Genomic DNA, 72089 nt, shown 5'->3' on the forward strand with positions numbered 1-72089 from the left:
ACTAGCCCAAACTTTGCATAAGGCCGATTCACATAAATTCTTCCATATATATTCCTTAAGCCCATCTTGATCGCGGCCCACCTCTGACTCGGTCAAATTCCGGTGATAACACATGCCCCCCTGGTTTTGGAATTGATAATTCCAAAATCACTCTGCTTTTTCTTCGTCGGGTCATGTCGTGGCAGAGCAGAACCGTCGCAGTATCCTTCATCATGATGCCTTGCCTTCTCAACTTCTCCGCGTGACCTGGCAGTTTTTTTTTAGGCACCACTTCCTCGGAAACTGCTGTGGCATTGAATTTCCACTATATCTCCTTTTATTTAACCGCTCCAAACAGTTTACTCCCGCATCCCCTTCGCATCAGCAACTCCAAAAGCCCTCCTGCGCCACCATGTCTTCTTCCTCCTCTGCCCCATCGGATCTTTCCACCCAGTCCTCCTCTTCCCGAGAGCCGACGCCGGAGCCGAACCCGGCGGAGGTCCATGCGGCCAACACCCGCCGTGCCATCGAGGCCGGGGAGGAATCCAGCCATGATTTCTCCGTCTGGTCAGAGGACGACAAGTCCTTGACCGACGGGGAAAGTGACCTCCGCTTCCTCGCAGACGGGGAAACGGAGGAGGAGAGCGATGACGATCGCTTCTCCTGCGACGACTTCACCTCTCCCGAGGAGGAGGAGGAGGAGAAGGAGGAGGAAGAGGAGGAGGACGACACCTCCTCCGACGAGCCGCCGGCCAAACAGTTCTGCCCCTGGCCGGGGAACCTCAGCGACTTCGACAGCGACGACGACGATGCTGACGAGGAGGATGAGGACAATGAGGGCCCGGCCGGCGGCCGCTGGAGCAGCGATGACGAGCCCGCCGGGAGTAGCGCCGACAGCGGCGACGACGATGACGACGAGGGCAGCGACGGCCCGTAGATAGGACCTTTAGCATAGGATCAGTAGTAGTAGATGGGGCAATGTATCCCCTAGTACTTCCTTTTGAGAGCAATCAGCTCTTTATGTAAGAAATCTTGCTTATCAATGAAGAACTTCTCCCAATCTGATTTTGCCGATTTCCCTCGAGCTTAATTTAGCCGATTTCCCCTCATACTGATTTTGCCGATTTGTCCCCTTAGCCAATGCTTAACGAGCCGATAGCAACGCATCGGTTCTTCACAGTCCATCCTTCAATTCTTCAACTGATGACCTTGAGATCGTTCTTTGAAGAAGGTTGCAATGAAGGATCAGCCGATGACGCCTCAATCGGCTTCTAAAACAGAGCATCTACCGGGCCAGCTGCCCCCCGAGCCTCAGCCAAGGCAAGAATACGGGCGAGGATGCACAGATCAGACAAAAAGCTTTGAACTCAGGTAATCCTGAGACAGCCACCCTGCCGATTCAGCTGCTCTTGACCCCATCGATTGCCTGCCTCCTTGTACGCCAAACTGACTTCTGACAGTCCTGCTGCAATCGGCTCATTGTAGCTGAACTGGACCTGGTGAAGATCCGTGTCTTGAACAAGCCGCAAATGGCTCTTGTGCAAACATACTAGAGTCGATGGCCGTGCATCGGCTTTGCTTCTTAGTTCTAAAGTCGATGTCCTTGCATCGGCTGTATGTCATGAATTGCTGTATGTCATGAATTTTTTTTTACTGGCCGATTTTTCCTATCGGCCCCCAATATTTCGCTGCACACATGTTCATCTGCACATGTTTATCTGATTAGGTGCCCCCCGAGCCGAATCTGTCAGGTAACTGCAGATATCGGCTCTGTAGTTAGCCAAGGCACTGTATTTGCACGTCGGCTCCGGTAGGACCAATGCTGATTTTCCCTGACTCATCAGCCGACGTAAAACCGCTGCCCAGTAGGTCGATGTTGAACACAAGCAGAACATGTGGTGAGGACAATTTTGGCCGATTGCTGGAATCGGCCTCCATATTGATCGAAGCGCTTAATGAAGGTTTTTGCCATGTTCCTTCATAGATCTTTGGGACCGATCCCGAGGATCGGCCTTGCCACGTTTTCTCATCAGTTTGTTCTTGCTACACGGTCAGGCCGGTGGATAAGACCAGCCTAACCCCGTTCTTCGTCAGGACGATGCGCTCGCAGTCGTCCAAATTGATGCCTGAGAGTGGTTCTTGGCTTGCTGTTTCCCAAACATTCATGTCAGCCGTTGAAATTTCGGCTGAGTCATCGGCCTGGACGACCTCTACCTCATCACCATCCCACTGTATTACGCATTGGTGCATCGTGGAGGGAATGCAACAGCTGGCGTGGATCCAATCTCTTCCTAGCAGAACAGCATAGGTGCTCTTGCTATCGACGATGAAGAACGTCGTAGGGATGGTTTTCCTTCCTACGGTCAGATCCACATTCAGGACACCTTGTGCGTCAGACGCTTGGCCGTTGAAATCGCTCAATGTCACGTTGGTCTTGATCAGATCCGAGCTAGAGCGTCCCAACCGACGTAGCATAGAGTATGGCATAATGTTGACTGCCGCTCCGGTGTCTACCAGCATCTTGTTGACAGGCCTCCCATCAATATAACCTCGCAAGTACAGGGCCTTCAGATGTCTGTAGCTTCTTTCTCGTGGCTTCTCAAAGATAACCGGCCGTGGGCCGCAGTCAAGTTGTGCCACAGGTGCCTCGTCTAATCCTGGAGCACTGAACTCCGTAGGAAGGATGAACACCATGTTCGTGCCAGCCGATGTCTCATCATCGGCTTTCCTTTGCTTGGGGCGCCACACCATTCTTTGTGGTCGACCCTCTTCATCCAGGGTTCGCTGGATTTTCGCGGCCAGATCAGGCCGCGCCTTCCTTAGCGTGTGCAGGTACAACCTTTCGGCTTCTTCCAAGCCACGCAGCCGCTGAACCCTACGCTTTTGGGAACGGCTGAGTCCATCAGGGCACCACCTTGGCCGGTGGTACCTGTCTTTTTCTTCTTCATCGTCTTCCAAATCCTCGAGATCTTCTACCCGAGGGGACTCAGCGTGTTTGCTTCGAGGTGGGAGAGGCCCTAAGCGTTGGAAAACGGACACGTTAGCTGCCTCCTTCTTCTTCTGGTTACATTCTGGGCAATTGCCGATTGTAGGCAATCGGCTCATTCCTGAATCCCAGCAGTGTCTGAAGAAGGGGCAGTCCCAGTGCCTATCCTCGTCGTCTTGCTTCCTCGATTCCTCCTTGGCACGGCGCTCGTACTCCTCATCATCGCGATCATGCCGACGATGTCTTCTGGCGTCCCTAGCTAGACGGTCTCTATCATCATCGTCGCTGGATCGTCGGCGTTGGCTGTATTGACTCACATACTTATTGAGGAGGTGATCAGAGAGGGGTCGCTGATATCTCACATTCCTTACTTCTCCCTCTGTGATGTAGCGCTTGCCATCGTGGCGGAGCCGATCGCGTGGAGCGGCCTCCTCTGTGTCCTTGCTACGAGAGCAGCTGCCCTCGTCTCCGTCCTTGCCAGCGTGGTGTCCAGGTCCTACCATGTTGATGCTGAACGAGGATCCTGGCTGGCAACCTTCAGGGTAAGTGTACTCCACCATGTTAACGGCGGGGAAGGGGTGGGTGTCGACTTTCATGGCGTACTGGTTAAAAATCAGACGTCCTTGTTCTATCGCCATTTGGATCTGCTGACGCCACACCCTGCAGTCGTTGATGGCATGGGAGAGCGAGTTATGCCATTTGCAGTATGGCTTTCTGTTCAGCTCCTGTACCGTGGGGATTTTGAGGCCTTCGGGTATCTTCAACTGCTTCTCCTTGAGTAAGAGGTCGAAGATTTGCTCAGTTTTGGTCACGTCAAAATTGAACCCTCTGGGCGGACCTGGTGGCTTAACCCATTTGCAGGACACGGGGGTTGCCCCCCGAGTCCATTCAGCCACTGCTACCTCTTGATCTCCCGCAGAACCTTCGTCTTCATCTGCCTCAACCAGGACTACCGCACGCTTGAATTTGTCCTGGTACAAGTCCAGGTGGCGCTGTTCATATGCCGACAGTTTCTGAACCATGTGCGCCAGTGAAGGGTAGTCTGCTTGGGAGGCCATGTCCTTGATTGGTGATGCAAGGCCCACCACTGCCAACTCGACTGCTTCCTTTTCAGTCACACGAGCCGAATAACATTGGTTCCTTAGATTTCTGAAGCGCTGGACGTACTCAGCCACGGTTTCTCCACGCTTCTGACGTATTTGAGCTAGATCGGCAATGCCGGCCTCGGAGGCTTCTGAGTGAAACTGCATGTGGAACTGTTCCTCCAACTGCTTCCAAGTCCGGATGGAGTCCGGTGGCAACGAAGTATACCACCCGAAAGCCGATCCCGTGAGGGACTGTGCGAAGAACCTCACGCGTAGTGGATCCGATGCTGAGGCCGTTCCTAGTTGTGCCAAATATCGGCTCACATGCTCGATGGAGCTGGAACCATCTGATCCATTGAATTTGGAGAAATCAGGGAGCCGATATTTGGGTGGTAGCGGGACCAACTCGTACTCGTCGGGGTACGGCTTGGAATAGCCGATTGTCCTCCTTTTCGGCACCATGCCGAACTGGTCTCTCAGGATCGTGCTGATCTGATCCACGGTGCCGGGCTGCAGGAGCCGAACTCTGAAGATTCGCCGGAGTGGCATACTTAGCCAGCCATGCTTGCTTTTCCAGCTCTGAGCCAACTGCAGGAGCTGCGCTCTGGAGGTTTGTTGGAGTGGCGTACTTAGCTAGCCACGTCTGCTTCTCAAGATCTGTCGCTGAAGTTCCTCCTGCTTTCCCAGAAGTCCCTGCTGTTGCGGCCTGGTTTGTGAGTGCCCAGTTACCGCAGTCTGGCACGTATGTGCACATGTACCCGTGAGGGATCTCCTTAGGCGCCTCATGCAAGAACTGGCAGTCACTAGGGTCACCACCGATCTTGTAGACGACGAATGCCGGTGAATTCGGCACTTCTGGTGCTGCCAACGCAAATGGCAGCGGTGGACGGGACTGGAGTGGCATCTCCCCTTGGTGTGTCCCGAGAGCTGGTCCTGACGGAGAGTACTGGTGCCTCATGATCTCCTGGATCACCCGAAGAGCGACACACTCCAAAGTGTTCACCAGGTTCTCAGAGTGGCGGTGTAGCGAGTGAGCCACCAGGTAGTTAATCTCCTGACGCAGGGACCTGGTGCGTTCTTCTGACGGGGCGGACAGGTCTATTCCATCGAGCGCACCATCAGGCGAGAACCCCTTCCACCTGATGCCATGTGAACGGGTCCTGTGAAAAGAGCCGATGAGGTCGGCTTCGAGGATAGCTTTGACCTCGTCATACTTCTTCTTGAGCTCGTCGGTCAGATCCTCGTACGTGATCGGAGTGCCGTCCGCCATCTCGGATGTAGATGGCGATGTGGTTGATGTCGAAGATTGTCCCACCGGGCGTGCCGAGAATGTGTTGCGGTCGAAACCCACCGGCGAGCAGCGACGGGCAACACAAAGAGAGCCGGGAACAACTTAGGGCTGCGGCTGGCCCTGGTCCCTCCGAGCGACGGCCCGCAAAGACTCCGGCACGCACGTCCGATGCTGGTGCAAGGGCGTGCCACCTGACCTATACCTGGTCAGGAAGGTGATGGAGATGCCTCGCTTAGTTTCCTGCATGGCATACACGTAAACATTAAATACGAGCCTCGATCGGCTCTCAGGTTGTCCTGTGAATCGGCTCAAGGAGCCGATCCACCCATGATTCGTACAAGGTGCACGAATATATGGTGGTCCTGCTTGATCAAGATAAAGCTAAAACGATCTACGACGATTTGGGGTTTTCACCGCATAATCGGATCATCCTACTCACGATTGGGCCTCGCGGCCGCGCACGGTGATCGTAAGCCAATCCTAGACAAGGCCTAAAAACCAACACGAGGTTGATCCTCGGAACATCCTGTCTAGGGCTAGCAAACTACACCCTACACGTCGCTGGATCCTCCAACCCTTTGTAAGGCCTAACTATGATGATATTAAACTAATCCTTGAAGAACAAGGAGCAATCATAACGGATCGGATCTACTAAATAATGATCAAGCGGGGTGCCGCCCGTACACCTAGGATAGGTGTAAGGGCGGCTAGATGTCTAAGGGTTGCACTACGATAGCATATGATACGAAGAACAATGCTAACCATAACACATCTAAGATAACTACGTTGCTCGCCATCAAAAAGGCTTCAGTACGAGCAACGCATGAATGACGAATAAACTTGTACTGCCTAGATCGCAAGATGCGATCTAGGCAGCATGATGCTTACCCGGAAGAAACCCTCGAGACGAAGGAGTTGGCGATGCGCCTAGATTGATTTGTGGTGAACGATGATTGTTGTTTATTTCATAAACCCTAGGTACATATTTATAGTCCAGGGGACTTTCTAATTTAGGCGTGCACCTAACCGTGCATGGGTTAAACTCTATCTTTCAATCTAAGATGGGATCTACTATGTTACAGATACACGGGCAAACTAGCCCAAACTTTGCATAAGGCCGATTCACATAAATTCTTCCATATATATTCCTTAAGCCCATCTTGATCGCGGCCCACCTCTGACTCGGTCAAATTCCGGTGATAACAGTTTCATTCTATTGAAAGTTTTGAAGGTGAATGTGACTTTTGAATGACATTGTGAATTTGACAAAAACTGATGGTTGGGTTCGGATGCGATACCATTCCAATTTTAGAGTACCCCCACAATACCTGATTATGGGTAAGGTTTTAGCTGGAAATTTATGTATCTTAGTATGGGTTCCCTCTGTTCCGTTGTCAGATGTTTTCCAAAATGAATGGTGACTTGAAATATGACTTTGACTTAAATCACAACAGAGTTGTGGGAATGACACTAATGTTCCCACATTTGTAAGTCTAGGTAAATAAAGAGTCTTGACTAGTAAGTGTTTATGAAATAAAACTGGCTTTATGCAAATGAATCTAGAGCTTAGAACCTACTAGAGCTATTAGTAATTCTATTAGTATAGTTTGCGACTACTTTAAAGTACTCATGGCTTTGTCCCTAGCTATTCAAATGGCCAGACTATGAAGAGGAGAACCAGTACCCGGAAGGTGGTCAGCATGACGTCTACGATAACTAGAACTACCTCCTGACGTCAAGTGTTGTCTGTGAAACAGATGGACCGCTACTACGTTATCTTCCGCTTTGTGTTATGTATTTGATCCTTAGATCAATTGTCGTATTAAGACTGGATCATGTGATCCTTTGATGTAAGACAATTATGGTTTGTAATGAATGATGTGATGTGATATGAACTTATTATGTCTCACAAAAACAATCTTCCCGGGATTGCGATGTATGGCATAATAGGCATCTGGACTTAAAAATCCGGGTGTTGACACCCCCTCTCTCCCCCATAGAGCAGCTCCGGCTTAGGCGAAGCCCTGGAGCTTTTCTCCTCCACCAGCACCACCACACCGTCGTGCTGCTAGGATTCCGAGGAGATCTACCACACCTCCGCTGCCCGCTGGAACGGGGAGATGACGGGCTTCATCGACACTGTAAGCACGACCGAGTACGGAAGTGCTACCGGATTGCAGCACGGACGATTGACTACATCAACAACGAGATCTAATCTCGTAGGTTTTGGAATCTTCAAGGGTTAGTCTCGCAATCTTCTTGTTGCTTCGATCTTGGTATAGATTAGATCTTGCTTCTTCCTAGATTGGATCTTGGTTTTTTTTTCATGTTCACGGTAGAATTTTTTTGTTTTCCATGCATCGAACCCATCAATATAGATACTACCTCTTTCCATAAATAGATGATAAAAGTTTATCTAAATTTGAATATATCTAGCCACAATTTAGTGTATAGATACATCTAAATCTTTACTATTAAATCTATATCGGACCGGTACATCGTACGTCCTGAGAAAGAGAAAACCACACGTTGTTCGATCGGCCCAATCAGCATATGCACCTCATCCGTTCAAACAAGGAAAAGTCCAGGAAAAATAAAATCATTGAAGGATTACAGGAGGCCCACTACGCACCTAATTAGTACACATAACCTCTATCTTTATCTTTATCTTTATCTATATATATAATAATAAAGAAAAAAGCGTTTCCGTGGTTCGGTCCGTTTGATTTGATCGTCCGTCCGTTTGGTCCGTGCAATGTTTTTGATCGATCGCTAACTCTTTTTGGTTTGACCCGTACGTCACCCCTCCAATGCGTTTCCTTCCTATTCCCCGGTCTCCAGATTGAGCCGTACCCGGACAGGAAGTATCCAGACAGATCCGGATCGCTCTATTCTTGCCTTCTCTGACTCACACGAGATAGCGATTCTGTCGATCCGAAGAGATATCAAGCAAGAGCAAGGACAGCCGATCAAGACGGACGGAAGCAAAGTCGACGAGACGGAGGTTGTGGGCGAGGAAAGCATGTTCCTAGGGCCAGACAAGGTGACGGCGACGCCCACGCAGAGCAGAGACAAACACACCACCCGCCCAGGCTGCGGGGCTGGCAAGCGCGCAAGGACGTCATGACCGCCATGCTCGACGCCTACTTAATCTGCGCCCGAGATGCTGCCGATGAGGACGATGGCAGCTTCAGGCGTGCAATATCGCCGGAGCAGAAAGACAGACGCGTCCCGCCGTGTTTGTGGCAAGCAATGACACAAGGTTTCGATCGGAGGCAGAGGGCGTCCAGAGACCATGTCCGTACTACTTCCGTTCTATATTGGTTCCGGTGGTTTATGCGTGCTCTCCTGAATTCTAAACGAGTTGGTACAATTGCATAAATTTTAGTGCCCAGCAATGTCATCGGCGCCCGCCCCGCCGCCCAGATCCGTGGCCGTCGTGGCTGTCTTGTCCTGTGGCATCGTGGGTCGTGGCCCTAGCGATCGTTCTAGCAAGCTGATCTGGGGCTTCAGGAACGGGGATACGGGATGTCGGATCACGAGACCAGGGGCGCGGGACGTCGGAGCAGCGGGGGTGCAGCACAAGCGGCTTCCTTAAGCAGTGGAGGATGCGATGCCCAAGTTTATGATAGAAACTAGAGCCCCCCGTAGCTACAAGCAACGACAAGAAGTTGCATGGTAAATTGGAGATGGAGAATTTTCCTTTTAATCATGCGCTACACCAAGACAGGTCGTGAATGTGCTGCTAATTGATTTACGCAAGGGCTGGTCTACTCCTGAAGTGGCCTTCTAACTGGAAGCAATCATATTCCTCCGGCTCCAGGAAACCGTGGCGGGAAGAGACGCTTGTCTGCTCCCTACCTACAGCGACCATAATGTTGTTGGGAAGGTTGCAGGAAGAGTGTCCACGCAGAGTAGGATTCACTATCATACAGGCAGTGGCGGAGTCAGAAATTGAACTGAGGGGGGTCGAAATTAAGCTCTAAATTTTTTTTGACAGAAAAGAGCAAATGTATTCAACAAAAGAGGTTCAAACATATTCAATATGCATATTTCATCAAGTACAACAACAAAATGACTATAAAAAACATGAACACCAAAATAGAGCCACATTTTGATACGATAGTATCATACCATTAAGTTGTATCTAAGCTTGGAAGACGAAAGCCCCGCGGAAGATGACCTCTGCGGTTGTTGTAGGAATAGAAACGTAGCATAATCTTCTTTTCATCAGTTTTGGCAAATATATCTTTCTCAACATAGCAAATCATCAAATCATTGAGCCAATCATCCCCTATCTTGTTCCGAAGAGATAATTTTATAATATTCATTGCCGAGAAAACCCTCTCAACTGATGATGTTGCCATAGGCAATGTCAAAGCAAGTGTAATTAGGCGGTAGACCAATGAAAAGGTCTCATGGTATCTCTTATGAACTAACTTGAGAGCAAGATCACTCAAACTGTCACAAGCTATGAAATCAGGGGCGGCGGGGAGATGCGGGGGCGGGCCGGGAAAGCACGGCGAAGCGGCGGGGAAACGCCGCGGTGCGACCGGCGAGCCGCCGGAGCGGGCCGGGGCGGCGGCGCGGCTAGGTCTTCCTCCCGTCGTTGCCTGCCTGCCTTCGTCGCTCGACGCCTCGACCTGTCGCTCGGGTCGCTCGATACCGATTGGGGAGAGTGGGGGTCTTTTTTTTTTTTCCGCCAGATTTTGAGGGGGGTCGGTCGCCCCGGCTCGACCCGGTGGTGGCTCCGACCGTGAGAACAAGGTATATACGGGACTGGCATATTTTTACTGCGATACATTTAAAATGATGGTTTTTTGTGATTTTAGCTTTTGCATGGTACAAAACACAAGTCAATTTTGCTTTGATTTAAAACAAATGAAAGGTTATTCATTTTATTTAGTGTGACACAGTAGAAACCGTCACAATGAATCAAAGGTATGCCAACTAAAATTGAGAATTTTCCACGAGAAAAAGTAAATTTGGGGACCACATTTTTTCTTGAATAATAGATATTGTTTGTGGACTGGATTCCCATATAGAAAATTACAAGTCAATTATCAGTTTCGTGACTGTGTCTAATTTAACTGTGATACTTTGTAGAAAACTTTGATTTTGTTGAATGTGAAAAACCTTGCGAAATTAACCCGTAGCAATGGATAGGAAAATGTGTCTAATTTATAAATGTATACCGATTGATTTGTCCTTTCTGGATTGACGTGGTAGCTACCATTGCATTGGAAGTACATATTTAAAATTGGGGCTGATTGGACTGATTGGGCTATCGCTTCTTGCTTGTTCTGAAAAAAAGGGCGACGCTGGTTCTGAACTTCTACTAAACCAACGAGCGTTGTGTACCTCCTTTGATATTTTTCTTAGTTTTGCTGATAAATTGGTGCACATTGTGAATTTTTCTCCCGCAAAAGAAGTCTGAGTAGTTCAGTTGTTTTGGTCCGAAATCTCACTGACAATTGCAGAAAAAAAATACTTAGTATGACAACAAGTACAATTTTTTCTACCACACAACACAACTGGAGTTTTTTTTTTTTACTAGAAAATAGTTAACATCCGTGAAAAACAGAAATCTGCACTAGGAAACTCAAAATTTTATTTTATAAAACCTACAAATCCACGTTGCCAAATAATACGAAAAGGTAAAACATAAGGAAAAATTTAGTATGGAATTTTAAAAATGTAAAGATAGAGGTCAAATTACGTAACCCGTAGCATCGCACGGGCAAATTTTCCTATACCTAATAATAAAGAAAATAGTGTTTCCGTGGTTTGGTCCGTATGTTTTCTTCTTCCGTCTATTTCTTGTTCGACCGTGGGGTTTGGTCCGTGGCAAATTTTGGATTCCTAGATATGTCACACTAGAGTTTGTCCGGGATACGATAGATCTGATGTGTGTTACACGATCCATAAGCACTATCATAAACGGCCACGACTAGCACCTAGCGTCTGTCGTATCGTCCTCCTTTTGGCCGGAGGAGATCGAATCGAGCAGTATATCCATCAGGGGCCTAGATGGCTACGATAAAACCCGCACGGTCGCAGGCCCTAAAGTCAAGGCGCACTAGCCCACACCTGGAGCCTAATCTCGCATCACCGCCATAGCCCATCATCTCTGCTCGATTCCTCGCCACCGGCAGTGGATACGTCCAGGAGACCAAATTTCTGATGTTGATGATGTACGGTGAGTCGGCGATCCCGCCGGAAAGAAGAGAACAAGAGAAACAGAGCCGCAGCGGCAGCATGGCGCAGGCCCGTCTCCTACTATCTCAGGCGACTGTGTCATACTCGAATCAGCCAAGGTGCAGACGCGATGGACGATCTTACCTCGCCCTGTGCTCCTAACCGAGCTCGCCAAACCGGCCCTTAAACTAGCGCACGGACGATCTTACCTCGCCCTGCCCCCTACTCCTAACCGAGCTCGCCAAACCGGCCCTTAAACTAGCGCACGCCTGCGCAGCAGCCGACGCCGCTGAGCATGGAACAGATGGTTTATCGGTTCACGAGGATCGCGGGACGATACTATCTACGCGTACGGACAGCCGTAGATGATGCCGAGGCAGACACAAGCACACGGAAAATCGACAGACATCTGTTGTAGCTTTTCTCTCAAAGCAGATTTGAGAGAGTTTGGTATGACTCGAGGTGCCATGCTTTTCTTGGCAAGGAGACGACCAGCTTGTCCATGGCGGGGCCTTGTGTGGTCACTGCCCTGGGAAGATTATTTCTCGCAGCCGTGGGATGGGATATTCCTCTTGTCTGTGTTTGATGGCATCTCCCATGGAGGAACTGGGCGTTGCATGTCCGCGGGGTCGACCTGATTTCGCCACGCGCTGTGAAGCTCCGGCGACCTCACGCGGTAAGTCGGTGTGGAGGCAAGCAGGACGTGGTGGTTCAGACTTCAGACTGAACACACGGCGCCCTGTAGTGCTTACCCGACCTTCCCAGTGTGGCATCAGTATAGGATCATCCGATTCTCATTAATTGCCTAAGCAACGTCGGCCGTAGAGGCAAGCAGGTGGGAGCGCTGATGGCTTCATCACATATATGTTGGTACATTCTTTAATGTGTTTTCCGTAAATTTTAATAAAGGACAATTACTATCTATTGGTGTTGAATTCTTAACAATTTGTTGGCCAATAAAGTTGTACGTGTATGAGAAATAGTTTTTACTCAAGAGTTTCTATGATTAGATAAAACACCCGTGAAGGTGGTAATTAATAATCTGTCAATTGGTTAATTAGATGGGCTTTTGTAAGTGTTAATTGTTGAGAAGAACAATGATTTTTTCTGGTGCAACGCACGGGTATGTTTTCTATCTATACCTAATCTATATACCTAATAATAAAGGAGATAAGGTTTCTGCCAAAATTTTCGTCCAACATTTATTTGGATCATTTTACCCTCCCACCAAATCTCATATTACTGTACAGTGCCATTGTACCGGTTCGGTCTTCTTTTTTCTCCTCTCCCGAGAAATCCCCTCTCCCTCCCTCGCCAAGGAAGGAAGAGCCCATAGCCCACGATCCCCGCCGCAACGCTAGATCTGGAGATGACCAATCGAACCAGAACGAGTTCTTACCAAACTTAGTTCTCGAATCAAATCTCTGATTTTGCTCTTTTAATTTCTTGCCTCCTTGCACACGAAAATCCACCGATATATAACCATATCCTCCTTCGGAGACTCCCACAGATCTGTTGAAACAAATCGATTCCAACCTCGCCGGAAATTTCTCGCCACGCACGGATCCAGGCGTTCACGGACGGCCCGCCACGTTGTGCGAGCAGGAGCAAAGGACGCAGATGGGTGGTGCCGCCGCACGTGTACCTGGCGTAGCGGGGCGCCGGCCGTAGAGATCAAGTTTCTGCCGTCCCGACCTGAACAGAGCGAGGGGAGGGAGAATGTGGCCGATGGCAACAGCCGCAAAAGAAGAAAAAAAATCCCCAATCGACATCAATGCAAGCTACCACGGAAACCTACCAGCGAGGCCTCGCACCACCGGCAGGGCCTCAGCCGCCCCCATCGACAAGAGTCGCCGGCTAGAGCCCCGCTCACCCCATCCCCACTTCTTGCTCGCTGAGACTCCCGCGCGCCTTCAGCTCCCTCGCCCACCTACGCGGTCGCTGGCCTGCCTCCGGTGCTAGCTCCAATAGAACTACGGGCACCCCCACCGGCACAGCGGACTCAGAGCGCGCCGAATCACAGGGCTCAGCGCCGCCCTCCCCGTGTCCTCATGTGCTTCGCTCGCTGACAAGGCACGAGGTGAAGACGGGCGTGGCTGGGTGCGAGATCTGCATCCAGAACAAGGCGGTGTAGACGTCGTCGCGGTCGGCATCCCTTGACAGAGCCGCTGATGCTGCGGAGGTTGCAGCGATACGGAGAGCGGTCAGCAGCTCCCATCAACAACTACAAGGAGGCTAAGGAGATAATACTCTGTGGTGAGCCATTTAGTTCAGTATAATCGGCGTGACGCAGTGTAGACATTGTGCTTCATGAACTTGCGTGTATAATCCAAAGGTACATGCTCATGTTCAATTTACTTCGATTGTTTTTCATTCGATGAATTTACAGAACAGTTGTTAGATGCGCTATCCCAGTTGAGAAAATACACACCTACCAAAGGACATTTTATAGGAATTTCCTAGAATCAGCAACTTTGACCAACGAATATACCTGGGCTGGGCTGCACTTGCCAGTATCGAAACAGAATATCCATTCTATCCTACTCAAAATCCATCTGCGACATCTTTGGTCTTGATGTATGAATGTTGGAATATGAGAAAGAAACCTAGCTCACATAAGTGACCTTTATATTAGACTGTTGGAATAATTATTCACTCATATTGTACATCAAACAAGACAGTAGGTAATGGTTGTTATTCATATTCTAATTTTCTATACTCATGACGACCTAGGATCATATTGTATTAGCTCACCATCCAACTCATTTCTGTGGAGCTTATAAGCACAATATTTTCATGGCATCATGATTTCTGAGGGTTTGTTGTATTTTGAACGGGTACTAAAAGTGTGATCATGTCCTGTATTTCTTACACCAAAATGAACTTTATTAAGTTTTCATTATTACAAGAGTGATCTTGCCATATTGGTGAAGATCATCGGCTTCACATGAGCTTTCGTTAGCTTTTCAGTGCTTTAGAGTTGTTTAATGTTTTCTTAGAAAGAAAGTTATTTGTAGTTCAGCATTACTTTTCTTTGTTTGCTTAAGCTATTGCATTGTTAGCCTCATCTTATTTTCTCTTAGGATTTTTAAACTAAAGGTAATTGCTTGGCTAAAGTACGAACTAAGCTTATAATAAATTTTCTATGGCATAGATTCAATAAAAATCAACATATAGCAACGCACGAACGCGTAATTGTAAATTCGTTTGGATTCCACGAGCGTTTGAGTATTAGATTCTCCCGGTGCAACGCACATGCAATTTTTAGATGGTTTGCCCGAGCGTTTGAGTATTAGATTCTCCCGTTGCAACGCACGGGCACTTTTGCTAGTCTTTACCTACTAATAAAGGAAGTAAGGTTTCTCCCCAAAAATTTCGTCCGTTTTTGAACTACCCTCCATTTTCAGTCGAAATTACATGGATTGCCACCGCCCAGGTGAAAAAACGGTTGACCACAGCCCAATCGACCATAGCCTGCCGTCCAAAATCGATCCCCGCCGCCGACCGCTCGAACGCCGGTGACTGGCACCACCACTCGCCCGACACCACCCGCTCAAACCGAGATGGAGCCGCCGCCCTCCTCCGTCATGAGGTATAGTACCCCCGTTCTGACCTCGATCTCTCGCCTTTGAACCGGTGCAGATCAGGGGAGGATGGTGGGGCGGAGCACGTCGACCAGTTCCCCGAGCCGCGGGCGGGGTGGACGCACACCCGATGAAATTATTGTGGAGATGAAGCCGCCCTCGGAGGCCGTCACCAAGGCAGCCCCTGGTTCGGCCCCGGACTGGGGCGCGGCCGCAATGGAGCTAAGCGCGGATCTTGGATTTCCAGTCGGATTTTCTATCCGCATTGGCCATGACGGATGCTTCGGCGATAGGACAGGGCTTCTGATTCTAGCTGTGAAGTCTTGATCTGGTGCTTCCCCTGTTGCTGGTTGCGTCCTGTCTCATCCTGTGTGGAGGAGCTCCAGTGTCAGCTCTGCTGCTGAAGCGCCATGGCCCATGGCTCTGCGTGCGTCGTCGCCCTGCTGTTCTGAACTTCTGATGCAGTTCCGCGATAAGCTCACACTCATGCGAGGAGTGGCTGCTCTTGTCTGATCCCCTTCTGCTAGCAAGGAAATTAGGAGAGCACCCTATTGATTTCCTCACGCAAACTTGTCGGATCTGCTACGCCTGCGTGTAATAGCCCCAGCCTTATGGGTAACCCCTTTCAATCAACAACATTTTTTCTATTATTCATCAACGTATTGATTTTTGGAGGTAGCTGAATTATAAATGAGAAATAGCAATCTACCAATTGCTGAGCTGACGTGGTTGCAACTTCAGTTGATTTGAGGCTTCCTCTATTTTTTTAAAGATAGTGGCTCCGCTCATGGAGGAAAAGGTGTGGTTTCTTGCAATTTGCAGGCTATGTGCGACGAACAAGATGGAAATCCTCAGGGAAAAGCTGATTGATAGTTGTTTGACCTGATTACTGAGGTACTACGTCATAATATTGTCTGACCTAATTACCGAGGTACTACATCATTCATAATATGTATTCCTGAATCATCATGAGCTTGCAAGTAAATACTAGATAGCACATCCCAGTTTCCTACATCTTTGTATCAAAACAAGCATGTTCCTACACTTCCTTTTCTTATAGCACCATTGTTCTTTCTATGTAGCTTTATGTTGATTTAGCTTGAGAACAACACTTATACCTACTAATAAATTAAGGTTCCTCTCCTTTTTCTTCATCCGTTTTGTACTTGCCACTGCTTTTGGATCGAAATTACGGACACTCCCACCAGTTATGTGAATGAACGGGTCCCAGATCGCAACGGAGCACCAAGGCTGCTTCAATGTACCAAGGCTGCTTCAATGTATTAACAGAAGACTTGTAAAATCTGAAGATGCTATTACTATCTTAATTGTGCTAAATCTCAATTCGCATTCATAATCTGAAGGTGCTAATTTCTTTGCAAGCTCGTAGAGAAGCTTAAGAACACGCATGCTAATTTTAGATATTGTTGTGTTACTACCATGTTAACTTTCCTAAATCTCAATTCACATATCATAATATATCAAATTTTGATTTTGATATTTGCAGCACTACCTGCATTTAGCTATGACATGTTCACTTTTCAGTACCATCAGTGATTCTGGTATTGTGTTTGACCATACCTGAAGAATTCTAGAAAAGAGGGCACATGCCAGAAATCAGCAAACAAATTCACTTCAGCGCACAACAGAGTTTTGATGCTGGTAATGTACCTCTCAACCAAGAAGTGATTTGTTAGAGCTGACAACAGCGACCAAATGGTTGAGCAAATTCTAAAGTTGGTCTCCATACCAAGTATTACTCTTCAATGCACGCATTCTTCAGTTATAGTAATCTTGCAAGGATCATTGCTGAATTCTCCCCAGGTACATATTGTAGCATGTGTAGGCGAGAATGAAGTGCGGATTCAAGATTAGGTTGGCCAAAGAGAATAAAGGTTGGTCTTTCTTGCCCTTCTCATCGATATACTTGTTTCTTACCTATATTGTGTAATCAGCTGAGAAATCTTCTAATTTAAAATTCATTTGCAAACAAAGTTCTTATGTTATGTCCATGCAGATAATTTATATGAATAAAGTAAATATATATATATAACCCGAATAGTGTTCATTTGCAAACAAAGTTCTGATCTGATGTCCATGCAACTAGGGAGCACTAATTTTTTCTTCAGATTATGAAAACTAAGGTCTAACTTAATTAAAGTGGAAGTAGTATTAAATACATGATCAGCAACTTTGCTCGCTCTTCCGCCGCAACGCGCGGGCATTGTCCTAATTAGTACACATAACCTCTATACAACTCTAATTGGTCTTCCCAATGGCCGATACTGCGTGCCCGGAACCGAACCATCTTTGCCGGCCGGCCATGTTGCAAGCAACACAGACGCCATCGTCACCATGGACAACAGCCGCGCCGCCCACCGCATCACCGATAATCTGAATGCACGCACTCAACATCAATCAAAGGCCATCACCGTTCAAGAAACAGTGGAAGCTAGATGAGATCAACGGATTTCGATTTGTTACGTACACTGATGCATCGCCGGCGGTAGAAGCAGTCGAAGTAGGAAATTTTCACATACGCCATGCTGCTTTGTAGGCTAATGCAAATTTTCAATCAAACTTGGTTCTGTACTACAATGGTGGACAAGGCAAGAGTAAAATGCAACCACGGTACTGCCCCCACCCCCAACTGACAGATGGGTCCCACTTGACAGGGTCACCCACCCTCTTCCTTCCTTTCTTCCCCTTTCTCTACCCCAGCCGCACCCGACTCCACTGCCGGCCTCCCTCCGGCGCCACCCCGTCTTCCCCTGCTCCGACCTTCCTCTCCTCCGAAGTTCCCTCCTCCTTCCACCACGAGCTCCAAACGCGCCGGCCTGCCCGCACCAGATCGACACTGGAGGCCACGCGAGAATGCGTTGACCGCCATGCATGGTCGTTCCCTTGTCCGCAGCGAGGTCGCAGATGTCCATCCATGAGCGAGGTGGCCCTCCGCGTCAACGTCGCGTCCCCAGATCGAGTTGCTCAGCCGTGTGCTGGTCACGAGCACGCTGCCGATGGGACAGGCAAAGACGAGCGGAGGGGAACCAGGCGGCTGGCGAAGAGGACGCCGGCGCGGGGTCACGCGGTGGAGGTCGGTGGGCGCTCTGCCTTGGCTTGACGGGTCCTGGATGTTGGCTGGCTCGGTGTTGAGGCCTCGCAACTCAGGCATGGATGGCGCCGGCGAGCCACACTCCGGCCACGTGCGCGCACCCTCAAGAGCGCTAGCGAGCCACACTCCGGCCATCTGCGCGCACCCGCAAGAGAGTCGACGAGCCAAGCTCCAGCCACATGCACACACTGGCAAGAGAGACGACGAGCTCGGGCTCGAGGGGATGTTGACAAAGGGAGCTAGCCATCAGGTTGGGGCGCCTCGGGAGTTGCCTCCGGCGAGGGAGACCGCATAGTCCACAAAAGGATTCGTCGTCGATAGGGAGGCAGCGGTACACGCCGCCGATGAGATCGGACGGGAGGAGGGGTGGGTGTGGATCGAGGGGAGGCGCGGACATACCATGGCTCGAGGGGAGTTGGCGACGAGGCGACAACGGCACCATGGCTCGAGGGGAGGCAGCGAGAGCGGGCGGCCTGCCATGGCGGCGTGCACAGTGAAGGAGATTGAGGTCCTAATCCCTCGGTTAGCTGGCAATTTAGCCCCTCCTTATTTCTTTTTCACCTCGCTCGCTTTTTATTATTATCCTGCTCCCTTTTAGGAGGCTGAAAAATGGGCTCCATCACTTGCCACGTCAACAAATACGTCTCTGTATAGCGAGCCAGTGACCTAAATGATTGTTATGCCATATTTAGTTACCGTACATCGCGTATTTCGAAGATCGCTGACCGTATCGATTTCCCTCTCCAAGTTTCGGTACCATCGATGAATTTTACTCACAAGGCAAGGTGTCCCACACTGCTGTGACCTCTTTCCTGACCCTGGTGTATGATGTCCACTACTGAGGCGTCAAAGAAAGGCTCTGAGCTGTGATCTTCCTTGCAAAAAATATTTTCTCACAAATAAAGTACCAAATTTTTTGATAGCACCGGCATGCCATGTGATTATATTTCGTCAAGCTTTCAACTATGCCAAAGGGTGACACAAAGACAACTCTACCATAGGAAACTAGCTTAGTACGTTTCAGGGCAAAATTGAGGCCCGTTGCAACACACGGGTATTCAACTCTCTAATATAATCCCTCAAAAGATCAAATGTCAAATTGTAAATTGAATAAATTAAAAATGTTTTATTGGGCGCAAATGACGTTCAAAGCTAAAGGTAAAGGTAGAGCAAATGCCATCAACTATAACCATTTGAGAAGACATAAATCAAATAAGACCTGAATGTGAAAGAGCTCGACAGAGCAATTTGAGGTGAATATGATTTAATTGGGGGGCTGGCAATTTTGCATGAACAAGCTTTAATTCGAAGTATAGGAACAATGTGTTTTGCATTTGTTGAACTAGATGATACCCCGCGCGTTGCTGCGGGATACCTATGGATACACGGAGGCATACAACTAAATGTTTTTGTTCATCAGGAGCATGGATTTACAAAGGTATGTAACTTAAATGTTTTATAATCATAAGCATGAGTTAAAAAAATGTTAATATTGTGTTAAAAATGTACATATTCACCAACTGATTTATGGGTATATCAATTCAGTGTACTTCCCAAATGCATATGGAAAGAAACTTGTCTAAAAAAATTATCAGTTATATATAGCAAATTGTAGAAATAACCGTGCGAACTTGCATCTTTGTTTGTATTCCATGCTGTCATGGCCCTGAACCATGTAGAAGAAAGACTTCCCATATATGTTCTGTTTTAGGAAATAATTGATATTATACCTGGCATGCAAAATGAATCTGAGATAATAGATGAACACATGCTTGGAAAAGATGTACCAAAAATATTATAGCAGAACAATTCAGTTCTTCATTACCAATCACGCTACTGGATAGTTAAGGTGAGTATACACCTCCACTTAATAAACTTGTTAACCAATGCTTTGATAGTATCGTCAACCATTGAAATAGCAGACATCAGAAATGAAGTGGTTGCGTGTCCATGCGGGATTAATAGATGTATAAGATTAGTTGATGGAATCAGTGCCTTAAAGGCCTTTAGATATGGAGATTACATAATTAATATATGACCATAAAGAAGATACATGCTCATATCAGAATTGGATATCCCTTTGTTTGTGTATATATGGCAACCGAATATGCACTGCAAAATTTGTCCACAGATGCTGAGATACGGTTAGCATGTAACTATCTGAATCCTTCATAAAAACTTGTACTCCATAAGCTGCAGAAAACAGTACGACGTGGGAACATGTTGTTTCAAGAAGAGGCCAAGACCTGGAGAATTAACCACCTAAAATCCAACTGGTCTGCAGAAATTAAATGAAATTTCTTAGCTACATGAGTATGCACGCAAAAAAGAATGAAAGAACCAGGACTCCATCAGTATGCCCTCCTCTCATTTTGAGGACAGAACGATATGTGAACCTGCAGAATAAGCCACCATTCGAGAGATCAAAGTATTCAGATCCGATAGTAATTGAGTGATGTGAGGGGAAAAGGTAGAGAGAGGATACGTGAGAGGAGGGCTTCCAGCCTTTCTCGTCCACCGACTCCATGAGTGCGTACCCCTGCGCGTGGTCGATCCTTGCTCCATGAGATCGATTGCGGGATGGTAGTGTCCCAGTAAATCGGAAGAAATCTTCAGCTAGCAGACATAGAAGCCCGAAAATCCAAAAACATATGGTGGCTCAGATGCTGCATACAGCAGATAGAATCGATTTCCAATAAAATCAGCTGCAGGGGAAAACTTGGAGCTAGTTTCCAGCCGGAGCTCAATCTGCCAGATTGGGAGGACGTATTGTTCGATTGAAGAAAATAAGATGTAATTAGAATGGGGAGCGGGCAGGCATCAGCGTGGAGGCCGGTGGCAGAGGTAACGGCGCGAGCAGGCTGGCGTGCTTGAAGCATATGGCAACATGGCCTGGTTTTTAAACTCGAGATGAAAGCGACGGATGAGTTCCATCGAGCACTTTCCGGTCATGATTGGTGCGATTTATGAGGCGTTTCCAGCAGCATTTGCGAGGAGAATGCCTTAGGCTGCTCATAGTGGAGAGTAAATTAGACTAGTAACATATGTCATGTTACTAGTCTAAGTTACCACCTTCATAGTGGGTAGTAACTTAGATGTGGTGTCATGCAATGTCTCATTAATTATGTTGTAGACTCATATTGCCTTGTAGACTCCATTAGGCATGGTCGCCGCACCAAGTTTTGGATGGATCGGTGGGTGGGGGATACCCCGCTGAAGGACAGATTTCCAGGTTTATTCAATGTTGCTACTTCGCAGATGGACTCCGTGACTCACGTGTGCGGATCCAATGTTCCGTTAAGCTTCCGAAGACAGTTGGATCAGGGTCTGGCCACGGCACTTGAAGAGTTGCAACTGCTGATCGACTCAACGGTGCTGTCTGAAGGCCAGGACAAGGTGTCCTGGCGCCTTGAGAACAACGGGATGTTCTCTGTCAAATCCTTGTATGCTCGACTGTCGCAAGGGGCGACAGTGGCGCATTTCAAGGACATCTGGGCAGCTAAAGTGCCTCTTAAAATCCGTATCTTTGCCTGGCAACTAGTCCTCGATCGTCTTCCGTCAAGTGCTAACATCCTGGCGAGACACGGCCCGGGCAACGGCAATTGTGCTCTCTGTGGGGAAAGAGAGACGGCGGACCACATTTTTTTCTCCTGCCCGTTTGCCATGTTCGCTTGGAGCGTCCTAAGACTCATCCTCCAGTGCAGTTGGTGCCCTGCATCCTTCCCGCAATTCTTCGCTATTCTCACCAATTTCGCGGGTCGGGCTCGTAGAACGATTTGGTGCCTTTTCCTGGCACAATCTTGGGCGCTTTGGCTTATCAGAAACAAACTTACTATGGAGTCCAAGCTTATTCGACACCCTGCTGACATAATCTTTAAAACCATGTTTTGCATGCAGCAGTGGCTCATCCTGGCGAAGCCCAAGGACCGTCCCTGGCTTAGGTGGCTGATCTTCGAGCTCAGACGGGTCCATGCTCTTCATCTTCCGCACGACGACTGATTTTCCATCTACCTGCTTCCGCCCAGGGCGCGGATGTCGTAGTTGATCCCTCTTTCTGGTTCTCGGTCTGTTAGGGGAGGCCGACCCCAGTACTGTGTTTATGTTTTCCTTGGCTAAGCTGTACGCCGCAGCATGTATTGATCTTATGTGAACCTGTGAGGCTTTATTAATTTAAAGTCGGGCACCTAGTGCCTTTTATCTAAAAAAAGATGTGTGATGTTATGGTAACATAGCTAGTTACCATCTCACTCTCTTTCTTCATTTATTAATATGCCATGTCACCAAAATGCCTTGAAATGTGTGATGTTACTACCTATGTTACTCCCACTATGAGCAGTCTTAGATCGCCGTTGCAATATTCGTGGCTGCAAAGTTTGTCGGGAGGAGGACGGTCGTGGCCGGTGAGGAAGACGAACATCAGTTCTGTGGTGTATTTTCTCGAGAATAGTCCGCATCCCTTTTTCTAGCACATGAATGCTGAGCCATTCGCCAAGTGCGGTCGCCAGCCCACAATGGCCCAGCCCACGTATGAAAAATGTAGGGACGAAGCGAGAATAATTCACACGTCCGGAGAAAGCTGTGCGCTACCGTGTGACAAATAGAGGGTGACGTGGCTTCATCACAGGCCAAGAAAATCAGGTAGTGGGGTTTGCTATTTAGAGATAGAAGATTACCCGTAGCAACGCACGGGTATTGTGCTAGTTTAGACTAGTAAACACGCACGTGCAACGCACGACAACAAACCTATATTGTATCAAATATAATAATCCATCTGTTCAAAAAAGAACGTCTCAATTTTATCAAAATTGGCAATATATATAGACGATAAAACATGTGTTGATAAACGTATATTTTGATAAAGTTGAGACATCCTTTATGGACACAGACACAATTGTAATTTGATACCTAAATGTAGGATGATTCCTTGAAATTTTGAACTGTTTTCTTGTGTAATTTCTGACTCATACAAATATTCTAATATGTTGTTTCCTGTTCACGATGTATTCATGTACCCAAATACCAAACATTACCAAATATATTATCTCTTATCCAAAAGCACGCTTCTCTAGATGTATGATTCTTCAAGCGTTTATAATCTATTGTGGTTATATCTCGGCGTATGAATGCTGCCGGAGCAACTTCTGCTCATCTTTTGGTTCAGGTCAATATAAACTCGTTAGGAAATTGCAGGTTATATTATTCTTATATAATCCAATCAGAATGTATAATCTCATCGTTCGGAAGTCAAAAGCAATATAAATAATTATCACCACCATATATCACACCAATTCAGGAATTGTTAACAAAAACTGAGAAGGGAGAAGAGACTAATGTCCGACTGCAGAGATAACAGATCATGGTGCATAAAACTGAAAAAGTTGACACTAAATAAAATTTAGTGCAAAGGAAAACTGGGGGCTTGGGGGTGTGCAACTCATAGATAAACATTGCATATATATGTACATATTTTACACGAATATTCACAGTTGCAATACAAATGAAAGACTCTCACACACCTCTTATCGTCTTTATTGGTACAATCATTCAAATGCGTTAAACAAGACTGAATAGAGCAGTGGTAAAAGGAACTGGAAACAAGGCTTCAATGAATCCTGCTTTGCTATTTTAAATGGTAACTCTCCGGAGTCTACATTCCTTACCATTCTGAATGGTAACTCCCGGATGGGGCTTGCCTGTGCCCGTCTCGTGCGACCATCCGTGCGGCATCAGGCTTGGATGGCATCGTGCGGCTCCTACTCCCGTACCCTCAGCTCAGGTTGTTCCATAAAAAAAAAAAGACGATACAGCCCCACCTGTATGCTCTCCCGTATACGCTTGCTCATCCATCCCCATCCGTGTATTCTTCCAGGCCTAAACTCGAGCTCAAGCAGTGGAAGCAGAGGCGTCCGGTCAGACCTTTGGCCATGCCCATGTCCCTCCGGCCCTCCGCCCCATCACGTCGACGAATTTCCCTGCTCCGTCGTCGATGAAGTATCTCGCCGCTCCACCATCGACGAAGTATCTTTCCGCTCCGCCCTCCACCTCGGAGTCAAAGCTTTGGAGCCTCGAGCGAGACCACGGCTCTATCGCTCCGACGCCAGCCCGTTCCTGGCAACCGCGTCCCCTTGCGATGAGCTCCTCCTACCAGCTATCTGTGGCCCAGGTGGTCTCACCAGACAACGTACGGTGCAAGATGCGGGACAAGGGCCGACTGAGGTTAGCGGAGATTGGACTACTCGCGGCAGTGAGGCGCTGGCCGCGCTGCCTGGTTCGTGGCGGCGAGCCGCCCAACTAAAGAGGTAGCGCATACGATGGCGTCGGTCAGATCTCTTACCGCCATCAATCCCATCATGAGCTGATTGCTGCTTTGTTCAATTCGAGCATGTGTATGAAGTTACGATTCCTGCGTTGTTCAATTGGAATTTACCTGTGTTTATTTGGTTGGGTACATCGATTTCTATTTGCATCAGCAGGAGATTAGATTTTGGCGGGCGCTGTATATTCTGTGGATGTCTTCCCGCAAGATGGGATCAGCGATCTCCTATTTTCTGTTTATACTTTTGTTGCTTGTATTACGGAAGGATTCGTATACGAGAGAGCATACAGGTGGGGCGGTGTCGTCTTTTTTTTTACGGAACAACCTGATCTGAGGCCTGAGGGTACGGGAGTAGGAGCCGCGCGATGCCGTCCAAGCCTGATGCCGCACGGATGGTCGCACGAGACGGGCACAGGCAAGCCCCGTCCGTAACTCCCCGGAGCCTGCAGTCCTTCCCATTCTCAATGATGCCTACATTCCTTACCATTCTGAATGGTAACACCCTGGAGCCTGCAGCCCTTCCCATTCTCAATGATTAATTCCCCGGAGCATTCTTCAACGTAGTATTGTCAGGTACATAAGCATGACACAAGCTGTGAACAAAGGAAAAAACTGCATCGCATCTTGTTGAGGACATTCTTAAATGATAGATGAACCTGGCAGAAAATGCTTAGCTAAGGCAAAAAGGAAAAGAATTGACATGCATATTTGATCTCTGTAGATAGACACTATTCTCTATCAAAAGATGGTTAGATGCAAGAATCTGTCAAGCTTGCCCTTTTAACCGTGCAAGAAGCAATTACATATGATATGATGGATTACCTAGAACAAAAATAATTGGCTTGTAAGTAGTGGATTTTGCTTTGATAAAGTTGCACTTGTATTACATAGAAGCCATCCATGTCTGGAAGCCAGGAACCATTAGGACAAAACAAAAGGCTCAAGTTTCAGAAGAACACAAACTTCGATAGTTCTAGAGCTATCAGAAACATCAGATCCCAAATAAGCACCCATAAAAACAGAAATATCACTCCAAAATAGTGGAGCAAAGAGAGCTAGATTAAATATAAAAACATAATTGGATTGTTTGTTAAGATTATAACTTTGTGTGACAAGATCTTTTTAAACTTAAGATCAGTTCACGCATGATTGAAGAGTCACTGTTCAGCTAAGGCATAGCCAACCAACCGCATGCAAATTTATTAACATAAAAGAATAATATTGATTTACATAAACTATTAGTACAATCAGACTATCAGAGACATCGAAAGTTGTTAGTAAACAAATAGGAAGACAAACGATTGGGAAAATGCATGAACTGAAGAGAATTTCATATCTATAAAGGTACCGATATCACATAATCGTATACATATGCAATGATGCAACACGTGCCCCCATTAATAAATATGAGAATGCTAAATCTATATAAACCATGATATAATGAGTTGTAAAAACATCCTCTAGTAACATGTTAACCCCAACAGAACATTTATCTGTTCCAAGAAGAAAAAGGTCAAACAATTACAAATTATTGAGTTGAAAATGAATGGCTACCAAAGAAGACCATTAAAGGCGAAAGTTTATCATAAAAAATGTCAGTCAAATAATAAACAAATCATATTTTAGTGCTACCATTGCAGTCCTGAACTTGAGGAAAAAAATGACTTGCTAATTAACTAAAATTGCTTGCGGGCCCGGCCTTGAACATAAGGAAGCATATCAGATGATGACAACTCTAAAGGCAGATGGTGTACTTCTCATATTTTAAACGCTGATCCATAACGTGATCCACCAGGTATATGCAGCATGCAGCAAGCATAAGAAACAGTTCTGCTTATCGCGTCATTTCATGAAGCATAGAACACTTCTGCAGTATTAAAACTAATGCACATAATGAGAGTACAGTAACATAGAGTATGTATCAGTTGTCTTGGAATAAATAAAGTTCTCTATGAAGGCATCCTAATGTACCTTAACATAAACATGCAAACTAACATGGACTCTTTTAACTGCCCCACAAAAACTAACATAAGCCGATATTACAGGCCCATAGTAGGCTTGAGTAAGAATGCAGCAAGCACCCTTGCCAGCCCAGAAGAGATGGATATCAAGGAAGCTTTTTTCCACACGAACAACATAATCCTTCTTTACAATAACAAAAGAATTCACTCTCTTGCAGCCTCTCTTATGTCAGAATTCTGCTCCTTGCCCTCTCCCTATACAGATAACAATCAAAAATGCATTAATCACAGTATATGAGCTAAGAGTAGTAGACAGTAGAGAAATTTAAGCTTCTAAGCCACCTGTATATAGATATCAAAAGTCCTCCATCTGCGCTTCCAAGCTTCTGGATCTGGGGAGATTCCAGAACCTAGTGTTCTGAAATTGGCTTCAACTCTAGATTACGTAGCTTCTATTGGGTGGGTCCATGAGTCTTTCATTGCTGCTACTACCCCATATAGGTGCACACCCAACATAACACGATTCAGCACCAAGATTGGCCTAATTGGCGAGATACATGTAATTGTCTGAGATTTATATGGTTCTACTACCACCACTTTCCAGCACCAAGGAGTAAGATAACAGTGGTCGTTACTTTGGAATCCACAATTATCTTCGCGAGAAAGCGCTTGAGTTTGGCCAGCAACAAGGAGCCCTCGTCGTCCGGCGGTGCAGTACCATCCGGCAGAGCGAGACTGTGAGAGCGTGCGGGCGGATGTCTTCTGGGTCGTCCTGCGCCTTCCCTTCCATCCACGCCTATCGTGACCTCTCTCCCTGCCCCCTCCCGATTTCTGAATCCCTAGAGAGGAGGCCATGGCGCTCTCTACCAGACGGTTCCGCATCAATCGTCGAGGAGGCGCCCGAGCGGGTCAGGCGACATCCTGTGGGGAGGCGGCGGAGGAGAGGGTGTGGCGGCGCAGGGCAAAGGTTGCGTGAGAAATTGGGAAGGATGGGGAGAAGGGAGAACTGATCTCCGTGGCCCTGCGCGGAGAGGCGGGGTGAACGTGCGAGGCAGTTTTTTTTTTTGATCCGTCAGTTTCGGCCTTCCGGGATAGTCCGCCAGGAAGTGTCCGCCCTTGTTTCTATCGTTGGAGATGGAGATGGAGAGCTCGCTAGGAAGGGCCCGATTTAGAGGAACGGTTTCCTTGTCGTTTCGTGATTTGGGCAACGCAGATGTATTGAGCCAGATATTTTTGGAAAATGAGCGTGGGGAGATGGCGCTGGCGGAAATCGTGGGTGGGGAGAACAGATTACTGTTAACCGTGTGATGCAAATGGATGGACGTTTCAGATTCAATTTTCCAACGGCACTTCGTGCCTTTATAAGTAGTAGAGATAAATCTTTGACATCTATTTATGGATCGTAGTAGGGAGTATATAAATTGGCTTTTCCAAAAAATAGGAGAAAACGTAATACCGACACCGACACATATCTGGACCGCTGCTCGGGCCTATTTCACCGCTCGTCGTGGGGCCGCGTGCGCGCGAGAGAGAGAGAGCGCGCCTCTGGTCAAGAAGAAAAATAAAAGCACAATCTTTAGTCTCGTCGAATCGAGGCAGAAAAAATCCCCAAATCGCCGCCCCCAAGATCATGCCGTATCCTGCCGCCGGCGCCGCCGTCGGCACTCACCACCCTCTCCAATATGAGCCGCCCTTGGGGCCTGCTGCCTACTCTCCGCGCGGGGGAGACTCCTCCTCCGCCTGGGAGTTGCGGCCTTGGTCTCCTGTGCCCGCGGAGTCCCTCGCGCCGGAGAGAGCCGCCGCCGCCCGCCCTCCCCGTCATGAGTGCTACTGGTGGCCTGCTTCCTTCAGCAGCAATGCTCCGCCTGGGGGAGACTCCTCCTCCACCTGGGACAAGGGTGAGAGGCCTCGGTCTCCCCTGCCGGCGGATCCTTTCGCGGAGTACTACGACAAGCTGGCCGGGTACTTTGTGGAGGCGGCCCGCCGCCTCCCCCTCGCTCAAATCCCCTACCTCGCCCACTGCATCAGACTGAAGGGTCTCGCCATCGGCTTCGCCGACCCCGTCACCAACATCCTCCTCACCACCATCGACGCTTTCGCCCACACCGAGAAGTACATGATCTATCCGGTGGACCGCACAGCCATTGAGCTAACAAAACACAAGATTACCTTCGCTGATGGCGCTCGCAGCTCCTGGGTGGCTCTAAACAGATTCATGGTCTGCTATTTTCGGTACCTCACGGGGACTCAAGCCGACCTTCTCCTCCACAAGGCTGGCTATGATCTCCGCGTTGCCATTGAAGCTGTTGAACTTCATATTGCTGGCCCAAATTATTCTGAGCTGCTCCAGGATTCTGCCAGGACCAAGACAGCATTTGAGGACGCCGCTTACCCACGGTGTTCTGCGCCCAACCTCTTGCGTCTAATGACGTCGAGTTACAGCCGTTCCATGGTCGAGCCCATCCTAGAAGATTTGCGCCGAGGGGGGGAGCTCACAGCTGACTGTGTCTACAAGCTCTGCACGTTGCTGCGCCGTCCATGGTCGTCGCCACCGCCACGCCCCCCTCCTCCTATTCCTGGAACTTTTCGGGACAGGAGCGGCGGTGCCACCTTGATCTTCTCCTTCGGAGATGATTCTTTTGTCACAACTCGCATCTCAAAGGACGGTGTTGCCACAGCCACCGTCAGCTCATCTAGTCCGACTTATGCTGGTTGCTTGGAAGACACAACCAACCTGGTAAGTATGTTCCCTATCCACAGTGGGAGACTTGTCAGCCACACAGAGACCTTGGAGAGCCCAGAATTTCTGCCGTTTCTCAAGTCGCAGCTACTTGATATGATCCATGGGGTGTATCTAAAGGCCATTGCTATACTACCAGCTCGTGCTCTACGTGAGGGCCACCTCCTCCACTCTCTAGTAACAGCTGGTCACTGTTACGGACCGTTGGACCCTGTGTCCAATATTGTCGTCAACACAATCTGGTATGATGCTACCTTTCCGTTGTCTATCGCTTCCAAGGTTGGAGCAATGGATATCCTTGACGCCCGCTCAATGCACCGCATTGAATCCCGTTCAATCGACGGCCTGGTTGCCTACCTCCGCAGATCCCCCTCAATAGATGAGCAACATGCCGTGACAATCCTCTGCAGAAATCGCTTGGACAACCCAATCTTGGACTTATCCAATATGCGTGATGTGGCACTGGCCGCGAAACATCCCCAGCCTGCTGCCTTTGGAGAATTTCTCGAGCACGTGTCCATTCAAGAGTTATACAACCAGTACTGCCTTTCTAGGGTCCAGGGGAATCCAGATTCTGCTTTCGAGGTGCTCAAGACGGCTCTACTCCAGGAAACAAGTCAAACAACACGTGTTGCATCACGATTGAAAAGATGCGCTCATCATATGGATGCATCAGCTGCTTTGGAGCGGTCGTTCTTCATGTCTCAACAAGATCATTTTCGTAGGGTGTTGGAAACGTTGCTGATTGGCTATGGCTACACTAATCCCCTGGTAGGTACATATATTTGTCCTGCCCATTTAATTACCGAGTTATATTTCAAATGTGAATTGAGTAGGACTTGCATTTACTTTGTTATTTAGGAATTTTTGTTGCTGTGTAGTTTTCTCTTCTTTTAGACTTTGATACTGAATGTGCAATTTGGTCACAAAAGAAGGTTCTAGTTTCCAAGTTTCTGGCAACTGCAAACATGAATGTTGGATCCTGGGAGGTAGCACCGGAGTAGTCGTTAGGCTGAAACAGTGATTAGGGGGATCTGCATGTCGCAGGAGAGAGAGGGAGGAAAAACAGATGTGAGGGGGAGCACTGAAGTAGCTGTTTGGCGAAACAATCATTATGGAGATGGAGCTTGCAGCTGGCTCCTGTGGCTGGTGGCACCACCTGGGAGCCGCCACCGAGGTTGGTAGATAGGCAGGGGCAGGAGGGGATAGTGAGTCAGGTGTCTTCAGGAGAGTGGCAGGGCAGCGGGGGTCCATGGGGACAACATATGCCCTTACTAGGCTGGACCCATCACATATCGGGGAGTTATCCAAAACGTATCAGAATTAAAATCATTAGCCTTTTATTGCTGTATTCCCCCATACGTATCATTGATAATATAATAAATAAATGAAGTTCTTACTTGCTTTGAAGGCACTAAAGTTTCGCTCACAACCTGAAGAGCTACAGGTTATGCTCAAAATAGCGGATTTTTGCAACTCAGGGACCTTGTCCCCATATGAATCCCACCAATCCGCTGGTTGAAATTTTTTGGTACCCCTCCACTTGTTTGAACTTTGAACTGAATATGTTAACCAATGCACCTTTATGTTCATGTAGACAACTCAATGTCAAATAGGCAGTAGCAAATTATGTGTTCTCTATCCTAATTAACTCTCCTCGTTTAGTAACTCTTTCAGTAGCAATGTTCTCGAATAAATATATGTGTAGATTTTCTGGCCCTTTGCAATTGTTGTGGTGTGCATCTTAATCTTTTTCTCAAAATATTCTAGAATTACATCATTGCTTGTTCTAGCTAGTCTGTTTAGTTTTAATTAATTACTGCATCTTGCATCTACGGTTATACTTGCCAAGATGCTTAGTTTTTTCACCTTCATGTTTTTTCTAGGTACCACTATACAATCTCGGTGTCATCTGTGGAGTGACGAGACAGAGAAACTACAGCTGCACGGATGTTTACCATGCCAATTTTTTGGCTAGCTCAGATGGTGGATCATCGTGGAAGCTGTTCTTCGCTGAATTCTGGAACCAACCAGATGAGAGAATTGAAGAATCAAAAAGGCCTTTTTGCTGCCCTATACCGGATTACCACGAATATCCTGGTAAGCTTTCACCGGCACGAGTTATTCAACTCCTGTATCAACCATAATAGTTAGGGTATAATATATCGACACATGAAATAATTTGGAACTTCTCAACTTGAGGCTCGATCCTAACTCGCAAATGCATTATCCTGTCAATAAAAATGTAATGAATTACAGCCTGATCTTAATCTTGTTTCTTTTTTATTTTCGAAACAGGTCGCTGCGTCGTTTGCGAGAATGGTTCGTGCATCATCGTGCATCCACAATCGCGCAAGTATTACATGGGAAACTCTTCACTTCCATTTCCGATACTAGGCCACCTCGGGGCTGATACAAGTGAGAAATTGGACTTTGACGTAATTTACCCAAGTCTATAGAAGGTGGAGGTGGATACGCGGTGGACTTGTGGTATGTTGTATTTTATATTGAATAATCTTATATCATGGAATTATTGTACTGTTAGAAGTTGGTTAAACATATTGTGGTCTGGTGGTTGCATGTGTTCCTACAGTTAGCATTAGCTCCTTTTACTACAATCAGCTAACTAAACTGACCGAGGTGACGCTTTTGAACCGGCTATATGTTAGCATTAGGCCTTACTTGGTTCATCGTTTATTGGCTTAAAACCCGCGTGATGTCCCTTGAAATTTTCGGCGGAGGCCAGCAAACCTGCTAGGGTTCGTTGTTTTAGGATCAGCTGTGGCTCGTTTCCATTCATCTGGAAATTTCTACACACCACCGAATGCCCTGTTTAATGTTCGCTGGTTTCCTTGTGCACTGCGACATACACGTGTAAACTGTCACGGGCGGGAAACAAAGCCAAGCTCCCATGCAGGGCCTTAATCTTCTGTGGTAGTGTCTTTAATTCAATGATGAACTTGGTTATATGCATGTAAAGCCTGATCGACTGAATTAATTGGGTATGGCACAACCAGCCATTTTGTTTCACTAGTGCAGGTACGTTTGTGCAAAGACTTGACTTGTGAACTTAATTGTATTTTGTCAAGAAAGTACACCTAGGCACTTGACATTGATCATTTTGTAGTGGAGATTAACTCAAGGGGACTAAGACAAAACTATACTGTCCAGATAACTGACCAAATAAAATGAGAGGATGCATTTCCTTTTAATGAATTTTGGCAAGGAATTAGCTTGGCGATGTGGATGCCTGTTTATATTTTTCAGCACTTACTAGTTCCTAGCTACAAGTGTATGGCGTTTTGGAGCTCGGGCTACATGGTGTCCATTTTTCCAAAAATTCCAAAATGGCATTTCAAAGTTTCGAAATAATCTGTTTGGGCAAAAAACCAATACAAAAGACTCAGTATTTTGGGGTGTGTGAAATTGACCAAAGTGTGGGTCTAAAGTAGTGGACAATACAGATTCTGAAACCACCAACATTTGTCAGAATTTTTCATTTTTTTGCATCCCAGAATACAACGTATTTCACACTGAGATTTTGCGCATTGGTATAATGTATCATTGGCTACATTTAGAATTATTTTCAGATTTTTTGAAACTTTAAATATCAAATCCGAACTTTGAAAAAAAAAAAGACCCATGTAGGGCTACATTTGGGGTTTCCACTAGCTACAAGTCCCAAACACATCCTGTATAGCTGGTTTGTAGATCTTCTTCCGAGCAGCTGTGTGGGAATTAACCTTTTTGCTGATTTATATGTTGTAAAAGTTCAAAACAAAACAACTACCGTCACTATAATTATACATCAACTTATAACCAAAACAAGCTGCTGTTCTATGTGATGGGTTAGGTAGCTAGCAGCATAAATTAATACAAGTGATGAGCTAGCTAGCTAGTCTATCGGGCCAGCAGAAGAAGCAATTAACTGCAAGTCAGGCCTTTCGAGGAGTTGATTTGGTTGGAATTTATAAGCCGGAACTCACGTTGGTGGGTGTCCTCGCCGGTGACGCTATGTTCTAGCCGCTGGTGGCATCCAGTTGGAACCTGGCCAGCCCTGTAGCATCTGTTTGGTACTGCAGGCTAATCTAAATTTGCCGTCTTGATCTTGTGCGGAGGGAGGCTTACCTGCCATATGCTGCATATCTTTATGCAGACAGTTTGTTTATTTCCTTGTTTGGCTTGAAATTTTTGTGACATGGGAGTGCACATTGCAAAAACCCACACTTTGTTATTGAACTATGCATGTTTTGATATTATATCAAGGCTTGCGTCTGTAATTCTATATTCCAAGTGTTGCCCCCATTGTCTGACAACAACTGTTAACATCTTGATACCTTTTACACTGTGCAGGCTACAACAAGAAGGGAGGATGGAATGACTCTGTTCTTCGTGTGCTGCAAACTGTAGCCAGTGGAGTGAATGAACAATCCGTGTCTCCTACAGATGCTGCGGACCATGCCCTATAGGCCCTAATTTAGTTTCTGATAGCCCTATTGTTAGATCGCAGAAATTCCAGTACTTGCTCAGAACCATTTGTGTGTGTATGTAGAATCTTTATGTGCCCTGATCACATTTGATATATCAGTTCTAGCCTCTGCACTATGAATTCCTCTATTTGTTTCATGTCTAAAACAAAGTGGATTATGCATGTACCATATTATTGAATGTCTTTCTGTTTAGCTACCGCCATGGTCAAATTCCTGCATCCCGGCACTGACGAATCCGCGGGATTATCCCATTCTCAGTGATGGTACGCCACCACCACGCCTCGCCCTCACTTTACGGGCCACCTCTGATTATCTGATCCGTTTTCGCTTCCTTCTCCCTCTCGACGGAGACGGCGAAAAGCTGTAAGGCATTAAGGGCAAGTATAATAAGACTGACTTAGCAGTCTATAAGTATTAAATTAGTATTATTTTGCTTAGATGGATGAGAGAGAAGTATTAAATTAGTATTATTTTGCTTAGATGGATGAGAGAGAAGTGGAGAGAGAAGAGAGATGGGCTCTCATGCAAGAGCTAGCTCTTGCACGTGCTCCTAGGCACTTTGTGAGTATGTGTGGTGGGCCTTTTACACATAAAGTTATCAATCTGTAAAGCCAACTATTGTTCAAGTTAGCTATAAGCTAGCCTTATAGCCAGCACCCGGCTACACTATTGGAATTGCTCTTACAGGTGCAACCTGTTGAATAAATTTCAGTAGCCGTTGTCTAGTGTTTCGTCAGTCAATTTTCAGTTAAGTTTTTCCAGGATTTAAGGATGGACGTTGACGTGGCTGTGCGATCACGTCCGTAGTGGTAGGATCACAGTGGGCTCGTTCCGAATTCGTGGGATGGGGCGATTTTGATGAAGATAAAACATGGAATAACCCTATGTCCAAACTATTTTACCGGACTAACTCTTTTGTGTGGTGTTTTTGCCATCGGCGCCACATATGTCTATGTGAAGCCCATGCGAATGGCACCACACATCTAGGCCAACGTGGCGCGGTCGTCGCTGCGCGCCGTTGACCAACCGACGTTGCAGGATGTGTGGCGCCGTTCGGAAGGGCGCCACACATCCACTTATGTGTGGCGGCCCGAGCCACTCAGCCCGACCCAGCCACACTCCCCCACCCAAATTTTCTTCCTCCCCTCCTCCGACCAGCCACCCCACCTCTCTCCCTCACCCAAATCACTCTCAAATCTTGGTGGATTTCATTGGATCTGTCCGTGGAGATCGTTCTCAACCCGTTCATTGAGGTAATCTCCTCCGTTCCCCGACCGGAAGAGGTTGACTTGGTGTTTGACCGTAGCCCTAGCTTTGCCGAGGTGGTAGCACAAGTGAGGATTGACTTGAATTGGAATGAGCGAAATGATGGTGTTGAGCTAGAGGGAAGACATAATGTGGGGTTTGGAATGCACACCCGTTGGAAGACAATGCGTGTTAACTCTGAGCAACGTTGGTTCGTTTACAAGGAGACGGTGGCGGAGTCACAAGACAAGGCTCTGGAGTTGTTTGCAACCAAGACGATTGATGCTCATTTCGAGCTTGACCTTTACCGACGCTCCTCCACCGTTGATGCTAGGAGTCCACCACCCATGAGCCAAGAAGAAGCCACCGAATCTCCCATTGTCCAAGATGCACCGTTGGAGGAGTATGACGATGGTGATAATGGTTTCGAGATGAATTACAACAATGTCGGTGATTTGGATGCATATTTGACGCAAGAGGACATGGACCACTCCATTCCTTATTCATGATGTTATGCCTCAGACTCGGATGATGATGGACCTGATGAAGAAGTTGATGAGGATGGCTTGACGGCTAAGGAAGCCGAAAGAGCCGACATCTTCAAGAAGGTAACCGGACGGAATATTTGGATACCATTGTTCCGTGATGTTAGTCTTGCGGATGGAGCCGTGGTTGATGGTGGCAAAAGTTTACTTCTTGGAGCTAGGCTAATTTCCAAGAGAGATGTAGATGCCAAGATGGATATGATCTTGAAAGGGCTCATGTTTGATACCTTCTTGCAATTGAAGGTATGGATGAAGGAGTTCTCGATTAAGCATCATCTCTCTTACACCGTTGTTCACTCGGACTTGAACACGCGGTACACGCTAAAATGTGAAGATAGTAGGTGCCCATGGGTTGTCCATGCAAGACCTTTCAAAAAAGGGCCCTCTTGGCACATAACAAGTTGTGTAGCCACTCACATGTGTCGGGGGAGGAAGCTTGATGGCACAGATGCGCAGCCAGACCACCGTCAACTCACATCCGAGTTCATTGCATACAATCTCTCGGCTGAGACATCATCACTTCCAACCATGAGCATTAGATCCATGCAAGATACGATAAAATCCTGCTTTGACTACACCGTCAAGTATGGGAATGCATGGAAGGTCAAACAAGCCGCATTCAAGATGGTGTACGGTGATTTGGAGGAAGCATACAACCGAGTCCCTAGGTTGTTGTCAGCGATGATTGCTACTAACCCGAGCATGGTTCATGTGGTGAAGCCTTCTAGTACCAAAATGACATTGCATAACGGTAAAAGAGTGATGGAATTTCACCGTGCATTTTGGTCGTTCGAGCAATGCACGAGGGCATTCGAACATTGTAGGCCGGTTATGGCCGTCGATGGTACCTTCTTGACCGAGCAGTATAAGGGTACACTATTGATGGCAATAGGAAATGATGCGAGAAACCATTTAGTACCATTGGCTTTTGCATTGTTAGATGTTGAGAACAATGATAACTGGGAATGGGTTTTCCAGATATTGAGAACGAGGGTCATACCACCCTCAAAGGAAGTGTGTGTTATCTCGGATCATCATCAAGGAATTCTCAAAGGAGTGGGGATTGACATTCTCGGGCATGCTCTCGTGCACCACCGATGGTGCATGAGGCATTTTGTGCAAAGTTCTACCGGACATGTCAGAACAAAGAGTTGTATGACCTCCTTCAAGATTGTTGCCTCGCTTACTCCTCGCATCGCTTCGCAAACCTATACAACGGCTTGCTGAATCACAAAGAGATCATTGCAGGTGCTTTTGAGTTTCTTGAGAGGCACCTTATATTTCGGTCAAAGTGGGCACGAGCTTATGATGAGGATGGGAGGAGATATGGTCAAATGACAAGCAACATGGCTGGATGCTTCAACAATGTGCTGAAGGGTGTCCGTGCATTGCCCGTGACGGGAATAATTACATGAGCAAGCGATGAACTTGCCTTTCTTGACTGCAAGATTATGCAGGCAAAAGCTTCGATACGTGAGAACTCCAAATGCTGAAATACCATCATCGTCCGGTAAGGACAATGTTTAAAGAACTGGCAAAGATGCTATAATGCATAGTATGAGATGCAATCGTCCCGAGCGTAACCTAACCTCGATGATTTAGGATGTATGAGTTGTAAAGATTTCTTTAGGGTTGGTTGCATTTTTAGAATGGTTCTCAAACAAGGTTCTTATTAGGGTTTGGTTATATTATCATCATAACCAAGTGATATAAGACATCATAACAATCATACACATACAGAATAGTGATGGAATAATATGTAAAGAACAGTTGTCAATTTTAGGTTCTACAGAACATGGTTGATGTTTACTTATACTATACTTCAAAAGAATAACATTTGAAGAATATGTTGTTTAAGAAATAATGAGTATTTCAAAGAAGTATTGGGGCTTCTAAGGTTTGATTGACATTTGTACTTCAAAAGAATAACTTTTGAAGAACAGGTTCAATAAGAATATGAACTACTATACATAGGAGCTATGGCTTTCTAGGGTTTACTATTGGATTCATTTAGTTCTCTAATAGGAACTAGTTGGGTTCTTAAATAGAATTGGTCTATACATAGCAAGTATTAGTAAGTTTATTACTATGGTTGATTATGGGTATCATATCAAAGGATGGTTATTGAGATGGTTCCATAGGTTTGCTATTAGATTTACTATGGCTTCACATTTGCTTTACTAAATAATCTTTAATGGTTTGTAACTAAATGGTTTATCATTTACTAAGTAGGGTTGAGTGGGATAGGAACATGTGTTGTGAATTATTACACAAGGTTGATACTAGGGTTCATAATTATAGTTCTACTAAATTATGATGATTAAGGTTGATCCTAATGGTGTGGTATAATGGAGTGGTGATCAATGGTACTAATCCAATTAACAGGCTAGAGTTTGCATCAAGATGGCACTAGTGAATCATATAGGTTTAAATTGGAAATAGAGACATGAAATGATGACTCATGTGAATTGGTTCTATGTTGGTGGATCCTGACTTGCATTTGTTGGTCACATAATAAGGTTCTCTATGTAAAGTGAAATTCACATGATCACATGTGATAAGCAACTAGGGTTTTAGAGTTACTACTAAAGTGTAATGATCACATGGGTTAAATCCTTAGGGTTTTAGGTTTGCAACTACTATGGATGAACACATGGAATAATGAGATCAAGGTTCTCATTCAAATTGAAACTAGGGTTTCTAAATTATGGTACATCTCCTAAAATGATGATTGGAAATATAAATGTGGTAACTAATTACTTTGAAGCATAATTAGTAATGGTTTGGCATTTTATTAATCTTCACAAGACTTAATAATTAGAGTAACTCCTATTTTAGTTTAATTAAGAATCAGGGTTTAATAATTGTTATTAGGGTTTAAAATAATTAACTTGTTAACTACAGATGTTTAAGTAAATAAGTTTTGATTTACCAAAATAATATTGGCTTATAATATTTTCTTGAGTTATTACTATTTAAAGAAAATAGAAAATAGTAATTTGTAATTAGGGTTTATGAATTACCACTAATAATTAAGTTAATGCAACTATGATAAAGAAAATTAATCTTAACATTTTACTTGGTTACTGAATAGTTAAAATTTAATTTTTAAAACTTCACTAATTATTGAATTCAAATTGCATTTTAAATAAATGAAATGGCATAATTAATCAGGTTAAAAATAAGTGAATTTTTATTTTGACACACATTTTTGTTTTATATTTTATTTGAATAGAGTTTATTTTTATGAACATTTTGATATATTATTTATATTTTTCAGAGTTGAAATGAATTTTATAAAATTCTTCAAAGTTTCAGTATTTTACTGGTTTTTAATTTAAAACAGAAAACACTACAGATACCGGTTCGGACTCTAGCCACAGACACTGATGAGTGGGGCCAGGTCCAGCGTGGCAGCCACGTGGGAGTGGACCAGGTCAAAATTGAAAAGTGGCGCGGGAGCTCACTCCGGCGAGGCAGTCGACCACGGTGGCGACGCTCTCGGGCTCGAGAAGATGGGCGAGTTGTTTCATTCGAACCAGCATGCGAAGGCAAAGCAGATAGTGGCGGCGCCGCTAGCTATTGGTCATCGGAGCTAGGCCGGCGACGAGATGTTGTGGCGGTGCTCACGGGCTCACGGTGCGGAGGAGCTATGATGCGTAATTGAGCGGGCCAAGGAGACCAGCAGAACGAGTAGCTCACCAGGAGCACCGAGGGCTTGACGGTGAGGCTTGCGGTGGTCCGAATCGACGGCGGGGACGGTGGCCGGCGTCGGAGAAGATGGCTCGGTGAAGATGCTGAAGGGCTCTGCGGCTCGATTCCTTGCGTAGGATGAACAAGTCGAGGTCGGGGATGCCGATGGTGACCACGGCATGGCTCGGGAGTGCTTCAATCACCGGCGAGAAGAGATGGCCGGCGAGCTAGGGTTTCGGCCTGAGAAGAAATTGGAGGGGAAAAGAAGAAATTGAGAACTAGGGTTCGTTCCGGGGTATTTATAGGCCGCAGGAATGCGCCTCGTCACGCGGCCGCTTAAGGAGAGATCGACAGCAGCGAGGAGGACGTCGTGCTGTCGAACGCCTGAGAGGAAGAGGATGAGGATGAACTCCCTCCTCTCGCTGATATTTTTGGAACGAGGGGGTACGGTGTCTTGGGTTGGGCTGAGCTGGGCTTGGTTGACGTGGTGGCGATGATGGGCTGGTCCTGGGCTGCTCTGGTGCGGCTTGGCCTGGTTCCGTGGACAGGTAAGCCCCTTTCTCTCTCTTATTTCAAATTTTCATTTCCTTTTTCTGTTTTTATTTACTGGTTTGAATTCAAATTGAATTCTGTTTTGTTTTACAGGTTCTAAAATATTAAATATCAATATCACTTCATAAAAATACTTACTGCTTAGTTCTATTGTTTAAACAACTATTTGATGGGTGATTAATTGGGTGTTCTTGTGAAGTGCATTTTAAATTTAAAATAGATATGGTTTATGTGTTTATCTCAATTGCCTTTTAATTTAGGAACCAGATATATTTAAATGGTTTGAATTTTATAATAGGTGCATGGTAAGCATATTACTAAATTTTACTAGGGTTCTTAACAATATGGATGGTTCACATATAATTCTCCTTATGGCTAGAGTTTAAATTAAATGGTGTTGAGAATAAGATGAATCATGATTTTATGTGGAGAATTACCTCTAAGGGTTTAAGAAAATGGTTGAACAAACTCTATAATTATCAATCTTGCTTAGCAACTTCTAGCTTAAATTATCTGAGATAGATCCTATGCTCATCATGGTTAACTCAACTACTTATCTGAATACTATTTTATTTGGTTCACTCAACAAGGTATTTGGATAGCAAAGTAAAATAGGGTATTGGTTTCATTCTACTCACCAAAGACATTTAGTCCTAAGTATAGATGGCTTGGTTTATATTTATGATCCATGATACACAAATGGGGACATAATATTTTATGTGGTGTGAATTCTACTTGAAAGGTTTAGGGTTTTGCGTAAGCTTCACTAAATTAAAGTATAACTAGGCATGAGGTATGGCAGGGTTATAATTATAATCCAAAGTAATGCTTGGATTGGAATTAAAATATGGCCTAGGGTTTTAGTTATGATCACCCATGTGATACGCAACTAGGTTTAGGTATGAGCATAAGCTTGATCATGTTTTAGTGGCTAGGGTTATCCTCCTCACTTAGGTAGAATTATTGTATCAAGGCAATGCTAGGTTAGTCTTAAATGTTTGGATATGCAAGGTTTAGATACCATATCAATACTACTCTATACAAGGCATGAGTATTGGTTTGGTTAACTACTAATGAGTTACTTATTATTTCATGTGAAGAATGAGATCTATGCATCACATATATAGGTTTAACTTGTCATCTCAATTTATAAGATAAGATCATGCATTAGACATGATCCACTTATTCCTCACTAATCTCTCTTCCTTAATACTTCTCTCAACACACTCACTTAGATTCTTAGGGTTTGTGATCATCACCCAATTTGTAATGATCAAAGTATTGGCTGCATAACAATTCATTGGTGAATTATGGTCTCTCTCCAAGATTAAGTATAAATCCATATACTTGAGTACACCTCTTTATGTTGAGCTCTTCTGAATAGGTAGGGTTCTCTAGGGTTTATGATCATTACCAAGTTGTAATGATCACAACACTTGCCTTTCTATATTTACTAGAAGAATAGATTCTTACTAAGTCAATTAGAGTTTAGTACTTGACTCATATTTATAATAACATTGGTTAGTATCAACAATTACCTCACTTGGATTTGTTTTAAATACTAAGCTAGGTTCTATTGAATGCATTTTATAAGCATATGAATGGTTCTCTCCTTTCTCTCAGGTTTAATGGTATGAATTGAGAAACAAGGTTGGAATGGTCAAGGTTAATGAAGAATGAATATGAATGTTCTTGACTTGACTCAAGTATTGTAGTTGAAAAGCTATACCATGCGACTCATGGTAGGAACATTTATTTAATAGAAGACATGGATAAGATAAGTAAAGAATAGTTTCTCAATTAATGGTGTTCTTTGATTTATAGTTGAATAATTATTCATGGGTTGTTGTAAGGAATGTCATGTTGAGATCCTTTATAAAAATCTGGTAGTTGGTCCTTACTTAAGGTGTTGTTTGTTGTAAATCTACTTCTATTTGATCTAGCTCATAGATCAAATCATTTCTACCCAAAACAAGGTTTTAACAAAGATCACATTGAAGTTTATAGCGCTTGACTTGATGATCTACTTCAGTTCCAGCAAGTCAAGTGAAACTTCAGTTACTGTGGTAAGTTTTATTTGAAGCGCGAAAATTCCCCAGATTTTCTATGCATGAATGCAATGCACACTTTGGTGTTCTCTCATTTTGTTGCCTCTAAACCTGGGATATTACAGCCTCTCCCCCTTAAACTGAACTTTGTCCCGAAGTTCAAACGCTCTCATGTTTCGGAATGTTGAAATGTCTTGAACAGATCACCATCCTTCAACTCCATGGTGATCACATTAGATATAATTGAATATATCCCTAGTCCAGATCCTTCCTGGAGTCTTCTGTTGTCTGGCACTGATACTTTCTTCAATTCTATGATTTCTTCCAACACTCTAAGCTTATAGACTTACTCTCCAAAAATTATTGAATTAAACATCTTATTGTGTTAATGGACTTTACTAATGGTGGTGGTGACATCTTCCTATTTGGGTACTCAAAGCTTGGTTCTACCAGCTGCGATAATCCAGCTGTGGTGTAATATGGCACTATGGTGTACTAGCTGTGATGTCCAAACCTTAATTCTAAAAGATTCATTTAAAGTAGGGTATTGTTTTCCCTTACTACCATAACGAAAGTAATGGTACTTGGTAAGGTATTTACAGTAGGCATGGTCCTGGTTGTTTTATTCCTACGAATGGATTAGACTCATTTAGTCCATCCAATCATGGCTTCTAGTTTATACTAATTATCCTCCCTTTGGTTTCTTTAGGTTCCATGGAAGGAATCTTTCTAATAATAATTAGTTTTGGTATGGTCAAACCTTTTTTTTTTGTTTCCTTAGGTTTTGATTGTCCTACGATATCTTCTTCCTCCAACTTCATTTTCTAATACTTACTTAAGTTCTCTTGGTTTTGAGTAATTACAATTACCTACTAGAGTTAAGGTCTAACCCTTACTTCCCCGAGATATGAACCTCGGCTTCTGGTCTGACATCCTCCTGAGAGTATTATTATATGGGTTCTTCCCAACAACCTTATAAAAATAAGATCGGACTTCCTCTCAGTCCAGACCTTTTTCTCCATCTATCACACTACCAATAATATCTTAATACTTCTCCTTCAGCCTTCCTCTCCCCCTTGGAGTTTACTAATGATCTTCAAACTTCCTTTCTTCTAATCATTAAACTCCAAGGTGAGGTAGTTGGTTTAAGTCTGGTTTATATTTTGTACCTTTCTAAAGTCTCACGAAGAATTCTTTGCGGTGTATCCACACAGTTGTGGGTATCCATTATGAATCCTCCGACTAAATATTTACCAACTACGAGATACCAGCTGTGAAATACTAGCTGCAGAATCCCCCTTTCTTTTAGGGTGAAAAAAATGTTCAGGCTGTGGGCTATCTGGTACCAGCTGCAGACTACCTAGTACCAGATGTGACTTATTGGATACCAGCTGTGACTATGTTATGGTTTTTAGGTAATATGTACCTACCAGCTGTGGCTACTTTTATAGTTTTAGTCAAGATACACCTCACTTCACATACTTTCTCTTCATGATTATCCTATATCAGCTGCGGCCTTATTATACCAGCTGCGACTTCACTTGTCTATTTTCCTTCTTCTAGGGTTTGTTTTGCAAGATAACCACTTGTTGATACTATGAAAATAGTATTGTAAGTGACTTCACTTGCATTCCCTTCTTCCATAATGAATACGGCTCCACTTCTACTACTCCATATTCACTGTTTTTCTCACTTTCATGGTACTTCCATGTTGAAGTACTCCTTGAATAAGGATAGAAAAAGAGTTTTGATTGGTCCTTCCTTCAGATTGTTGTGGTTGCTTCTCACAACTTTACTTCCTTCTTCTAGTGAACCTTCATCGTGTCTTCAAAATCTTCAGAATTCGTCACTTCCTCACACGAATACCTTTACCCTCTAGACCTATAACATCAAGTAAGAGCTTGATATTGCAACATGCATTTGCATATCAAAGTCAAACTTCATGTATGGATCTAGTCAATCAATGAAAATCCAATAAAATCCAAGAAGATCCAGCTTTGTGCTTATAATACACATCCTTATATGCCTGAATATAATAATTGGGTAAGACATCCCTAAACATCAGTATCAGATGTGTAGTATATAACACCACATAAGATAGGTCTAGGTTGTGATACTTAGCACAATACGTGAATTTCTACTATTTGTCTCAACATTTATCTTAATTGCACATTTGCAATGAGACAAACTTGAAAGAAAATGGCTTGGGATAGTTGAAGTTAACCTAGTTTTCTTTGGAAGTACTAACAAAATAGTATGCCATATATGTGCTATTGAGGACTACTTCCTATAATACAATTAGTTCTAACATGTCTACTCTAAACACATGATTGTTTAGAATATACCACCTATAACTCTAGGATTTCTCGATGTGATAAGCTCTAAATAAGCCTTCTTTAAATTAAGGACTATGGTTCTAACATACTTGGTACAGTTATTAGGATTTTAAGGCCTAAGCTTTCGAACTATTCCCTAAATCCTACTCCTTATCATCCTTTTGTTATCGTACTTATGATGTTCTACTCCATCATACCATGATTCCCAAGTGAATCATATATGAGTTCCTAGTTTATTATTGAAAGTAGACTCATGTAACTCCTATCACTCTTCCTTACCTCCTATGACTGACTCATCATAGACATATACTACCTTATATATCTTATATTCCTCACTTAACATCATTCATCTTAGTGTTTTTAATGACTCTTACTTAACAATACTTGTATTGGTATACTTCTTCCAATAGGATATCTTTCTTTTGGTTGTATCCCCTCTTTGGACTACCATGTATTGTATACCAAATGTGGTCTACTACCACCCATTATCTTAAGCTTTAATGTGTTCTAGTTATTTGGAACGAAGCAAGATAACTAACTAACTTTACTTAAGAAAAATAGATAAGAAAGATTGACTCAAGTGTGTCAGGATTATTCTCAAGTGAATACCCATCTTAAGTCAAAAGAATAATTGGTTTAGCATAGCTGACTTAGCTTAGTTGTCTTAACAGAGTTGTATTAGCTAAGATACCTCCTATAGACACTACCAAACCTATAGGTCTCCTTTAAAGGGTTTTAATCCTAGGGTCAAAGCATTTGCTCTGATACCAGCTGTGGTGACCCAGCGTACCACTGCATGGTGTAGTACACAAGTCGTTGACATAACACAAGTGAAACACCGTTCCACTCATATTACATCTCTCAGAGTGGTACAACAGAAACATATGCGAGTCCAAGGTATGTCTATAGAAGTACACACGAACTGTTTACATAAGATCCACACAGCCTCCTACTTTACAGTGAGGTAAAACTTCAAATAAAGCTCCAGAAGAACGACTCGTAGTCTATCTTATATCTAACTCAAGTTTAAGAGCTACTTGGCTTGCTATAGAAATCTAGCTACTTAGGTGCTAGGATTAGGGAAAAGTTCCCTTCTATTACTAGTCTAGGTTTTCATTATAGCTGATGCAGAAGTTGACTCCATTGACTTCTTTGATTGGATTCTTCATCTTGTTGCAGTTGACTCCCTTGTCTTCGAGTTCCACGGTAGTTTCTCCTTCGGTGCATTGATCTAAGAAGGGGGTTCAAATGAGATAGAATGAGTACGAGCGTACTCAACAAGTTCATATTAGGAAATATGTGCATCATGCACTAGCTACAGCCATAGACCATAAAGTCATAGGCCAATGCAAGTTTTTGTAATCATTTCTTCAAAAGGTTTATTTTATTCTGAAAACTATGCCCGTCAGTCTTCACAGGTTGACTAGAACTTCGTGGAGTTCCTTTCCTGCCGCGTTCGTAGTTCCCTTCCCGGAACAGGGAGTGACAGTCACAATTCAGTATCCTCTGCAGAGGTGCGTTACTTTACCCCACAAGAGATCTTAACCATGTTGCCGGCCGAGAGTATGTCCCCGTCCACACTTCCTTTGGTGTGAGGCCCAGTATAAGATCCAAGCCAATCACTGCCTTCTCCGCGACCCTGCAAACCCACCCTTTTGTCCAACCGTACACCTCCAGTAGACTTCCCCCGATAATACGGCTTTACTCATGGTGTACTCCGGACAATCCATCATAGATCGTAGAGCCATCATCACTAATGGATGGGGATTTAAAAGGCTATCCCAACCTACGGCAGTGCCTCCAACACCCCGCCGGCTCTACCAATCCGTTGGCGTGCAGAAGGGAAAAGATACAGCTGACTTCCCCAGAGCCATTATAGATCTCATGGATAACGCGATATGTACGGCGCTAGAATCACTGGACGGCATTGGTAATTAATCCTAGGGTGATATAACCCATGCAATGGAACCTCCACCATATCAACACATACCATGGTTCCATTGCCCACCACATAGTCATATTCATAATTGTAAAATAATACTTTGCTTTTCAATGCATGAGTGATAAGTATAGTACTTTGCATATAGTTTGATACAAATAATCAAATGACATGAGCAAGCGATGAACTTGCCTTTCTTGACTGCAAGATTATGCAGGCAAAAGCTTCGATACGTGAGAACTCCAAATGCTGAAATACCATCATCGTCCGGTAAGGACAATGTTTAAAGAACTGGCAAAGATGCTATAATGCATAGTATGAGATGCAATCGTCCCAAGCGTAACCTAACCTCGATGATTTAGGATGTATGAGTTGTAAAGATTTCTTTAGGGTTGGTTGCATTTTTAGAATGGTTCTCAAACAAGGTTCTTATTAGGGTTTGGTTATATTAGCATCATAACCAAGTGATATAAGACATCATAACAATCATACACATACAGAATAGTGATGGAATAATATGTAAAGAACAATTGTTAATTTTAGGTTCTACAGAACATGGTTGATGTTTACTTATACTATACTTCAAAAGAATAACTTTTGAAGAATATGTTGTTTAAGAAATAATGAGTATTTCAAAGAAGGATTGGGGCTTCTAAGGTTTGATTGACATTTGTACTTCAAAAGAATAACTTTTGAAGAACAGGTTAAATAAGAATATGAACTACTATACATAGGAGCTATGGCTTTCTAGGGTTTACTATTGGATTCATTTAGTTCTCTAATAGGAACTAGTTGGGTTCTTAAATAGAATTGGTCTATACATAGCAAGTATTAGTAAGTTTATTACTATGGTTGATTATGGGTATCATATCAAAGGATGGTTATTGAGATGGTTCCATAGGTTTGCTATTAGATTTACTATGGCTTCACATTTGCTTTACTAAATAATCTTTAATGGTTTGTAACTAAATGGTTTATCATTTACTAAGTAGGGTTGAGTGGGATAGGAACATGTGTTGTGAATTATTACACAAGGTTGATACTAGGGTTCATAATTATAGTTCTACTAAATTATGATGATTAAGGTTGATCCTAATGGTGTGGTATAATGGAGTGGTGATCAATGGTACTAATCCAATTAACAGGCTAGAGTTTGCATCAAGATGGCACTAGTGAATCATATAGGTTTAAATTGGAAATAGAGACATGAAATGATGACTCATGTGAATTGGTTCTATGTTGGTGGATCCTGACTTGCATTTGTTGGTCACATAATAAGGTTCTCTATGTAAAGTGAAATTCACATGATCACATGTGATAAGCAACTAGGGTTTTAGAGTTACTACTAAAGTGTAATGATCGCATGGGTTAAATCCTTAGGGTTTTAGGTTTGCAACTACTATGGATGAACACATGGAATAATGAGATCAAGGTTCTCATTCAAATTGAAACTAGGGTTTCTAAATTATGGTACATCTCCTAAAATGATGATTGGAAATATAAATGTGGTAACTAATTACTTTGAAGCATAATTAGTAATGGTTTGGCATTTTATTAATCTTCACAAGACTTAATAATTAGAGTAACTCCTATTTTAGTTTAATTAAGAATCAGGGTTTAATAATTGTTATTAGGGTTTAAAATAATTAACTTGTTAACTACAGATGTTTAAGTAAATAAGTTTTGATTTACCAAAATAATATTGGCTTATAATATTTTCTTGAGTTATTACTATTTAAAGAAAATAGAAAATAGTAATTTGTAATTAGGGTTTATGAATTACCACTAATAATTAAGTTAATGCAACTATGATAAAGAAAATTAATCTTAACATTTTACTTGGTTACTGAATAGTTAAAATTGAATTTTTAAAACTTCACTAATTATTGAATTCAAATTGCATTTTAAATAAATGAAATGGCATAATTAATCAGGTTAAAAATAAGTGAATTTTTATTTTGACACACATTTTTGTTTTATATTTTATTTGAATAGAGTTTATTTTTATGAGCATTTTGATATATTATTTATATTTTTCTGAGTTGAAATGAATTTTATAAAATTCTTCAAATTTTAGTATTTTACTGGTTTTTAATTTAAAACAGAAAACACTACAGATACCGGTTCGGACTCTAGCCACAGACACTGATGAGTGGGGCCAGGTCCAGCGTGGCAGCCACGTGGGAGTGGACCAGGTCAAAATCGAAAAATGGCGCGGGAGCTCACTCCGGCGAGGCAGTCGACCACGGTGGCGACGCTCTCGGGCTCGAGAAGATGGGCGAGTTGTTTCATTCGAACCAGCATGCGAAGGCAAAGCAGATAGTGGTGGCGCCGCTAGCTATTGGTCATCGGAGCTAGGCCGGCGACGAGATGTTGTGGCGGTGCTCACGGGCTCACGGTGCGGAGGAGCTATGATGCATAATTGAGCGGGCCAAGGAGACCAGCAGAACGAGTAGCTTACCAGGAGCACCGAGGGACGGTGAGGCTTGCGGTGGTCCGAATCGATGGCGGGGACGGTGGCCGGCGTCGGAGAAGATGGCTCGGTGAAGATGCTGAAGGGCTCTGCGGCTCGATTCCTTGCGTAGGATGAACAAGTCGAGGTCGGGGATGACGATGGTGACCACGGCATGGCTCGGGAGTGCTTCAATCACCGGCGAGAAGAGATGGCCGGCGAGCTAGGGTTTCGGCCTGAGAAGAAATTGGAGGGGAAAAGAAGAAATTGAGAACTAGGGTTCGTTCCGGGGTATTTATAGGCCGCAGGAATGCGCCTCGTCACGCGGCCGCTTAAGGAGAGATCGACAGCAGCGAGGAGGACGTCGTGCTGTCGAGCGCCTGAGAGGAAGAGGATGAGGATGAACTCCCTCCTCTCGCTGATATTTTTGGAATGAAGGGGTACGGTGTCTTGGGTTGGGCTGAGCTGGGCTTGGTTGACGTGGTGGCGATGATGGGCTGGTCCTGGGCTGCTCTGGTGCGGCTTGGCCTGGTTCGGTGGACAGGTAAGCCCCTTTCTCTCTCTTATTTCAAATTTTCATTTCCTTTTTCTGTTTTTATTTACTGGTTTGAATTCAAATTGAATTCTGTTTTGTTTTACAGGTTCTAAAATATTAAATATCAATATCACTTCATAAAAATACTTACTGCTTAGTTCTATTGTTTAAACAACTATTTGATGGGTGATTAATTGGGTGTTCTTGTGAAGTGCATTTTAAATTTAAAATAGATATGGTTTATGTGTTTATCTCAATTGCCTTTTAATTTAGGAACCAGATATATTTAAATGGTTTGAATTTTATAATAGGTGCATGGTAAGCATATTACTAAATTTTACTAGGGTTCTTAACAATATGGATGGTTCACATATAATTCTCCTTATGGCTAGAGTTTAAATTAAATGGTGTTGAGAATAAGATGAATCATGATTTTATGTGGAGAATTACCTCTAAGGGTTTAAGAAAATGGTTGAACAAACTCTATAATTATCAATCTTGCTTAGCAACTTCTAGCTTAAATTATCTGAGATAGATCCTATGCTCATCATGGTTAACTCAACTACTTATCTGAATACTATTTTATTTGGTTCACTCAACAAGGTATTTGGATAGCAAAGTAAAATAGGGTATTGGTTTCATTCTACTCACCAAAGACATTTAGTCCTAAGTATAGATGGCTTGGTTTATATTTATGATCCATGATACACAAATGGGGACATAATATTTTATGTGGTGTGAATTCTACTTGAAAGGTTTAGGGTTTTGCATAAGCTTCACTAAATTAAAGTATAACTAGGCATGAGGTATGGCAGCGTTATAATTATAATCCAAAGTAATGCTTGGATTGGAATTAAAATATGGCCTAGGGTTTTAGTTATGATCACCCATGTGATACACAACTAGGTTTAGGTATGAGCATATGCTTGATCATGTTTTAGTGGCTAGGGTTATCCTCCTCACTTAGGTAGAATTATTGTATCAAGGCAATGCTAGGTTAGTCTTAAATGTTTGGATAGGCAAGGTTTAGATACCATATCAATACTACTCTATACAAGGCATGAGTATTGGTTTGGTTAACTACTAATGAGTTACTTATTATTTCATGTGAAGAATGAGATCTATGCATCACATATATAGGTTTAACTTGTCATCTCAATTTATAAGATAAGATCATGCATTAGACATGATCCACTTATTCCTCACTAATCTCTCTGCCTTAATACTTCTCTCAACACACTCACTTAGATTCTTAGGGTTTGTGATCATCACCCAATTTGTAATGATCAAAGTATTGGCTGCATAACAATTCATTGGTGAATTATGGTCTCTCTCCAAGATTAAGTATAAATCCATATACTTGAGTACACCTCTTTATGTTGAGCTCTTCTGAATAGGTAGGGTTCTCTAGGGTTTATGATCATTACCAAGTTGTAATGATCACAACACTTGCCTTTCTATATTTACTAGAAGAATAGATTCTTACTAAGTCAATTAGAGTTTAGTACTTGACTCATATTTATAATAACATTGGTTAGTATCAACAATTACCTCACTTGGATTTGTTTTAAATACTAAGCTAGGTTCTATTGAATGCATATTATAAGCATATGAATGGTTCTCTCCTTTCTCTCAGGTTTAATGGTATGAATTGAGAAACAAGGTTGGAATGGTCAAGGTTAATGAAGAATGAATATGAATGTTCTTGACTTGACTCAAGTATTGTAGTTGAAAAGCTATACCATGCGACTCATGGTAGGAACATTTATTTAATAGAAGACATGGATAAGATAAGTAAAGAATAGTTTCTCAATTAATGGTGTTCTTTGATTTATAGTTGAATAATTATTCATGGGTTGTTGTAAGGAATGTCATGTTGAGATCCTTTATAAAAATCTGTTAGTTGGTCCTTACTTAAGGTGTTGTTTGTTGTAAATCTACTTCTATTTGATCTAGCCCATAGATCAAATCATTTCTACCCAAAACAAGGTTTTAACAAAGATCACAGTGAAGTTTATAGCGCTTGACTTGATGATCTACTTCAGTTCCAGCAAGTCAAGTGAAACTTCAGTTACTGTGGTAAGTTTTATTTGAAGCGCGAAAATTCCCCGGATTTTCTATGCATGAATGCAATGCACACTTTGGTGTTCTCTCATTTTGTTGCCTCTAAACCTGGGATATTATAATGCCCGATATCACCAAGAATTTTGATGTGTACTGCGATGCATCGAAACTTGGTTTGGGAAGCGTGTTGATGCAAGAAGGCAAGGTGATTGCCTATTTGTCAAGACAACTTCGACCGCACGAGATGAACTACCCCACGCATGACTTAGAGCTTGCTGCTGTAGTTCACGCCCTGAAGACTTGGCGCCACTATCTAGTGGGAAATCGCTGTGAAATCTACACCGATCACAAGAGTCTGAAGTACATCTTCACTCAGCGGGAGCTGAATATGAGGTAGAGCAGATGGATGGAGCTTATCAAGGACTACGATCTCGGTATTCATTATCATCCCGGTAAGGCCAATGTCGTAGCTGATGCCCTTAGTCGAGAGCCATGTTCATTGAACGGCCTGATCAAAATTGCTGAACCCAAGCTGTATGAAGAACTTGAGGAGTTCGGCCTCGAGCTCGTTAGCCATGGTTTTCTGGCAAATCTTGAGTTGAAGCCTACCTTGTTTGATCAAATCAAAGAAGCTCAAGTGGGTCATGAGAGTATCGAGGGAATCAAGCGTAGGTTGGATAGGGAAGAAGTCCCTGGTTTCGCGATTGATGCTGAAGGAGTTTTATGGTACAAGGGACGTCTGTGTGTACCTAATGTCGAAGACTTGAAGCAACTCATCATGAAGGAAGCTCATGACACCCCCTACTCGATCCACCCCGGAGGAACCAAGATGTATCAAGACCTAAAGAAACAATTCTGGTGGCACGGTATGAAGCGCGAGATCGCCTTTTTCATCGCTAGTTGCGACGTGTGCCAGAAAGTGAAGGCTGAACATCAGCGACCAGCTGGACTGCTCCAACCCCTCCAGGTCCCCGAGTGGAAATGGGAAGAGGTTGGGATGGACTTCATCACTGGCCTTCCTAAATCTCAGCGTGGTCATGACTCCATCTAGGTTATTGTCGATCGACTCACCAAGGTCGCCCATTTCATCCCAGTCAAGACCACTTTCCCCGGAACCCGGCTGGCTGACCTTTATATATCCCGTATTGTTAGTCTCCTCGGAGTCCCAAGAGGATAGTGTCAGATCGAGGTACCCAATTCACCTCGAAATTCTGGAAGAGCCTGCATGAAGCCCTCAGAACGAAGCTAACCTTCAGCACCGCTTATCACCCGCAGACCGGTGGCCAAACAGAAAGAGTAAACCAGATTCTTGAAGATATGCTTTGTGCTTGTGTCCTCGCCTATGGAGCAAAATGGGAAGACTGTCTACCCTTCGCAGAATTCTCTTACAACAATAGCTACCAAGCTAGTCTTCAGATGGCCCCCTTTGAAGCCCTATATGGTCGCCGTTGTCGAACCCCTCTCAACTGGTCCGAGACCGGAGATAGTCAAGTTTTTGGACCTGACCATCTTCGCGAAGCTGAAGAACAAGTTCAACTGATCCGTGATCGACTCAAAGCCGCTCGATCCCGCCAGAAGAGTTATGCTGATTCCAAGCATCGCGAGCTGACCTTCAAGGTTGGAGATCATGCCTATCTTCGCGTCACTCCACTCAAGGGCATGCAGAGATTTCACATCAAAGGGAAGCTTGCCCCCAGATATATTGGGCCTTTCAAGGTTCTCGCTCGTCGAGGTGAAGTATCTTACCAACTGGAACTGCCTGCTGAATTAGCGGATTTCCACGATGTGTTTCATATCTCTCTACTTCGACGATGCCTCCAAGTGCCCGACAAGCCTGAAGTATTCAAGAACATCGATTATCGCACCCTCGACCTCAACACTGACTTGACCTATCGAGAAGTACCCCTTCGGATTCTGGAAGAAGCTGTTCGTCTTACCCGAAGAAGGAAGATTAAATTTTGTAAGGTTCAATGGACTAACCATTCCGAGGAGGAAGCCACTTGGGAACGAGAAGATCAGCTTCGGAAGGATTTTCCCGCACTCTTCAGTTCTTAGCCACCGAATCTCGAGGACGAGATTCATTTTAAGGGGGGAAGGTTTGTAACAACCCAACTTTTGTGCATTTGTTTAAAATTTTGGAATACAAGTTTTTGGGCCAACAAAAACTTTTTCTATCTTTAAAAATTTGCATGCATATAGTTGATCTTGCATTTGATTGTTGGAAGGGTGTGTTTGTCACTTGTGGAAATTACATTTTGTGTGTTAATCTCTAAAACCCCTTTCTTCATGTGACCTTGGTTATTATTTTTATTTATTTCTAGTTTTAATTAAATTAATCATGACACAAACTATGTCACTCTTTTCTTCTTATTAATTGTGAAATTAAAATTCCCTTTCTCACTAAAACCTTAGGACTTGAACTTCCCCTATTACATAGTGGATCTTACAAGACCACCTTTTTACTTTATTTGCTTCCACATTTTCTTTCTCTCCACTTAACCAAAAATTATTTCGAAAAATTCCCTAGTCTAGTACTATTGCTCTCATCTCACTACTACCCTTGAATTCACAAAAATCAAAAGAGGTTAGCCATGCTAAATTGGTGAATTTGGGCTTTAATAGAGAAATGGTCACATAGTCCTTGAGCAATTAATTTTTGCCCCTCCCCTTCTTTTTCCCTTCTCTATTCAGCCTAGTCATCACACTCCCTCCACTCACTCACTCTCTACACACACACATGTACCCATGCATGCACTTTGTCCATCGAGTGGGATTATTAGAGAGAGGAGGCCGGGGCAGGGTGAGCATGCTGCCAACCTGCATGCCTCCACTTATGCGCAGCCAAACCTGGAGCACCTACACACCTATCCCTCCCTAAACAGCCTAGCTCTCTCTCCCGTCACCTCCCTCGTTTGGACATACCGCACAGGTGCATCTCGGCCCTCTCTTCTCCTCTACTGCTCAAGCACACAAACCCAGCAGTCTTCGGCGCCTACTGCATCCCTTCCTCTCTCCTCGACTCGCTCCGGATGCTCCCTCGAACCGAACCGCCCAGTGATGACCCACAAGTATAGGGGATCGCAGCAGTCTTCGCGGGTAGTATAACCCAATTTATTGATTCGACACAAGGGGAGACAAAGAACACTTGGAAGCCTTAACAGCGGAGTTGTCAATTCAGCTGCACCTGGAAACAGACTTGCTCGCAAGAGTTTATCAGTAGTAACAGTTTTATAGCAGTAGCAGTAGTGAAATAACAGTAGCAGAGTAACAGAGACAGCAGTAGTGATTATAGTAAACAGCAGGATTAAAATACTGTAGGCACGGGGACGGATGACGGGCGTTGCATGGATGAGAGAAACTCATGTAATAATCATAGCAGGGCATTTGTAGATAATAATAAAACGGTGTCCAAGTACAAAGCAATCAATAGGCATGTGTTCCAATTATAGTCGTACGTGCTCGCAATGAGAAACTTGCACAACATCTTTTGTCCTACCAGCCGGTGGCAGCCGGGCCTCAAGGGAAACTACTGGATATTAAGGTACTCCTTTTAATAGAGTACCGGAGCAAAGCATTAACACTCCGTGAACACATGTGATCCTCACGTCACTACCATCCCCTCCGGTTGTCCCGATTTCTGTCACTTCGGGGCCATTGGTTCCGGACAGCGACATGTGTATACAACTTGCAGGTAAGATCAATAAACAATGAATATCATGATGAAACAATAACATGTTCAGATCTGAGATCATGGCACTCGGGCCCTAGTGACAAGCATTAAGCATAACAAGTTGCAACAATATCATCAAAGTACCAATTACGGACACTAGGCACTATGCCCTAACAATCTTATGCTATTACATGACCAATCTCATCCAATCCCTACCATCCCCTTCGGCCTACAGCGGGGGAATTACTCACACATGGATGGGGGAAACATGGCTGGTTGATGGAGAGGCGTTGGCGGTGATGATGGCGATGATCTCCTCCAATTCCCCGTCCCGGCGGAGTGCCAGAACGGAGACTTCTGGCTCCCGCGACGGAGTTTCACGATGTGGCGGCGTTCTGGAGGCTTTCTGGCGACTTCCACTTCTTCCCGTGCGTTTTTAGGTCGAAGGCATTATATAGTCCGAAGGAGGGCGTCGGAGGCCGGCCGAGGGGGCCACACCATAGGGCCGCGCGGGCCCCCCTAGGCCGCGCCGCCTTATGGTGTGGGGCCCTCGGGCCTCCACCTTACTTGTCCTTCTGGCTCCGTCGTATGTGGGAAAATAAGGCCTTCTGCATAAATTCCGAGGATTTTCCCGAAAGTTGGATTTCTGCACAAAAACGAGACACCAGAACAGTTCTGCTGAAAACAGCGTTAGTCCGTGTTAGTTGTATCCAAAATACACAAATTAGAGGCAAATCAATAGCAAAAGTGTTCAGGAAAGTAGATACGTTTTGGACGTATCAACTCCCCCCAAGCTTAGCTTATTGCTTGTCCTCAAGCAATTCAGTTAACAACTGAGCGATAAAAGAACTTTCACGAACACATTTGCTCATATGATATATATATTCTCATGCTATGGCTAATACTTAAGCAGTTCATAATGAGATATATGCAAATAAGATCATCTAACAGCTATATCAATCATGAAGAGGTACCAACAATTAATAATAAGCATCATGAATCATGTATATAAGCAGGATTGCAATGTTCATAAGAGAGTATGATAAAGTGGTATCTCGGTTGCGTGTATTTGATTGGCAAAACATAAATGCCCGGGCACCTCTGGAGTTCATAGAAAGACTAGAAGTAGTGATTGTCAAAGATAAAAGCATCAAAGTTATACCACAATCAATCATATTTTGAGACAAGCATATTATACTAAGAATGACAGTTGTGCTCTCAAGATAGTGCTCAAAGAAAGAATGGAGACACAACATAAAAGTAAAAGATTGACCCTTCGCAGAGGGAAGCAGGGATTAACATGCGCTAGAGCTTTTCATTTTTTAAAACAGGAGTAAAATTATTTTGAGAGGTGTTTGTCGTTGTCAACGAATGGTAATGGGTACACTAACTACCTCGCCAACCGGACTCCCAAGAGCGGCTCCCATGAATTATTTGCATGTTTATGTGGCACTCCTTCCAACCTTTCTTACACAAACCATGGCTAACCGAATCCTCGGGTGCCTGCCAACAATCTCATACCATGAAGGAGTGCCTTTTTATTTTAGTTTTATTATGATGATGACACTCCCCCCAACCTTTGCTTACACAAGCCATGGCTAACCAAATCCTTCGGGTGTCGTCCAACAAACACAAACCATGGAGGAGTGTCTATTTAAGTTAATTAATTCGGGACTGGGAATCCCATTGCCAGCTCTTTTTGCAAAATTATTGGATAAGCGGATGTGCCACTAGTCCATATGAGAGTCCGTCAAAAGTAAATGACAAGGTTGAAAGTTAAACACCACATACTTCCTCATGAGCTATGAAACATTAACACAAATTGAGAAGCATTTTGAAGGTTTTAAAGGTAGCGCATGAGAATTTACTTGGAATGGTTTGAAATGCCATGCATAGGTATTTATGGTGGACACTTTGGAACAACTTGGTTTTCAGGTGTTTGGAAGCACGAGCAGCGTTCCCGCTCAGTACAAGTGAAGGCTAGCAAAAGACTAGGGAGCGACAAATCAAGAGAGCAAGAATCGTCATAATCATGCTTGCGGCAAAATAAATTAACGGAGGCATAAAAGTGATACAAGAACTCTGAAGCAATATAAATCATCGAGGCTTAATTGACTTTTGTTCAGTCATATGCATGCGTGAGCATGTGCCAAGTCGATATAAATGAATTATTCAGAGGAGGATACCACAATGCCATACTTACTTATGAATAAAACAATGCAAGCAAACATCCATGACATGCTACTCATATTAATAAATTGGAGCTAAACATGAGAGATCATGAACCACTAGACTTTCTCAAATAACATACACCTCACATGAACCAACTAAGCATGCTCACATGGATGAGTATATGTACAAAAATGAAAACAAATAGAGTTCATACCAGCCTCTCACCACAATCCAATTGTCGTAGATCGTCATTATTGCCTTTCACTTGCGCAGCTTGGATAATATAAAATGAAAACCACGCTCCAGCCACCGAAGACCATTGAAATCATAATGAACTTTATAAACCAAAGAAGAACAGCAAATATTTTTGGTGTTTTCGAATTGGAAACAAGAACAAAAGGAAACAAGCAAACAAAGCAAAATCTTTTTGGGTTTTCTTGTAGCAAACTAGCAACAACAAATAAAGCGAAACAAATGCAAGAAACCAAAGCAAACAAATGGTGAAGAGAAACAACAGAAATATTTTTGGTCTTTTTGTGTTTTGGAAAAGAAACAAAGCGAAAACAAAAATTGGCAAACTAGAAAAGTCACATAAACACAAAGCAGCAGAAATTCGTCAAACTTGACAGCAGTACAGTACCCGATTTTTCATAAATTCTTCCACTGCTCAAATCGAAAAGTGTTCAACTAATGAAAGTTAGATAACAACCTGGGAAACATGCACAAAAATTGGCTTCGCAAAATACTGTTCTGGATATTTTTGAGAATTTTTACGGTAACAGTCCAGAATCTGTTTTCAGGCAGCATTTCCCCAAATATCATCTCCCTCTCATTAGAAAACCACTCAAACGAACAAAACAAGTATATACAAGTATCCAGCAATCATAATATGAAAAGAATGAGTGATGCCGATATACCTCCCCCCAAGCTTAGGCTTTTGGCCTAAGTGGAGTGCAATCCCATCGAGGGTCGCTGTTCCTCGCCGGTGGATAGTTCATGGCGTAGTCATAGTAAAGTTCCTGTGCAGAAGAAAAGCGTGGAGGCTCCACATGCCCAACATGTTGATGCGAGGAACTTGCTGCATCGGATGATGAGTCGAGGTGTTCCTCGACCTCCATGTCGTCTCTTGCGTGATGGCCTCCTCCCTCTACGTGTGCATTCAGTGCACCTTCTGCGACCGACCAATCCTCCCTGGAATCAAGGTTAAACAGAACAGGCGCAGGCAACCTTACTAGTTTCTCCGTTTTCTTAGTTATTCTCCAGACTTTCTTATAAAATGTCATCTTGTAATACAAGTTACCCAAGTTGGAGGAATCAGAAACAAATTCATGTTTAATCATAGAGGCTATGTCAAGTTTTTCTATGGAAAGTGGAATATCAAGATGATGAGGTTCTACATTATGAAAAGTTAGTAAGCGAGAGGCGATGAGACCTCCACAAATTCCACCTTTCTCACGGTTAGTAGCAAGTCTATAAGCTATCAATGCTCCCAAATTGTAAGTCCTACTACCTTGCAATGTCGCGGCTAGAAAAGCTAAATCCGGGATAGAAAGTTTACCACCAATCTTTCTAGCAAGAACGCATTTAGTAATGAAATAAGCAAAGTAGCGGATAGCCGGGAGCTGAATGCTAGTGATTTTACCACTATCCTCTGAGAAACTCCTTCCACAGCAAATCATCTTGAAGAGGCTTAAAAGTTCTTGCGGCGATCCCCTTATCTTCTCGCATGATCCCCATTGCGGTACTCTAATTGCTGCACAAAAATCACTGAATGGCAAGTTGACAGTTTTATTATAAATCTTATACTGAACCATGGGGTTAGATCGCGACCAATTGAACTTAAAGTCCTGCACAACAGACATAGTTAATTTTGCATATTGGCTTGGTTCTCCATCAACAAAATTACTCAGCCCTGCACGAGAAATTAGACTTTGAACATCTTCCAATATTCCTGCGCTTCTCATGAAATCTGCGCACGGGTAGTAAGAGGGGTATACTCCCTCTTCACGGTTCACTCTCATAACTTGTTGGACCTCCAATTCTTGTTGGTTAAGTTGATATCTATTCCACTCCATTTTCTGAAATTTAAAACAAACAATATAAAATTTGATTTGGTGACATATAATCAAGGGGAACTACTATAGGAACTTGCTAGAGTACTAATCATGCATCAAAACTAATTTATACCACTTAGAACAAGCATGCAAGCTCACTAAACATGTTACCTACAGCAGCAAAATATTCAAGATATACTCAACCAAACAAAATTCTACTTGGATAATCGGAGGAGTCACATACCGGAGAGCAAATGTGCCAAATTTCAGACAGAAATCTGGGCTGAGCAAAGAGATCGAAAAATCCTGAGCTCTTGAGCAAAAACGCGAGTGAGAGAAAGCTGGTTCTAGTTTTTTCGGGAGAGAGAAGATGCTGGGAGAAAGATATGAAGAAGTGGGGCAAGGAGGGGCCCACACCACAGGGTGGCGAGCCCCCCTCCTTGGCCGCGCTGGCCTGTGGTGTGGCACCTTGTGGTGCCCCACAGGTCATCCTCTGGTGCTCCCAGGTGCCTCTTTGAAAAATAGGAAAAACGGTGTAATTTTTGTAAATTTTTGAAAACTTTGAAAAATGCACATTTCTGGGTATTAAGTTTATTATTACTGGCCAGGATTTTTTTTTGAAAACTCTAATTAACTAAGGAACTTTGCTAATCAAAAGTGCTACAGCAAATAAGACAAGTGGAGGAAGAAACAGATGTTGTTTACCTCCTCTATGCATATAAAAAGTATTCGTTAACAAGGTTGATCAAGTCTTGCCACCGAATAATTTTTACATAACATAAGAAGAAATAAACCTCAAATCAATCATGTTACCTTGAATTGTATTGATATGGATCCAATCATAAGATTTTGATAACCTTCTTTAGGCTCATATATAGGACAATCAATAGTTCCAACTTTGATAGTTCTCACATTAGAAATAGTATTGACTCCACATACTTTATCGATCTTCTTGGGGAAATAGACCGTATGCTCTTTATCATCAACATTGAAAGTAACCTTTCCTTTATTGCAATCAATAACAGCCCCTGCGGTGTTAAGAAAAGGTCTCCCAAGAATAATAGACATATTATCATCTTCAGGCATTTCCAACACAACAAAATCAGTTAATATCAAGCAGTTAGTAATAACTTGAACAGGAACATCCTCACATATACCAACAGGAATAGCAGTAGATTTATCAGCCATTTGCAAAGATATATCAGTAGGTATCAACTTGTCTAGATATAGTCTCTTATAAAGAGAAAAAGGCATAACACTAACACCGGCTCCCAAGTCACATAGAGCAGTTTTAACATAATTATTCTTAATAGAACAAGGAATAGTAGGTATACCTGGGTCACCCAATTTCTTTGGAACCTTGCCATTGAAAGAGTAATTAGCAAGCATAGTGGAAATTTCCTCATTGGGGATTTTCCTCTTGTTAGTAACAATATCTTTCATATACTTTGAATAAGGAGGAAATTTAATAGCATCAGTCAAAGGGATTTGCAAGAATAAAGGTTTCATCCAATCGCAAAATTTATTATAGTGTTCTTCTTCCTTTGATTTTAATTTCTTAGCAGGAAAAGGCATTTGCTTTTGCACCCAAGGTTCTCTTTCATTACCATGTTTCTTAGCAATAACATCTTCTTTAGTATACTTTTTATTTTTAGCATGCTTTTCAGGTTCATCTTCAACTTCTTCTTTATCAGAAGCATCATTCTTATCATTATTATTATCATTTTCATGTTCATTTCCACTTTCAGTTTCAGCATCGGAAATAGAAATACTATTAGGATCATTAACAGGTTCAGAGGATTCTACAACATTTTTATGTTTCTTCTTCTTTTTCTTCTTAGAATGAGCACTAGGTTCAATGCGTTGAGAATCTTGTTCAATTCTTTTGGGGTGCCCTTCAGGATATAGAGGATCCTGGGTAGAGACACCACCTCTAGTTGTTACTTCATAAGCATGTTTCTCTTTAGAATTATTATTTAGCAAGTCATTTTGCACTTTAGTGAGTTGATCAATTTGAGTTTGAATCATTTGAAAATGTTTAACAACCACCTTAACATCATTGGAGGTTCTCTCCACAATATCATGCAAATTGCTAATAGCTTGGGAATTTTCCATTAGATGATTCTCTACTCTCATATTAAAATTTTCTTGCTTAACAATATAATTATCAAACTCATCTAAGCATTGCGCAGGAGGTTTCGAATACGGAATATCTTCCCTAGTAAAGCGTTGAAGGGAGTTTACCTCAATCATGGATGAAGGGGGAATTATCTCACATATATCCTCTATGGGAGGTAGATTCTTCACATCTTCGGATTTAATACCTTTCTCCTTGAGAGACTTCTTAGCTTCCCGCATATCATCATCATTCAATTCAATTAAACCCCTCTTCTTCAATATTGGCATTGGAGTTGGTTCAGGTGTATCCCAATCATCATGATTCCGGCTTATTCTAGCCAATAAATCTTCAGCTTCGTCTGGAGTTCTTTTCCTGAAAACACAACCAGCACAACTATCCAAATATGCTCTAGATTCAATGGTTAGTCCACTATAAAATATATCAAGTAGATCATTCTTTTCTAAATCATGTCCAGGTCGAGCTCTGATAAGAGAACAAAATCTTGCCCATGCCGCAGGCAATTTCTCTTCATCTCCCTGATCAAATCTGTAAATTCTCTGTAAAGCAGCATGTTGAGCACTAGCAGGAAAGTATTTTCGAAAGAAAACATCACGCAACTCAGTTGGATTTTTAATAGAACCAGGAGGCAAATTATTATACCAAGTTTTAGCATCATCCTTTAATGAGAAAGGAAAAAATTTAGCGACAAAGTAAGTACGCATCTTGATATCATCAGAAAACAAGCTACTCATAGAAGAAAGTTCAATCATGTGTTCTACAACACTTTCTTTTCCAGTACCACAAAAGGGTGTTTTCTCTACAATAGCTATATGAGATAGATCAAGAGAAAAATCATAATCTTTATCCTTAATGCATATAGGAGATGTGGCAAATTCAGGATCAGGAGACAACTTATGTCTAACAGTATATTGTGCGAGAAACTTTTTAATGCTTCTTGCATCAGTAATAGAATTGCATTTATCAATAAAATCATCATTAAGCTCCACATAATCTTCATCAGGATCATCACTAGAATAATCAAGTTCAGGTGAACTAACAGGTGTAGTGGCATTTTCATCAGGAGTTTCAGCATTTTCAATTTGTCTAGACCTAGCAATCGTAGCATCTAGAAAGGATCCCAGTGAACCACTATCATCAAGCACAGCAGAAACATTATCAATATTATGAGAGTTTTCAGATTCAGCAGACGTACCAGTTTGTGGCGGTGAAACAAGTTGACTTATCACAGATGGTGAATCAAGTGTAGCAGAGGTACTCAGAGTTGTACCTTTTCTTGTAGTGGATGGTAATATGGCGACTTTAGAATCGCGAGCTTTACCCATGATGGAGAATTTGCAGCGAACAATATCAATCCAAGTGAGCTTCCAAATAAAGCTATGCTCCCCCGCAACGGCGCCAGAAAACAGTCTTGATGACCCACAAGTATAGGGGATCGCAGCAGTCTTCGCGGGTAGTATAACCCAATTTATTGATTCGACACAAGGGGAGACAAAGAACACTTGGAAGCCTTAACAGCGGAGTTGTCAATTCAGCTGCACCTGGAAACAGACTTGCTCGCAAGAGTTTATCAGTAGTAACAGTTTTATAGCAGTAGCAGTAGTGAAATAACAGTAGCAGAGTAACAGAGACAGCAGTAGTGATTATAGTAAACAGCAGGATTAAAATACTGTAGGCACGGGGACGGATGACGGGCGTTGCATGGATGAGAGAAACTCATGTAATAATCATAGCAGGGCATTTGCAGATAATAATAAAACGGTGTCCAAGTACAAAGCAATCAATAGGCATGTGTTCCAATTATAGTCGTACGTGCTCGCAATGAGAAACTTGCACAACATCTTTTGTCCTACCAGCCGGTGGCAGCCAGGCCTCAAGGGAAACTACTGGATATTAAGGTACTCCTTTTAATAGAGTACCAGAGCAAAGCATTAACACTCCGTGAACACATGTGATCCTCACGTCACTACCATCCCCTCCGGTTGTCCCGATTTCTGTCACTTCGGGGCCATTGGTTCCGGACAGCGACATGTGTATACAACTTGCAGGTAAGATCAATAAACAATGAATATCATGATGAAACAATAACATGTTCAGATCTGCGATCATGGCACTCGGGCCCTAGTGACAAGCATTAAGCATAACAAGTTGCAACAATATCATCAAAGTACCAATTACGGACACTAGGCACTATGCCCTAACAATCTTATGCTATTACATGACCAATCTCATCCAATCCCTACCATCCCCTTCGGCCTACAGCGGGGGAATTACTCACACATGGATGGGGGAAACATGGCTGGTTGATGGAGAGGCGTTGGCGGTGATGATGGCGATGATCTCCTCCAATTCCCCGTCCCGGCGGAGTGCCAGAACGGAGACTTCTGGCTCCCGCGACGGAGTTTCGCGATGTGGCGGCGTTCTGGAGGCTTTCTGGCGACTTCCACTTCTTCCCGTGCGTTTTTAGGTCGAAGGCATTATATAGTCCGAAGGAGGGCGTCGGAGGCCGGCCGAGGGAGCCACACCATAGGGCCGCGCGGGCCCCCCCTAGGCCGCGCCGCCTTATGGTGTGGGGCCCTCGGGCCTCCACCTTACTTGTCCTTCTGGCTCCGTCAGTATTCTGGGAAAATAAGGCCTTCTGCATAAATTCCGAGGATTTTCCCGAAAGTTGGATTTCTGCACAAAAACGAGACACCAGAACAGTTCTGCTGAAAACAGCGTTAGTCCATGTTAGTTGTATCCAAAATACACAAATTAGAGGCAAATCAATAGCAAAAGTGTTCGGGAAAGTAGATACGTTTTGGACGTATCACCCAGCAGACCCCCAACCAATGTCGAGCACGCCGCGGTGACCACGGCCACGTCGACTACCCCACGCCCTCACTCTGGTAACTCCTGTACGTCGTCAGCTACACTCGCCACAGCACACACCGCCTCGGAGACGCACGCAGCGATAGCCTCGACCCACCCCGTGAACACTGTCGCCGACGCCGAGTCCCGTCGACCTGTCGAACACCTCGCTGGCGGCCAAGCCACCGAGCTGTCCCGCTATCTCCCTCGTTGCTGACAAGAATCGCGTGTGTCCACGGCGTGGCACCGTCGCTAGGACACGTAGCCTCGCCGCCCCTCGCACCCAATGAGCTGCTGCCGCCCACCATGACTCGCCTCGCCGCACCGTGTCCACCGTGCACCGCGCGGCACGGTATAAGACAGAGCAGGACTCCTCCTCCCAAGCCCCTTCGCCACTAGACACTACTTGCACCACAAGCTCTCCTCCCCAGAGGAGAGGAGCTCCACCTCTCCCTGCACCCTGTGCTCGAGCCCGACATCTGCGAGCTTCCGGTGAAGGTGGCCGTCGCCGGAGACCACCATCTCCCTTCCTCTCTGGCTCCCTGGATGCTCCTCTATCTACCCTTGCTGATGCGCCACTAATTTCTGTCCAGGAACGCCGCCACGCAGCGCGGCAGTTTTCGCCGTCGCTGTCAACCGCTGCTCCGGCCACCTCTGTTTTCACGGCCGCGACCGCCATTCGACGGAGCACGCTCCTCCGCTTCCAGCACGCCAACCCCCGTCGTCTTCTGCTCATCGAGGTGAACACCTTAGCCTCTGCCGGTTCCCAGATGCTCTGCCGGTGCACGTCGCACATGCGTGCATGGCGCGGGAGGACGACGCACAGCGGCCGTCGATCCTCACTTGATCGGACAGTCGCATGCGCCCCTGGCCCCGCCGTTTCTGCCGCTGGGCCCGGCCACGGGATTTGAATCCCTGGCGCTCCCGCGCTGCGGAGCTGCAGCTGGGCCGAATCTGGCCAAGCCCAGCAGCGCCGGCCCTTTTCCTTTTCCTTCTTTTTCTTCCTATTAATCTGCCAGCAAATCTCTGTTCAGTAATTAAATCATCACAAATTCATCCAGTAACCAAATGAGTTGATTCAAGTTCCTACATGCTCAAAGATGTTTTCTTAAACATATACAATTGCATGCATGTGATTTAGTGCTGTAAATGGGTGGTGAAAAATACAAACCTAAAAAGTATCTGTTTGTGTAATTTATTTAGTGTGTGATATTTATGAAACCTTTTTGCATGAGATTAATTTGGTTGTGAAGTGTATGTTAGTAGCTTCATTTTGACACTAGTGTAGCCTGCAGGAGCTTCCTGGATTTGAATTGTTTTAGAAAACAAGATCTGTCCAGAGAGCCAGAAAATGATTTTTAGTTTGAAAACTAAAATAGATTTTGAGACAAAACCAAGTGCTGCTGGTAGATATATCTATAGGGTAATTTTGTGCCAAAGGAAATATTTTTAAGAGTTGTAGTTTAATTCCAAGAATTTAATTACTAAAACAGTATATCTTTTCAGTATTTGATTTTTATAAAATCATTTACAAATCAGAAAAATGTCAAACCAGTGGGGTTAGTTCACATGTAGTCTCACCTATCCAGGGGTATGTTTGGTGTTGGTTGGTAATGCTCTGATACTGGTGTGGCTTGTTGTTTGTATGCTCTGGTTTCTGCCTTAGTTAATTTACCTAGGTCATTTAAAAAATTATTTGCATGTGATTCTTGTGCATGTGTACTCTACATGTTACTAGCTTTCAGTAGGTATGCTGCATGCAGTTTTATGACATACAGAAAAATTTAGACCATTTAAATGGTTCCTAAGTAAATTCTAGAATTGCAAAAATCATATCTTTTGTTTTAAAAATCATAAATGGATGAAACCACTTTCAGTAGCTTTCATTAGTAACCCTTTACATACTGTAATTTACCCAAATTTTTGTGTGAATTATTCTGGTGTGGTTTGTTGATTGGGTATGTCTTGTTGTTTTCCTTTTTGCGACGCTAGATTCGAACATCGCCGGAAACGAAGGAGGAGGAGACTTCGGAGGGATTGAAGAGGAAGACCAGGGGCACTTTGCTGATCAAGGCAAGCCACCTCTTGATGCATCTCTGATCCCATATATCTTACTCTTGCATTATTGCAGGTTTTATAAAGTGCATGTCTTTTTATTTTGGTGGTTAGTGCCACCCGGAGTTTTATTAATCCACCCTTAGGGTGCAGTCCTCGTTGGTACCTACTGATTCCACCTCCAATAGTGATATGGTGCTTATCACCTTGTCATCCTTGTCGCCATTTTTCGGAGAAGAATTGGACTATAGGTTGGGAGCCCTGGAAAAATATTTGTGAAAATTGTTTTCTAGCAAAGAGGTTTTTCTGGAAAACCTTGGAACGGGGTAGCCCTGCCCAAGTGTGGTTTTTGTGAAACACAAGAAGGTTTATGAAAGATATTGCTGGATGCAAATGGAGATGAAAAGTTGTTTTAAAAAAACCTTGGTGACCATAGTACGAAACCGGACCTAGCCAGTACAACCACATTACCCTTTTGTCTCGCCTTAGTTTGGGTCCTGCAAATGTAAGGGGTAGTCCGAGCATGGACACCTATCGACCGGGCCTTCCCGACGTACTGGGGACGCCTTTCCTTCTTTTCAGATGGCAGGGGTACAACCTATGAGCTCCCATTGAATAATGCCCCGCAGTTGGTCGCAGCATTCCGGAGGGTCGAGCTGGTCGGGGAATTTGCTACTCCTGGGTATACGCCCCCTCGGACTCTGGTGTTGGGAGGTACAACTCTAGGCGGCATGTCTTAGGCTAAGGCGAGCAGGCGAAAAACTACGATCGGGTACTTGTCGTGGCATATGTTATTATGCAGGGATGATGCCCGCACGATGAGTATTCAGATCTTGTGGGGAAAGTGTACAACCTCTGCAGAGTGTAAATCTATTCGAATAGCCGTGTCCGCGGTTATGGACATGGGAATGGCGGTACATGGCATTAAAGGGAAGTTTTGTTTTCCAAAAAGTTTTTGGAAATGTACCTGGGAGGTACGGAAAGATACCAGTGGGACTGGTGGAGATGTACCTGAGAGGTACGGTGGAAAGTTGAAATTGTTTTGGTCATTCCGATGGCCGGAAAAAGAAAATGGGTCTTCCTTACCTATTAGTCTTAAGATAATCTTGTTCTCAAAAAGGGTTTTTCAACAAAGGTATTTAGATGTCATACTCTCGAGAGGAACCACCTCTCGCTCTTTGTCGCCCTAATATAGTGCATGTTCCTTGCTAGTGCCATATTGCATATCCTTTATTTCTCTCTAAGGTAGTTTGCGAGTACATTCAAACGTACTCATTGGCATTGTTGTCCTGGCTATTTACTTGGCCAGACTTTGAAGAGGAGTACTACGAAGAAGAGGAGTACGACGCCGAAGACGCAAACTAGGTCGCTCTCCCAGTCAGCCGCCTGTAGGGTAAATGCCTGACGTGGGTTCCACCGCTGTTTGAAGTCAAATAAATTCCGCTGCTGTTTGTTGAACTTCGGCCTTGATGGCCTATGATGTAAGACTTCCGTATTAATGTTATTTCGGTACTGTAATGGATGATGTAATCTGGTATCAGTTCGGTTATGTATTCACGATAGAATGATCTTGGGATCATGAAAATTGTATGCATAACAGGAGTTCTGGACGGGTAAGTATATATCCTTCGTCTTAGTCACTCCAAAATGTAGATCTTGGTAGGGTTTTTGAAATTTCCATGTTTGAAACCAAAAACCACTTCTCTTCATGCATGCTTGACTTCATAAGACAGAGTTTAGGGTTAGGGGTAGCTAGATACATGATTTTTCTGGTTTGAATATGTCTAGACCTTGTTTATCAACTTAATTGAATGCTTACTATATGACATAAGAAGACTATGTGCCTTGGTTTTTCATTTATTTTGATTTATTTTGATTTTTTATGCCCATTTGAATCTTGGTCAAGTCCTAGGTTTGACCATGATTTAAACAAGTTTAAAACATAAATATGAAAAATTAAGCATATATCCTTCTTAGTCACTCCAAAATGTAGCTCTTGGGAGGGTTTTTGAAATTTCCGTGTTTGAAACCCAAAACAACTTCTCTTCATGCTTGACTTCATAAGACAGAGTTTAGGGTTAGGGGTAGATACATGATTTGTTTGGTTTGAATACGTCTAGACCTTGTTTATCAAATTTAATGCTTACTATATGACATAAGAAGACTATGTGCTTTGGTTTTTCATTTTTCTGATTTTTTTGATTTTTTATGCCCATTTGAATCTTGGTCAAATCATAGGTTTGACCAAGATTTAAACAAGTTTAAAACATTAAAATGAAAAGGGAAGCATTTATCCTTCTTAATCACTCTAAATGAAGTATTTGGGAGGTTTTTTGAAATTTCCATGTTTGAAACCCAAAACCACTTCTCTTCATGATTGACTTCATAAGAGATAGTTTAGGGTTAGGGGTAGATACATGATTTGTATGGTTTGAATATGTCTAGACCTTGTTTATCAACTTGAATGCTTACTATATGACGTAAGAAAACTACGTATGTGCTTTGGTTTTTCATTTTTCTGTTTTTTTGTTTAATTTTCCGCCCATTTGAATATCTGTCAAATCCTAGGTTTGACCAAGATTTAAACAAGTTTAACACATGAAAACGAAAAGGTAAGCATTGATCCTTCTTAGTCACTCCAAAATGTACCAATTGATAGATGTGTTAACTTTGCTTCATGGAAAAAATAATGTCATGTAAATGAGTTAACTTGGATTTCCTACCCTTGAATCCATAGGAAACTTTGTTCTAATGCACTATAATAATCAACCGAGTTTTTACACCAACAGGTCTACGTGTGGTGCCCATGCGTGAGGTCCCACACTTCAGTGAGCACAAGTCACGTGCAATAGGTACGCAAACTCCCAGCCATTTTCTTTGTCAAGAGAAGACGCATCAGGAATTCAGGATGCGTATTGGAAGTCTCTGGGTCCTTCGGGATCCTTCGTTTGTCCCTCCCACAAAAAAAACAAATCTTTCTCATTCTCGGCCTCGCTCGACTCGCTCGCTCGCTCGCTCGCTCGCACCTCCTGCTCACTGACAAACCCTGCACAATAGTCAACATCATCACCCGAAAAACGGGAGACACCATAATGCTCTCCCTCCTTCTCTCCTTCCGAGTGATCCCTCTTCCTCCGAGTTTCACTCGACGGGCAAACACATATGTGCTGCATAGTAGAGTAATAATAAAAAGGTACGTAGAAAAATCGAACTACGAATCTATAATTAAATAGGTTAAACTAGGGTTTTGCTTAGTACTACAGATCAAGGTTCAAAAAAATCCAACTATGGGGTTCGAACAACCCCATTTCTAATCAAAGAATTTTTTCTACGTCATCCAAATGGCCTCAAACTATAGCATGGGCGGATCCAGACTATAGCCAAGGGGGGCAGCCGCCCCCACTCAAGTTTCTGAAACCTTGTAATATGTTAAGCTAAAGGCTGGTTTGCCCGCACTTAGAAATGATATTTGCATCACTTATCATATGTTTGCCCATTTGAATCTTGTCATATCCTAGGTTTGACCATGATTTAAACAAGTTTAAAACATGAATATGAAAAATTAAGGATGTATCCTTCGTAGTCACTCCAAAATGAAGCTCGATCTTGAGAGGGTTTTTGAAATTTCCATGTTTGAAACCAAAAAACCACGTACTTCTCTTCATGCTTGACTTCATAAGACTGAGTTTGGGGTTAGGGGTAGCTTGATACATAAATTTTCTGGTTTGAATATGTCTAGACATTGTTTATCAACTTAATTGAATGCTTACTAGATGACATAAGATGACTATGTGCATTGGTTTTTCATTTATTTTTTGAATTTTTATGCCCATTTGAATCTTGGTCAAATCCTAGGTTTGACCATGATTTAATCAAGTTTAAAACATGATTATGAAAAATTAAGCATCTATCCTTCTTAGTCACTCCAATATGTAGCTCTTGGGAGGGTTTTTGAAATTTCCATGCTTGAAACCAAAAACCACTTCTCTTCATGCATGCTTGACTTCATAAGACAAAGTTTAGGGTTAGGGGGTAGATACATGATTTTCCTGCTAGTTTGAATATGTCTAGACCTTGTTTATCAATTTAAATGAATGCTTACTATATGACATGAGGAGACCTTGGTTTTAATTTTTATACCCATTTGAATCTTCGTCAAATCCTAGGTTTGTTGACCAAGATTTGAACAAGTTTAAAACATGAATATGAAAAAGTAAGCATGTATGCTTCTTAAGTCACTCCAAAATGAAGCTCTTGGGAGGGTTTTTGAAATTTCCATGTTTGAAACTAAAAACCACTTCTCTTCATGCTTGACTTCATAAGTCAGGGTTTAGGGATATATAGGGGGTAGATATATACATGATTTTTCTGGTTTGGATATGTCTAGACCTTGTTTATCAACTTAATTGAATGCTTACTATATAACGTAAGAAGACTATGTGCCTTAATTTTTCATTTTTTAAAAAATTATGCCTATTTGAATCTTGGTCAAATCCTAGGTTTGACCATGATTTAAACAAGTTTAAAACATGCATATGAAAATTAAACATGTATCCTTCATAGTCACTCCAAAATGAAGCTCTTGAGAGGGTTTTTGAAATTTCCATGTTTCAAACCAAAAAACCACGTACTTCTCTTGATACATGTTTTTTCTCGTTTGAATATGTCTAGACCTTGTTTATTCAACTTAATTGAATGCTTACTATATATATGACATAAGAAGACTATGTGCAATGGTTTTTCATTTTATTGTTTTTTTAAAATTTTATGCCCATTTGAATCTTGGTCAAATCCTAGGTTTGACCATGATTTAAACAAGTTAAAATAAAGAATATGAAAAATTATGCATATATCCTTCTTAGTCACGCCAAAATGAAGCTCTTGGGAGGGTTTTTGAAATTTCCATGTTTGAAACCAAAAACCACATATCTTCATGTTTGACTTCATGAGACAGAGTTTATGGTTAGGGGTAGATACATGATTTCTCTGGTTTGAATATATCTAGACCTTGTTTATCAACTTAATTGAATGCTTACTATGTGACATAAGATGACTTTGTGCATTGGTTTTTCATTTTTTTTTGAATTTTTATGCCCATTTGAATCTTGGTCAAATCCTAGGTTAATTTGACTATGATTTAATCAAGTTTAAAACATGAATATGAAAAATTAAGCATCTATCCTTCTTAGTCACTCCAATATGTAGCTCTTGGGAGGGTTTTTGAAATTTCCATGCTTGAAACCAAAAACCACTTCTCTTCATGCATGCTTGACTTCATAAGACAGAGTTTAGGGTTAGGGGTAGATACATGATTTTCCTGCTAGTTTGAATATGTCTTGACCTTGTTCATCAATTTAAATGAATGCTTACTATATGACATGAGCAGACCTTGGTTTTAATTTTTTATACCCATTTGAATCTTCGTCAAATCCAAGGTTTGTTGACCAAGATTTGAACAAGTTTAAAACATGAATATGAAAAAGTAAGCATGTATGCTTCTTAAATCACTGCAAAATGAAGCTCTTGGGAGGTTTTTTGAAAATTCCATGTTTGAAACTAAAAACCACTTCTCTTCATGCTTGACTTCATAATTAAGTCATGGTTTAGGGATATATAGGGGTAGATACATGTTTTTCTGTTTTGAATATGTCTAGACCTTGTTTATCAACTTAATTGAATGCATACTATATGACATAAGAAGACTATGTGCCTTTATTTTTTATTTTTTTTTAAATTATGCCCATTTGAATCTTGGTCAAATCCTAGGTTTGACCATGATTTAAACAAGTTGAAAACATGAATATGAAAAATTAAGCATATATCCTTCTTAGTCACTCCAAAATGAAGCTCTTGGGAGGGTTTTTGAAATTTCCATGTTTGAAACCAAAAACCACATATCTTCATGTTTGACTTCATAAGACAGAGTTTAGGGTTAGGGGGTAGATACATGATTTCTCTGGTTTGAATATATCTTGACCTTGTTTATCAAATTAATTGAAT

General features: G+C 43.4%; 1 protein-coding gene and 2 long non-coding RNA genes across 15 annotated transcripts; 2 read left to right on the forward strand and 1 right to left on the reverse strand.

Annotated features, from left to right (window-relative positions):
* The first annotated feature begins 12794 nt into the window (after positions 1 to 12794).
* On the forward strand, positions 12795 to 22495 carry LOC127295616 (uncharacterized). Of its 13 annotated transcripts, XR_007847972.2 has the most exons (4): positions 12839 to 16785; positions 16948 to 17018; positions 19582 to 19673; positions 22136 to 22495. It is a non-coding gene; the product is annotated as an uncharacterized lncRNA (long non-coding RNA). The 13 variants fall into 13 exon arrangements; XR_007847969.2 differs by having other exon boundaries at positions 12839 to 17018; positions 22133 to 22495; XR_007847963.2 differs by having other exon boundaries at positions 12839 to 17018.
* Positions 22496 to 26656: 4161 nt separating this feature from the next.
* On the reverse strand, positions 26657 to 27498 carry LOC127295655 (uncharacterized). The gene is made up of 2 exons (XR_007847999.2): positions 26855 to 27498; positions 26657 to 26767 (listed from the first exon to the last, which is right to left on the reverse strand). It is a non-coding gene; the product is annotated as an uncharacterized lncRNA (long non-coding RNA).
* Positions 27499 to 28033: 535 nt separating this feature from the next.
* Positions 28034 to 33938, forward strand: LOC127295647 (uncharacterized). Its single transcript, XM_051325637.2, has 4 exons — positions 28034 to 30023; positions 31139 to 31352; positions 31551 to 31742; positions 33606 to 33938. Exons 1-3 carry the CDS (start codon positions 28143 to 28145, stop codon positions 31709 to 31711), a joined length of 2256 nt encoding a protein of 751 aa, XP_051181597.1. The 5' UTR covers positions 28034 to 28142; the 3' UTR covers positions 31712 to 31742; positions 33606 to 33938.
* The last annotated feature ends 38151 nt before the right edge of the window (positions 33939 to 72089 follow it).

This window comes from Lolium perenne, chromosome 1, assembly GCF_019359855.2.
Source record: "Lolium perenne isolate Kyuss_39 chromosome 1, Kyuss_2.0, whole genome shotgun sequence".
Classification (NCBI taxonomy): domain Eukaryota; kingdom Viridiplantae; phylum Streptophyta; class Magnoliopsida; order Poales; family Poaceae; genus Lolium; species Lolium perenne.

What these genes read in the sequence shown, in the direction of transcription:
- LOC127295647 (XM_051325637.2), top strand. Translation starts at nt 28,143, where the DNA reads ATGCCGTATCCTGCCGCCGGCGCCGCCGTCGGCACTCACCACCCTCTC. An exon ending in ATGGCTACACTAATCCCCTG is followed by an intron (nt 30,024 to 31,138) that starts GTAGGTACATAT and finishes TGTTTTTTCTAG; the next exon opens with GTACCACTATACAATCTCGG. An exon ending in GGATTACCACGAATATCCTG is followed by an intron (nt 31,353 to 31,550) that starts GTAAGCTTTCAC and finishes TTTTCGAAACAG; the next exon opens with GTCGCTGCGTCGTTTGCGAG.